At 40.9% G+C, this 60,598-nt stretch overlaps 2 protein-coding genes across 3 annotated transcripts; one reads left to right on the forward strand and one right to left on the reverse strand.

The window, feature by feature from the left end:
* Positions 1 to 2,381: 2,381 nt before the first annotated feature.
* tap1 (transporter 1, ATP-binding cassette, sub-family B (MDR/TAP)) lies at positions 2,382 to 39,685 on the reverse strand. Of its 2 annotated transcripts, none has more exons than XM_060900370.1 (13): positions 39,567 to 39,685; positions 35,306 to 35,643; positions 32,427 to 32,619; positions 27,073 to 27,187; positions 26,723 to 26,853; positions 23,920 to 24,125; positions 23,489 to 23,686; positions 21,424 to 21,552; positions 21,150 to 21,338; positions 20,699 to 20,872; positions 12,195 to 12,354; positions 11,024 to 11,160; positions 2,382 to 4,060 (listed from the first exon to the last, which is right to left on the reverse strand). In XM_060900370.1, exons 2-13 carry the CDS (start codon positions 35,630 to 35,632, stop codon positions 3,818 to 3,820), a joined length of 2,202 nt encoding a protein of 733 aa, XP_060756353.1. In that variant the 5' UTR covers positions 35,633 to 35,643; positions 39,567 to 39,685; the 3' UTR covers positions 2,382 to 3,817. The 2 variants fall into 2 exon arrangements, with proteins under 2 accessions (XP_060756353.1, XP_060756352.1); XM_060900369.1 differs by lacking the exon at positions 39,567 to 39,685 and adding an exon at positions 39,131 to 39,553.
* A 5,313-nt stretch (positions 39,686 to 44,998) lies between these two features.
* On the forward strand, positions 44,999 to 57,117 carry notchl (notch receptor, like). The gene is made up of 11 exons (XM_060900371.1): positions 44,999 to 45,302; positions 49,152 to 49,296; positions 49,613 to 49,954; positions 50,261 to 50,469; positions 50,668 to 50,989; positions 51,306 to 51,445; positions 51,542 to 51,600; positions 53,857 to 53,986; positions 55,559 to 55,656; positions 55,742 to 56,076; positions 56,420 to 57,117. Exons 1-11 carry the CDS (start codon positions 45,245 to 45,247, stop codon positions 56,913 to 56,915), a joined length of 2,334 nt encoding a protein of 777 aa, XP_060756354.1. The 5' UTR covers positions 44,999 to 45,244; the 3' UTR covers positions 56,916 to 57,117.
* Positions 57,118 to 60,598: the final 3,481 nt, after the last annotated feature.

Genomic DNA, 60,598 nt, shown 5'->3' on the forward strand with positions numbered 1-60,598 from the left:
CTATGTGAACTTAAAAGAACATTTAGGGGCATCATAGTTCAGGTGGATAAGGCGCCATACCATAAATCCGGGAACCTGGGTTTGATTCCGACCCGAGGTCGTTTCCTGATCCCTCTCCTGCTCATTTCCTGTCTCTACACTGTCCTACCCAATAAAGGTGGAAAAAGCCCCAAAAAAATCTTTAAAAAAGAATAATTTAGGATAACTTAATGTTTTTTGTGCCAACTTGCTTTTCCAAGTTAACTAGAATGATTATTTCAATTTATTTCAACATCACAATTGGAATGCACTGAACTTGCTAAATAAAGTAAGGTCAACATAAAATACTCATCTGTGTCGACTTAAAAGAGCAAGTCACCACAACTATTTGGCCCGGAGTTGAGTTTACTCAAAATCCTTTGGCAGCAGGTTGCGTTACATTTTTAAGTTGGCTTGACTAATTTTTTTTTTTTACAGTGTAGAAGAACGACCCAAAAAGCTAATTCAATCTTCCTGGTGTCTAATTTGCAGCCTAAAATTGAATAAAACGGTTAAAATACACTGGTTAGCACAAGTTCAAAACCTTTGCCTTTGACCTTTAATGAACAGTTCAGAAAAAAAAAAAACGCTTCTTCTCTGTCAATTCCTCGCCGTTTCGGATTCTTTCTGCCAAATAGGTCGGTATTCCTAGGGTGGCTATCACTTCTATATATATCTTGCAACATTTATTCCACAAGGTGTCCCGCTTTAGATCGTTCCTTCTGGATTAGACGGGTCCGGAGTGAGCTACGCCGTCATCGACGGTCTCGTTTTACTGCAACAGCATGCTCCTGAGTGTTTTACTCATTATATATTTCTACACCACATTCATAAACCTATCTATTGGGCCTGTATGGTTACCTATTCAAAAGGAATGGGTGTTTATAGCACTGTTATAAAGCTTCATTTCCATTGGAACGCAATCTTATAACCTGTTCCAGAAACACTTCATAAGGCAAGTGTTTAGATCAACATTCATAACGTATTATTTGTATTTTGTTGAATAAAATAATCATCTACATACTAATTTTTTGTAAATGTTGATCTAAACATCAGGATTATTACCCTAATTAGACTTCATGCACGATGTTATGAAGGTGCCATGTAGACAAATCATTGGCATAAATTTGAATCCCTTCATGTGTTTCATGTGTTGAGGGGCAACAGTACACGATGCAGCATATTATACATTAGCCCAAGAGCATTAGCTCAAAACTGAGTCCAACCTGGAACAAATTAGTAACAAGCTGAATTTTTCAGAATATGTTCAGAATACTCTTAGGAATAACATACTAAAAGTCCCCGGGAATCCACCTTGTGCTCTCTGAGAAATTCAAGATGGCGTCCAAAATGGCCGCCGATTGGAGATTTTTCAATATCTCAGGGATAAAACATAATATAAATGCAATTAAAATGTTAAATTATATGTTCTCTCATACAAGCAATGCAAATTCACCATTGTCACACTGTTAAAATTAAAATTAACCAAGATTACAAGGTCATTAATGTGGAAATTACATGGAATTTGATGGTTGACATGATTGACAGATTAGCTTAGTAGGCTACCTACATACATGAACATAATGTAAGACAACAATTAGACATCAATTTCCTTAATATTTAGTGCATCTTTAAGCTTTGATAAAATATTAAAGGGAAATTAAATTTGAGAACTCTATCTTCTCAAACTACAATGGCAAGCTGTTTCAGTACACTTCTTCAACATTCCGGCGACTTTCATGACAAAAAGGTCTGCCTCAATAAAAGCTCTTGCTTATAAACAATGAGTAGACTTAAACACTTCTCAGTGCCTCAGTTGGAATGCTCGGACCTTTGTTGTACCATCAATGAAGTAGGGAATTTATTCAAGCTTGTTTAAGGGTGGAAAAAAATTAATCTTTGAGTTTCTAGCGCCAGTCTTTACTACTAGCAACGCCAGTGTGTTCGGACAAAAAATGACTGAACTCAGCATGACCTTTTAACATGCCATTTTTCATTTTACACCACCAATTTAATTAATATTAATGAAAATAAGTGCTCCAACCCCTAGTAATTGTGTTTGTTGTTTTGTGAACAGAATAGGATGATACGGAGTGAACGACTAACCAATGGATCCACACTATACACAAATATCCTGTTATAATAATGTGTACATTGTTATTATATAATGTTAATACACAATGTAATTAATACACACGTGTTGGAATTCACTCTCCTACCCTACAAAACATATATTCTGACCTTTTAATTGCATTAATATTTTGTTTTGGGCCTGAGATATGGGCAGATCTCCATTTGGCGGCCATTTTGGACACCATCTTGAATTTCTCAGAGAGCACAAGGGGGATTTCCGGGGACTTTTAGTATGTTATTCCTAAAGGTATTCTGAACATATTCTGAAATTTTCAGCTTGTTACTAATTTGTTCCGGGTATAACCCTATTACTCCTGGGCTACATATAGTGCATATAGCTTCGACAGGGGCGTAGCTAGGATTTTTCAAAGCGGGGGTCGCACACTGACTGGCAGCCTGAGTACATCATGTCACAAAAAATAATTACCATTGCTAGTTTTAGGTGGCTTTCCATTATTGCTGTTTCTTCCACGTTTTCTTGATGTTGCGTTCTCGAAACGGCGCACTAGAACTTAGCTTCGAAGCCACAAAATGCAACTTTGATGGAAAAATATATACAATAAATTGCTTACGTCAAAAGGAGGAAACTTTCACGTGTTTTGACACGGCGAATTATTAACACAAGAAGAAATACTCGTAATTCGCAACTAAAAAGACTGCAGCTACACTGGCAGCTTGACCATGCTTTCTAGTGCCATCGTGTTGCGCTTACGCAGAACTGGGTTTTCGCGCCCAAACCACAGGAAGTCCATACAAGGTTATAGAAACCCTAATAAGGCTGAGGTGACAATCTAGTTTAAAAAAAAAAAGTTAGAAAAATTACAGTAGGCGCTTTTCCAATGTTCTTACGCGGCTATAGAAAAAATGTATGGGCACCCCAGGACCCCCACCCCCCAGCTATGCCACTGTTCTACCCAAATTTGCATAATTGCTATTAATAACAAAGATATGGAGTAATTAATCAATCCCTAACGAGCAGTTTCCACACAAATCGCTTCTTCTCCCTCAATTCTACACCGATTTTGATTCTTTCTGGTATGAAGGTAGGGGTACCTACCGGTAGGCTGCATAGAACTTCTACCCAGATTCGCTTCATTACAATTATTAATAAAGTTATAATATGTATTATAAATACTACATCATGATCAACAATCATAATGTATTATTTGTATTTTGTTGAATAAAATAGTCATCTACATACTAATATTTTGTAAATGTTGATCTAAACATCAGGATTATTACCCTAATGCACGATGTTATGAAGGTGCTATGTAGACAGCCTGCAAATCAGCGTGAATATTGGCAGAATATTTATTATAAATTTGAATTCCTTCATGTGCTCCGGGGCAACGGTATACGATGCAACATAGTACAACGGTATACGATGCAACTTGTGACTTGCACAAGTTTATGTATAGTTTAGGTATAGTTATCAGCAGTTTTTTTTTTTTTAGTAGTAGTTTTATATTAGTTTCATTGTACATATTTTCCTATGTCTATTTTAGTATTTATGTGTGCACTGTATGGTGAAGCTTTAACTCTCATTGTACTTGTAGAATGACAATAAAAGCTTTCTATTCTATTCTATTCTATTCTATAATATAAATGTAATGAACTGTGCATTTTGAGGTGTAGATGGATTGTACGGTATGTTAAATACACATCGTTACTGCGCTGGGTTTGAGGTTTCGCAGTCTTCCTGAGCGTTACGATGGAAGCTGGTGTTCTGCAGCCGTACAAACTCGGCGTAGCAGCCGTTCCTCTTCAGCAGATCCTCATGGCTGCCCTGCTCCAGCACCTCGCCCCTCTGCAGGAACACCACGTTGTTGGCCATCTCCACGCCACTCATCTTATTGGTAATGAGCAGCACGGAGCGACCGTTTAACCTCTTCAGCAGTGCCTGGTGCACCTGCAGGCAAAACAGTTCACTTTATCTTTTGTCTGACAGATAAAAAATGAAACATTTTTGCGGTTAACCCATTGACGCCTGAAACGCCTGCAAAAAAACGTCTGCAAATGCCTAAGCCAGTTTTTAGAAAAGGTCCCCATCTGCCTGAGGGTTTTCTGAAATAAAAATAATTAATTGAAAACGCCTATGAAAAATTCAATATCTCAGCCTCTGAAGCACATAAAGACATGAAATAAGTTGCATTTAAAAGATAAAATTCTCTGCTTTTATTGGATCATGCTCATTCAGCATTAACACAAACATTTTTATAAAAAAAAAACAAATCTGGCATGCGTCTTGAAAATAATGACAAATCAACAATGCTGTGTTATGCAACAACCAGCATTTGGGTCAATGTTGCGTTATGCAACAACCGGCGCTAGGGGCAATGTTGCGCGACGCAGCATCCGGCGTCAATGGGTTAATGAACTTTCGGCGACGAGAAATGCCCTAAGTCTGCGTTATTATCAGTTAATATAAGCCCCTTTCTCTCGATCATTAGTTTACTTCATCACAGAGTGTACGAAGAAGTTTAAATTTGTATTTTAAATTTGTTTTAATATTTAATGTACAGAAATTTCTCAGCCTGGAAATGACTTTTTCATATTTTTCAAACCTGTGCAATGATTCTGCAGCCTCGATTTTTTTAAGTTCACAGTTTATGTCTGTTTAATTTTTATGAAGTGTTTATTTTCTTGATTATGATTGTAGAAAAATTAAGTCAACTGTTGGATTTTTGTGTAATTATTTCATTTTAATCTAATCTAATCTAATCCAATCTAATATACAGCGCCCTCCACAATTATTGGCACCCCTGGTTAAGATGTGTGTTAAAAGCCTTAAAATAAATTACATTTTTATTGCAGAAGCATAATCTCACACTGAAAATTGTAGAAAAATTTAACCCTTAACTCAAGTAAATTAAAAAAGAAACAAAAAAAAATCCCTGACTAAGAAATAATTATTTTTCATAATATCATCTGTTCCACAATTATTGGCACCCATAACAATTCCTAGAAAATAAATGTAACTGAAGCATTTCTGTCATTTCTACTGTAGTTTATAAAGTTGATCAGAGTATCTAGGAACCTTTCATTAGTAATTCATCACATCCTGTTTCCCTGGGGTATAAATATGATGTGACACAGAGGCCTATTTCTCTTATCCACTCTTCAACATGGGAAAGACAAGAGAACACACCATTCAAGTAAGGCAGATGTATGTCGACCTTCATAAGTCAGGCAATGGCTACAAGAAAATCGCCGCTTGCCTATGCCGGCCCGTATCTACAGTCAGAGGAATCATCAAGAAGTTTAAAACAACTGGAACAGTGGAAAACAAGCCTGGACGAGGATGCAAGTTTATCTCGCCACCACGCACAGTGAGGAGGATGGTAAGAGAAGTAAAAAGTTCTCCAAAGCTCACTGTTAGAGAATTGCATCAAAGAGGAGCATCTTGGGGTCACAAAGTCTCCGTAACAACCATCAGGTGCTATCTACATGCCAACAAGCTGTTTGGGAGGCATGCACGGAAAAAGCCTTTTCTCACTTACAAGCATAAACGTAAACGTCTGGAGTTCGCTAAGCGGTACTGGGACTTCAACTGGGACCGTGTGCTTTGGTCAGATGAGACCAAGATAGAGCTTTTTGGCAACAAACACTCAAATCCATCACGAAAGATGAGTATGCGGAAAAGCACTTCATGCCCACTGTGAAGTATGGGGGAGGATCGGTGATGCTGTGGGCCTGTTTCTCTTCCAAAGGCCCCGGGAACCTTGTTAGGGTGCATGGCATCATGAACTCTTTGAAATACCAGGACATTTTAAATCAAAATCTGGTGGCCTCTGCCCGAAAGCTGAAGATGGGTCGTCACTGGTAGCCCTTTTCCACCAAAGCAGTTTTCCACCTTTTCCACCAAAGCAGGGGCCAGTGCTTAGTTTGGAACCGGGTTTTCTGTTTCCACTGACAAAGAACTGGCTCTCGGCCAGAAAAACCGGTTCCAGGGTAGCACCAGCTCTTTGCTGGGCTAGAGGAAAGAACTGCTTACGTCAGCGGGAGGGCGGAGTTGTTAAGACCAACAACAATAGGAAGACCGCGAGAGGGCGCCATTTTTAAATAAGCGACAAGATATCATGGATGCAGTAAAGCAGCAGTCATCCATTATTGTTGCTGTTGTTGTTGCTTCTTCTTCTTCTTCTTCTTCTCCGTGTTGTTATTGCTTCGATGGTCGCGCCAAGGTTTATGCAAACGCAGCGACGTAACTGACGTATACAGTGACGTAATGACGTGGCTCCCCTTAGCACCCCGAGCTATGGAAAAGCAAACTGGTTCTCAGCTGGTTCGCAAGTTGAACGAGTTGTGAACCAGCACCAGCCCCGAACCAGCCCTGGAACTGATTTGGTGGAAAAGGGGTATGAGTCTTTCAGCAAGATAATGACCCTAAACATGTGGCCAAATCTACACAAAAATGGTTCACCAGACACAAAATCAAGCTCCTCCCATGGCCATCTCAGTCCCCAGACCTCAACCCAGTTGAAAACCTGTGGGGTGAGCTGAAGAGGAGAGTGCACAGGAGAGGACCCAGGACTCTGGATGATTTAGAGAGATTGTGCAAAGAGGAATGGTCGAATATCCCTCTCTCTGTATTCTCCCATCTTAAGAAATGTTATAGGAGAAGATTAAGTGTTGTCTTGTTGGCAAAAGGGAGTTGTACAAAGTATTAACATCAGGGGTGCCAATAATTGTGGCACACATGATTTCATGTAAAATAATTATTTCTTAATGTGGGATTTTTTTCCCACTGAATAAACGCACTTGAATTAAAGGTTGGATTTTTCTCTTTTTTTGCATTGTTGTCCTATATTATTTTAAAAAAAATGAATTTATTAGAAGCCATATCTTAACGAGGGGTGCCAATAATTGTGGAGGGCGCTGTATATGTGTGTGTATTTAGGTAATACATTTGTTTGGTATATTTATTTGAGACACTTTGTTATTTTATGGTGTTATGTTTTAATCCTACGTAATGCACATAAATTCAAAGTCCAGAAATGTTTATAGAATATAATCATATTTAGGAGAAATGCAGAGGTGATTATCGGAAATCTCACGTGTCGATTGATCGAGAGAGTCTGACGATTTCTCAATAATCATCTCCAGCGACTCGGCAAAATGGCGGCCGATCGCTTCGTCGCCGTAAGTGAGGATAGATTACAAATGATGAAAGAAAATGCTGTTCCTAAAAGCACTAAAGATGCTACGAAGTTTGGTCTAAAACTCTTCAAAGGTAAGGTGGGACTGTGATTTATTTTATCGATTTCAAAACAAAGTATTTTATGTGAGTTGGCGTAGATAAGTGACACAAGTCTGCGCCGCGCCGTTATTACGTTCCGCTTTGGAAGTTTGAAATAAATTATTTATTTATTTTTAAATAATCACTTATACATTTGTACTAAAATAATTATCTGCCTCAGGCTCAGTGAATATTGGTGAATAATAACTTCGACTTTGGCAAATAATATCTCATCTCATCTCATTATCTCTAGCCGCTTTATCCTGTTCTACAGGGTCGCAGGCAAGCTGGAGCCTATCCCAGCTGACTTCGGGTGAAAGGCGGGGTACACCCTGGACAAGTTGCCAGGTCATCACAGGGCTGACACATAGACACAGACAACCATTCACACTCACATTCACACCTACGCTCAATTTAGAGTCACCAGTTAACCTAACCTGCATGTCTTTGGACTGTGGGGGAAACCGGAGCACCCGGAGGAAACCCACGCGGACACGGGGAGAACATGCAACCTCCGCACAGAAAGGCCCTCGCCGGCCACAGGGCTCGAACCCAGGACCTTCTTGCTGTGAGGCGACAGCGCTAACCACTACACCACCGTGCCGCCCCGGCAAATAATATAATATAATATAATATAATATAATATAATATAATATAATATAATATAATATAATATAATATAATATAATACACACATGGGCCACCTTTTCCATGGAATAAAAACATGTGTTCTATTCCCTTCTAGTGGGTTTATTGATGGCACGCAATATTATCATATCGCTTATCCTCCATGTATTACGCCACTCTCCCCAATGGAGAATGACCGTGCAATATTGTTACAATATTGGACGTTGTCAAGACAAAACGACGTCACATTTCGGAGCTCATACAAAGATCCAATGACAAAACTTTTCTGCTGCGCATGCACACAATCGTTTCTTTGTCGGCTGGGAAAAAGTGAAGATCCAGTGCTGGGTTTAAAGGATATGGGACATGAAACATAAATGCACGCTATATCAGTTTCTTTCCATTAAAAATATGAAATAATTTTGTATTTGTTGATGCAATTATCTATTAAATTCAGCAAAATCGTTATATTCGTTATGATTATATGGCATTTCTGCTCGAGCTCCGATATGCATATTTTACAACCGGAAGAGCCGCTGATCATACGTCACAAAAACTTTCGGGTACAGCACAAGCGGGTAGATGAATATGGAGAAGTGTGAATCGTGATGATGACGAATGCGACAAAATAGTTTTTGTGTCTTGGATGACAAGAAAATTGTTTCGTTTTTAGAGTGTTTAATGTACATTGAACATCATGGTGTATTGCGACCTCCCAGTCAGTCAGACGCGCTGTCACTCCTGTTAGCAATGTAGCTAGGCTCAGCATGGCCAATGGTATTTTTTGGGGCTGTAGTTAGATGCGACCAAACTCTTCCACGTTTTTCCTGTTTACATAGGTTTATATGACCAGTGACATGAAACAAAGTTCAGTTACACAAATTGAAACGTGGCGATTTTCTATGCTATGGAAAGTCCGCACTATAATGACAGGCGTACTAACACCTTCTGCGTGCTTCGACAGCGCATTGATACCTTCACTCGGAGTTGTACCATTATTTTTTAGACAGGGCGGACGGACCAGGGCATTCGCCCGCCTGGCCGTGCCCGACGAGGAGCGCTCTCGGCCGGCTTGGGAGGCAGACGGCAGCCCCTCCTGGAAGTGTGGTTTTACCATGGGCCTCATGCGGTAAGGATTAGTATTCTAATTTTGGGTGTATCAATTATTGATTATCATAATTCTGACTCGTTTCGCCATTTTGAATGTTTTCATCTCGGACTCTGGAAGCATTGTATCTCAATCAATCTCGAAAAATATCAGCAAAAAAAAACTAGCTTGCAACCGACTTTAGCTAGATCTATGATGAACTTTCAATGTATGATACAAAAATAATACTTCTTTCAACAGATCATTAGCCTTTGAGCAGAATTGTTTTTAACTTACCAGGAAGTGTTATCGAGCCGACCGCTTTCAGTTTCATGGGGATTGAATGAACTCTCACTCTCAGAATCATCTGACCCGTCAGAGTAAAGACAAGATCCATGTTCATGTGAATTTCCAGCTATCGGTTCGAATTGATAGGGTCTAACTTCACATCTCTGTGAAACATCGGGAATGTCACTGTCGATGGTGTCCTTTTCGGTAACCTGTTTACATTAGATACCCAAGCGCTGGCTCCTTGAAAAGTTTTTGTGATGTCACGGGTCACGTGACTGCTTAGCTAATTAACGAATCATTGTTTTACGCTGATGGATAAAAAAGTTGAATAATGTGATGATTTTCACATTTTTGACGCCCTGCAGTGATTTAGATGGCATTTCTTATGTCCTTTATACATAATTATACCCAGAAAAAAATCCATGTCCCATGTCCTTTCAGCACTCAATAAATAAACTGAAAACTGAAACTAAAGACGCGCTGAACATCCGAAAGGCTCTAAAAACTTCATTAGATGTTCTTCACACATATTTACAAGAGAAAAACATACCAACGGACATCGAAAAACTGGAAAAGAGACACGTTGGAGATGTAAAGCTTCCGTGCTAGTGAGTGACTGACAGTTTGTTCACAAACATGGCGGCGAGGTTTACTTCATTAAAAGTGGAAGATTTAAAGAGACAGACGCGCTGAACACCCAAAAGGCTACCAAAACTTCACTGGATATTCTTCACGCATATTTACAAGAGAAAAACATACCAACGGACATTGAAAAACTGGAAAAGAGAGCAATAGCGGAAATATTGTCAAAGTTCTACTTGGAGGTGAGGAAAAGTGACGGAGACTTTTACAAGATGACTTCACTCGTGGACTTTGCTCAGCAAAGCCCTTTTGTTTTGAACAACTGCAATGTAACAATTAACGACGACCAAAAGTACCTTTGAACTTGAACTGTCAGCCTGTACATACGGTCGCTTGTATATAAGTCGGGTTGTTGTTCAGGCTTTTTGGACTTGTACCATTTTGATTGTTAGAACTTTGACTTTGTACAGTACATTGAATCGACAGAACATTGAATTACATTCGATCAGAATCAACATTCAATATTGGTAAGTTACCGCCCTGTTCTTAACTTTTTATGAAATCTATAATTGTTCCATCGAATGTGTATGTACAATAATAATAATAATAATAATAATAATAATAATAAATTGGCTGGCTTTTTTCGTGGTATATCAGATATATTCCATTCAGCTACTCGTCTTCGACTCGTTCAATATCATGCTAGCTGAATGGAATATATCTGATATACCACGACAAAAGCCAGCCAACATTATTTAAATATAATATAATAAGCTGTTAATATTAACTGGTGTTAAAATAAATATTAAATGAATATTATTTTTATTCGTCTGCAATCATCCATGCTAACGCAAGGTGTCTCGACATTCTTCTTCTTATTATTATTATTATTTTGAAAACATTTTGACACTAATCGCTGTAGTTTCAGCTCCTGACACCACTTTGAGCCATGTTCGGCTTCATATGAAGGCCTTTCTTCATCCTGCATTTCAACCGAGCACCAAAAGCAGCAGCGAAACCTAGAAGAATATCGAGATGTATGTTACCATATGCTCGCTCTCAGCATCCAGGTCACTAGTGGAATCATCCAGTACGAGGATCTGTGGGTTCCGGATCAGGGCTCGCGCGATGGCTATACGCTGCTTCTGACCTCCGGACACTTTACCTCCTTTTTCTCCGGCATCTAGCAAATACAGATCGAAGACACTTAGAACGAACAGCAATGTTTATAATAATGACATCTGAAATAGTAATACACTACCGTTCAAAAGTTTGGGGTCACCCAGGCAATTTTGTGTTTTCCATGAAAAGTCACACTTTTATTTACCACCATAAGTTGTAAAATGAATAGAAAATATAGTCAAGACATTTTTCTGGCCATTTTGAGCATTTAATCGACCCCACAAATGTGATGCTCCAGAAACTCAATCTGCTCAAAGGAAGGTCAGTTTTATAGCTTCTCTAAAGAGCTCAACTGTTTTCAGCTGTGCTAACATGATTGTACAAGGGTTTTCTAATCATCCATTAGCCTTCTGAGGCAATGAGCAAACACATTGTACCATTAGAACACTGGAGTGAGAGTTGCTGGAAATGGGCCTCTATACACCTATGGAGATATTGCACCAAAAACCAGACATTTGCAGCTAGAATAGTCATTTACCACATTAGCAATGTATAGAGTGGATTTCTGATTAGTTTAAAGTGATCTTCATTGAAAAGAACAGTGCTTTTCTTTCAAAAATAAGGACATTTCAAAGTGACCCCAAACTTTTGAACGGTAGTGTATGTAAATGTTTAATTGTATATCATGGCAGAAATAATTTCAAACTGTTATTTTACACTTGTATAGTTTATCTAAAATAAATAAATAAGTAAAAGAGCTCCTCTGGGAAAAACTGTCACACATCGAGATATGATTCTATGATTGGATAAAAATTTACAGAAAACCTCAGTAACGATTGTGGTTATGGAAATATTACATTTTTGGGATTTTGTATGACTCTGACATTCGTTAACATCACCAGTTCAATCAGGGGTCTGGTGAAGACAATGCAGAAATAGATGACGTGATACTAAAAACTGATATTAAAATGAACCACTGAGTCCATCATGACACCGAAAGGAAATTGGATTGAAATTTCTCATCAGTGGAAAGGAAACAGATAGTATAGTTTGAAGCATATCGAATTGATAAATATCTCATCCTCCTCCACTCACCGGTATCATAGCCGTTTGGAAAGTCACTGATGAATTTGTGAGCGTTGGCCAGTTTAGCAGCAGCGACCATCTCTTCATCAGTGGCGTCTGCTTTCCCGTATTTGATGTTCTCTCTGATGGAGCGGGCGAAGAGTATGGGCTCCTGGGCAACCACGCTGATCTGAAGAAGAGCAGGAGACAAAACAACGAAAGTAAACCAGAACGTCAAGGACGTAGTCGCTCATCTATCCTGCCATCAGAACAACCATGACGACCAAAACATCAAAGAAAACTGAAATGTGACAGTGCGAGAGCGGACCAACCTCCACGACAAACTGTTTACAACAGGAACATCGACAAAGGACTAAATTTTGTTTCCCGAGAGAAGATCGACCCGAAACATCCATCAGAACCGAATTCGCATGATAAATGAGAGACGAGATACAACCCCGATTCCAAAAAAGTTGGGACAAAATACAAATTGTAAATAAAAACGGAATGCAATAATTTACAAATCTCAAAAACTGATATTGTATTCACAATAGAACATAGACAACATATCAAATGTCGAAAGTGAGACATTTTGAAATTTCATGCCAAATATTGGCTCATTTGAAATTTCATGACAGCAACACATCTCAAAAAAGTTGGGACAGGGGCAATAAGAGGCTGGAAAAGTTAAAGGTACAAAAAAGGAACAGCTGGAGGACCAAATTGCAACTCATTAGGTCAATTGGCAATAGGTCATTAACATGACTGGGTATAAAAAGAGCATCTTGGAGTGGCAGCGGCTCTCAGAAGTAAAGATGGGAAGAGGATCACCAATCCCCCTAATTCTGCGCCGACAAATAGTGGAGCAATATCAGAAAGGAGTTTGACAGTGTAAAATTGCAAAGAGTTTGAACATATCATCATCTACAGTGCATAATATCATCAAAAGATTCAGAGAATCTGGAAGAATCTCTGTGCGTAAGGGTCAAGGCCGGAAAACCATACTGGGTGCCCGTGATCTTCGGGCCCTTAGACGGCACTGCATCACATACAGGCATGCTTCTGTATTGGAAATCACAAAATGGGCTCAGGAATATTTCCAGAGAACATTATCTGTGAACACAATTCACCGTGCCATCCACTGTTGCCAGCTAAAACTCTATAGTTCAAAGAAGAAGCCGTATCTAAACATAATCCAGAAGTGCAGACGTCTTCTCTGGGCCAAAGCTCATTTAAAATGGACTGTGGCAAAGTGGAAAACTGTTCTGTGGTCAGACGAATCAAAATTTGAAGTTCTTTATGGAAATCAGGGACGCCGTGTCATTCGGACTAAAGAGGAGAAGGACGACCCAAGTTGTTATCAGCGCTCAGTTCAGAAGCCTGCATCTCTGATGGTATGGGGTTGCATTAGTGCGTGTGGCATGGGCAGCTTACACATCTGGAAAGACACCATCAATGCTGAAAGGTATATCCAGGTTCTAGAGCAACATATGCTCCCATCCAGACGACGTCTCTTTCAGGGAAGACCTTGCATTTTCCAACATGACAATGCCAAACCACATACTGCATCAATTACAGCATCATGGCTGCGTAGAAGAAGGGTCCGGGTACTGAACTGGCCAGCCTGCAGTCCAGATCTTTCACCCATAGAAAACATTTGGCGCATCATAAAACGGAAGATACGACAAAAAAGACCTAAGACAGTTGAGCAACTCGAATCCTACATTAGACAAGAATGAGTTAACATTCCTATCCCTAAACTTGAGCAACTTGTCTCCTCAGTCCCCAGACGTTTACAGACTGTTGTAAAGAGAAAAGGGGATGTCTCACAGTGGTAAACATGGCCTTGTCCCAACTTTTTTGAGATGTGTTGTCATGAAATTTAAAATCACCTAATTTTCCTCTTTAAATGATACATTTTCTCAGTTTAAACATTTGATATGTCATCTATGTTCTATTCTGAATAAAATATGGAATTTTGAAACTTCCACATCATTGCATTCTGTTTTTATTTACAATTTGTACTTTGTCCCAACTTTTTTGGAATCGGGGTTGTACAATTCTAGTCAGAAGAAAATGTGTTCAGTTGACCAGATGAGAAATTTGTTAGCAAAAAATTGACAATACAATGACTGAGTTTTGTGCACAAGGTCGAATTCTTTCAAATAAAACAATCAGAACTGAAATCCATTGAGAACTGAAGGAGGGACGATTTAACTGAAAATAAACAAAGGTGTAAACAAATTGTTTACAACAAGAAAATCAACAAACAAATGACTAAGTTTTGCTCTCCAAGGGAAGATCGACCCAAAACATCGATCAGAACTGAAATCGGGTGAGAACCGCAAGAGGAGATACAATTCTAATGAGAAGTCCTAAAATTCGTTAAGTTGACCTAATTAGCAGTTCGTTAGCAAAAAATTTGACAGTACAACAACCAAGTTTTGTACAGAAGTACACACAGGCGCAGATAGAGGGTGGGACGGGTGGGAATCGTCCCACCCAGATTTAAATTCCCCTCGTTCGGTCCCCCCACTTATAGGGAGGAAAAAACGTCTATGCTGTCTTTCTTTGCATAAGGCAAACCTCACGGAACCTGCACAGCAGTACATACATAGTTGCAACAACTCACATAAAACAAAACAAAGACTGATATTCGGTTGGTTGAGCTGCGCAGACTGCACAGGTTGCGAGCTCGAGCTTGGTTGCTATGGTTACCCACAACAAGTTTGACAGGCATATCGGGGACTGCTCCTAGTTCAGGACCCCAACACGGCATGATGAAGGGTGCCAAACCGAAAAGGCAGAAAACGATTGCATCTTTTTTTTTCAAAAAACAACGACTGTAAGTAAACTGTGCCTTACTTTATCATATCACCTTGCAATTTTTTGATAGTCTGTTCAAAGTAATGTCGTAGTGAAAGTAAAATCGTACAGAGTAGAGATGCCTTTCTGGTAGCCTCCTTCTTTCGGTGGTAGCCTGTAGATACAGTGCTCAGAAGGCAGTTTTAATGTTTAATCTGGCGTTCCCTGCCATAATTTCAGCGAGCATATTGTTTCATAAGGAAACGTTGCGAAGAGTTGTTGACTGACTGCCGCTCACGCAACACACAGGCATAGTTAGAAAGTCAGGATGCACTGGTTTACACTTTACACACACTCACGTAGCCCAGCCTCTCGCTATGTTTAACAGTTGGAACTTAGCGGTTTTAAAACTAGTTTTCTTAAAGAATCAGTGTGCTGAAAGTCAGTTAATGTTTAAATAAAACAGTTTTTGCATACGGCATGCTTGGGGAGTGATTGGAATCAGTATCAGAATCAATAAGCTTTATTTCTTTCAATGATGGGTAATTAAGTTTGACAGTCCAAGTCTCAATACATAGGATACGCAGACCCAGATGCTATAGATAAATACAAAGGGTAGACAAAACAGTCAGCAGTCATCCAGAACACACACACACACATATTCAACCCACATGACATCCTGTCGTGTCAGTGGTAAATAGCACATGAGAGCACCAGACATCACAGGTGTGCTCTATTCCTACTCTTTATTTATTAGTAGGCCTAAGCTAACGGTTGCAGGGATGAAGGAATGATGGTTTTTTTGTCTTAGCTGAGTAATGTCGCCACCCTGAGGGCATCAGAGTATATTCCTCGCACAACACATATTGGGGGTGGGGGTGGGGTTGGTTTGCTGGCAGCTTTGTCCCCCCCAGTTCAAAAAACGTATCTGCGCCCCTGGAAGGACGAGTTCTTTCAAACAAACGTCGTGGAAAAATGACAAACGCCAACACCAGTCTCGTCCTTTTGCAAGTGAAAGAAGGTTTATTGCAGAAACGGACACATATGGCCCTTTTCCACTACCCTTTTTCAGCTCGCTTCAGCTCACTTCAGCCCGACACGGCTCGCGTTTTGACTATCCAAAAACAGCACGACTCTGCTCGCTTCAGCCCTGCTTAGCCCCCAAAACTCGCACGGTTTTGGAGTGGGGCTGAAGCGAGCCAAACCGAGCCGAGTGAGGCTGGGGGCGTGAGGAGACACTCCCCTGCGCGCTGATTGGTGAGGAGGAGTGTCCTCACATGCCCACACACGCCCCGCGAGCACGCTGGGATCTGTAAACACCGTAAACCCGGAAGAAGGAGAGTTACGAATTACGAGAATTATGAAGCCTTATGCGCCTCGCCTCATTTATACGCTCTTGCCAGTATCTGTTGGCGTTGTCGGTGACAACAAGCCACAGCACCAAGACCAGCAACACTAACGACTCCATGTCCTCCATGTTTATTGTTTACTCTCCGGGTCGTGAGACTACCGCTTAAAAGATCACTGATGTCACTGTTTGCGCCGCCAAACGACATCACATGACGTCCACCCACTTTCGCTAACTCCACCCAATGTGTCCACCCACTTCCAGCCAGCACGGTTCAGCGCGGTTGTAGTCGAAATGCAACTCCAACAGCCCCGCTCAGCCCGACTCAGCACGGCACGGCTCAGCCGCGTTGGTAGTGGAAAAGCGGCAATAGTGATGAGGGTTCGGCACACCGCTCATACCGTCCCTTTGTTCTCAAATCTAGATATAATCTTTACTAGATAAAAAGGAGACATCTATTGCATTACATCTATTGCAGTTACATGCCCTGATCACGCTCCGATCAGCTCTAAAGCTGATTGGATCTTCTCTAATCGCTGGCTTGTACGCCAGTGACGTGCGGTGAGGTTTGTCGCTAGTGAGGCACTGACTTTTTCAAAATCAGATTTTCAAATATGCACCAAAATATTTGCCAAATACCGATTAGTTTCATATCTCACAGCAGCATTCTTTACATAAGGTACATTTCAAGGTACATATTTGGCCAAGGAAGAATGAAAAATGAATGGCGGTTCAGTAGCCCACCTCCAAAAAACACCACGGCGGACCACACAGCGGGTACCATACACAGAACAAACCACGCAGCACCACGGCGGATGCCACAGACAGAACAGGCGTCGTCCGTCCATTCTTTATCACGTCCCGTTTTCAACTTTGAGAAACCTTTCAGTTGAGCTATTACTGTACATCCTCCATTAATTTGTTGCAGTCAATCGGAACAAGCCGACAACGGTCCAAATTAAACTTTACGTGACGACGTAGAGAAGAAGCAACCACCAAACAAGAATAACTGAGCTCACGTACGCCCTCTGCACTGCGGCAGAGCTACTGCCTGCCTCACCTCGTGTCTTTTCAGTGCGGCTTTATGTCAAATTGTTAACACTAAATAAGTGATACACATACGTAGAAAACATTACATATTATACGGAAAGTGAGGACATATTATACACGTCTACAATGTATAAAAACATTTTAATACAGCATTACGTTGGTAGCATACACAGAGTAAGCAAAAGGCACGCGCTCAACCCAGTTAACAAGGGATTGCGCAATCTGACGTGAGGCACGGCTTGGTGCTGCCTTACGTCGCTGCATATTTGGTGCAATTGAATAGGAAATAGGCAAATACGGCGATTTTGATCGCAAAAATGATTGAAATTATTTGAATCATACAGAAATGGCATATATAGAGATCTTGCAGTCACGTGACCGGAATGTAAACAGCCGCCATCTTGTCGGTAAAAAACACAGCTGAACACTGCTGCACTCGTGTACAGAATGGATCAGTTTCAACCGACGGACTACACGGCTCATTTTTCTAATGAACAGATAATTAGATATATGTCTAAAATAAACGACCTACAGATTAGTGACCCTTATCGCTTACCGGACGTAGTTTTCACGACCGTGTCAGTGGATGTTGAACTGCCAGAGGTGGAATACCCGGACGTGTATAGTTACCTCATTAACTTTCCCTCGCTGTTCAGTGGTGAAGCACTGCGTGCTTCTAAATCTCTGGACAGTTATCTTTACAGAAATTCAGGATTCGTCAGCCGCCCTCAGATGTGGCATCTTGTAAACAGGGAAATAACAATCCTCATTGGACGGGTAAGTCGCTTAAGTATTACTAGTACTGATACTAGATATATCAGTAGTATCTAGTATAGCACTGACCAGCCGATTATAGAATAGAATAGAATAGAATAGAATAGAATAAGGTAATTCCAGCTGTAATTCCAAATCGTCTGTCTTGTTTACCATGGATCTGGCGTTGGAGAGGTAGAGGCTTGGCAGTGGAGATTTGAGTGGCTGTTTTCTGAGCTTAGTCAACAGGCCGGCTCTGCCTGCAGCCTCGCTTTTGCTTCCGCTCCCGACGCCGCCTCCTTCGCCTGCCAGACCCGATAACAATCCACGGAGACCCCGCTGGTCTCGCTATCTTGTCTGGAATGTTGTGCATGCGATGGAAATCACTACAAACCGTCATTTTCTGCTGGAAACCAATGTCCAGTAAGTCCATACGGTTGTAGTGGATATTGAAGTCCGGTACAGACGAACAACACGCAAAAATACACACAAAAAACATAAAAAACGTGCACAGGTAGGGAGAGCTTGTAGCCGCAGCCATTGTAGTAGAATTGTATATAGTCGGGTTTTCCAGAAGAAAAGGTAGAAGTAGAAGCACAAGTAGAACCAGAAGTATAAATAGAAGGCGGAAATATGGCATTTGACCGACAAGATGGCGTCTGTTACAATCTGGATCCGCTGTGACGTCACATGCAAGATCTCTATAGCACAGATGATTGGACAAATCTTTATTGTTATCATTATTTACATTCATTACATCTCATGATGGCTGGATGATGACCGGTGAGGCCCTACCTCACCTGCCGCCCCTGACCGCACGTCACTGTTGTACGCACATCTGCTACGCACGTAATGAGCATGATAAGATGAACATGTTTCGGTGCAGAATGTTCTAAGTCAGGGGTGGGCAATTATTTTTTCCATGGGGCCACATGAGAAACAGAAAATTTTGTGGAGGGCCGGACCAAAAGTCTGAACTAAATTCTGCATAATATTAATTGTATTTCTTTATATAAAGCAGTAAATAACATTGTTTTTACAAGCTGCTAAGACTGGTAAGAGTACGGAAAAAACGAGGTTGCCTTACAAAAAATGTCATTTATTCAATCGAATTTCCCAAAACAATGGTTAACAAAATGTGAACGTTTGTACCATTTTTTTTCAGTCACATTCACCCCAAAACACAATAAAGACATCACAATATTGTCTTTCTGCTCCAAATATCAATTAAGATACATCATATTATAATAATGATGCTGTGTCGATTCGGTGTAGGTATCAGATCTACAGATCGGCTCGGGCTCCGGCGCCTGCTGGTGACGTCACACTATGTGATTGGCTGGACCGTTTGAAGGATGACGTACAAGTTTGTGGTTGGTCTGGACAAATTACGGAAGTAGTTATCGCGGGATTAGGTTTCGTGGGATTTCATGTCATGTTCATGTCGCGCGCATTGCATTTTTGTTGAACACAACTTCAAAATAAAAGCAATGCACATTCAGTCCATGCATGAAGTAAAATTAGAAAATACGTTTATTTTGTAATTTCTAATTAACCTTACGCGGGCCGGTCAGAATGAACCAAAGGGCCGGATGCGGCCCGCGGGCCGTAAAATGCCCAGGTCTGTTCTAAGTCGTCAGTCCTTGAAGAGGCAACACTCAGTGAAAAGGAAAATTACAAAACAGTACGGCACTAAAATGTACTCTACGCAAAACAATCGGAACTGAAATCCATTGAGACCTGAAGGAGGGAGGAGATACGATTTAACAGAAAATAAACAAAATTGTAAACAACAAGAAAATCAACAAACAAACGACCAAGGTTTGTTCCTTGAGGGAAGATCGACCCAAAACATCGATCAGAACTGGAATAGGATGAGAAATTAGAGAAGAGACAGAATTCTAGTGAGAAGCCTGGGAAATGTCGTAATTTGGCCTAATTCGTAACTCGTAAGCAAAATATCTGACAAAACAACGACCAAGTTTTGTGCGGAGTGATGAGTTCTTTTAAACAAAACAATCGGAACGGAGAACTGACGGAGGAGAGACGATTTAACTGAATTGTGGACGACGGATGATGGACAGACGCCACGCCATGCCATGCCACGCCACGGCAATGATTCATCGGCCTTCCTGCCAGATGAGCTAAAAAGAGAGACTGGAAAATGAAAAACAATTACATTCTACATCCTAAATAACCTCAAATGAATGGAATGAATGGAACGAATGAAACATCAGGCTACGGTGATCAAATCAGATTGCTATCGAATGAAATTTTCTTTAGATAAGCACACTGTAAAAAAAATATTTGTTGTTTTAACTTAAAGTTAGTGCAAGGGCTGACTTAAAATTTTGAGTTCACTGGAATTCACATAGTAAGTTAAATTGATGTGAACTTACTATATTAATTTCAGTGAACTCAAAATTTTAAGGCAGCCCTTAAGGCAACCCTTGCACTAACTTCTTTAAGTTAAAACAACAAATCATTTTTTACAGTGCAGGTAGTTCGTGAAAGAAGATCTAATAGTTAGAGAAGAGGGGAAAAATAATAATAATACTGCAACCATGCATGGTATTACCTTCTCATGCAGGTATTGATCCTTGTAGTTCTGCAGCAGCTCCCCATCCAGTAAGATCTCTCCACTCTGGGGCTGGTAAAACCTCTCAAGCAGCCTGACTATGGTGCTTTTTCCACCATCAGCTGGACCTACCAGAGCGGTGATCTCTCCTGGCTTCAGCTCCAGAGACACGCCCTAGACAAATTGATAAAATATTCGTCAAGGCCACAGGAACTGGTCGCATATCATACATCATACATCACGCATTTTCATTACAGAAAATGAATCAACACCAATCTGACCAGTCAGCATTCAGGACTGTATTGAGGAAAGAAATGAGCACCAGTTGGTTCTCAAAGGAGTAAAGGAGGTGATACGTCAAACAGGAGCAACTGAAATTCAAAGGAAAGGAACTGATGCATCTGAGAGCCGTTTAAACGCAGATGATGTTCCTCGGAGAACTCGTACTCACTTTCAGAATGTTCTCGCCTGCCCTCGTCGGATACACAAACGTGATGTTGTTGAAGTGCACGTGACCCCTGAGTGTCTTGGGGGCTAAAGAACCTTCAGGAGGAACGTCAGGCTTCCGGTCGACGTATTCGAAGATCTTCTCTGAGGCGCCGACGGCTTTCTTCACTCGAGGATAATAGGACATTAAAGCCTGTGGAAAAGAATAGAGGACAGTATAATTAGGCTAAAAGCACAAGTGAAATCAGTCCTGAAATGTCACTCAACACCAGCTCTACCTCCACAGCGTGACTGAACTGAAGCTCGTACAGCACGAAAGACACCAGATCACCACTGCTGACATCATTTCCTGCCACCAGCTGGCCTCCATAGTACAGGATGCTCACTTTCAAGGCCAGACTGGACATCTGAGTGATAAGAAAGATGATTTTCAGATGCAGGTGATAAAAATGATGTGTATTACACAACAGTTTTATACAGTGTTATTGTTTTTAATTTATTATTTATTTATTTATTTATTAAAACTTTATTGAATGAGACCAAAATCTCTTCTACGGGCATTTTTAAAATCTTTTTTTTTTAAGATAAGATGAGATATTCCTTGACTGACCCCCATGAGGGGAAATTCAGGTGTTGCAGCAGCTCAAATACAGAGTAAAATACAGGTTAATATAAGTTTAAAAAAAAAAAAGACAGATATAATTGAAAATATAATTAAATGCAAGAAGAACAAGAAGCCATAAATATAATATAATATAATTTTTAAAAATAATTTTAATTATTATTATTATTGAATAATATATACTGTACACTGTATAATATATATGTTATTTACCAGCTGGGAGGTCCGTATGGTGAAATACCGTGACCGAGGTCTTGAAAGTACTGAGCGAGGCCCTCTGGGCCGAGGTCAGTATTCAAGGCCGAGGTCACGGTATCTCACCATACGGACCGACCTTAAGCTGGTAAATAATATATTAATTTTTTTCTTGACCAAATTCTAACAGAAAACAAGAGCGCCCGAAAGGGAAAACCGAGCCAAGCCGCCATTTTGAATCCTCATTCACGGCTGTAATGCAAATGGCTTCCTCCTCGGTATACAAGTGCACTTCCATGGCAGGGAAAAAAACTACATTTTGCCGCTATGTAGTCCCCTATTTATACAAATAGGAGTCATTCAGGATTCAGCCATGTTTTTGCTTGGCGTTAGCAACAGTTAGAGGTTTTTAGCTTTCTCCTGAAATGTTTTCTTTTATTTCTTCTTCCTCAGGGTAGTAAAACTCGCTTTCGCTGTGAACACTGTCGTTATCGCTATCCATGCTGTAAAATTAATGCTATTTTCCTGAGAAATGCTGGCAAAAATTTAAGATTTTTGATAATCTTATAAATAAATCTTATAAAAAAAAAAGATAAATGTTGACCAAAAAATGCTACTATGTTTGTTGTTGTTGTTGTGAACGAGCGAGTCGCCAGAGGTCCGTAACCAGGGTCTGTATTGTAGGATACGGGCCCGCTCGCCAGCCAATCAGAGCGCAGGATTTGATGAAAACCGCACCGCGAAAAAAATATTATTAATATATAATAATTATGTTTAATTATATAATATAATGTAATATATAAATAGAATAGAATACAGAATATAATAAAAAAAAGAATAAGGGAAGAGCTAAAACAATACAATTTAAAAAAAATACCTGTAATTTTACACACACACACACACGTGTATATATATATATATATATATATATATATATATATATATATATATATATATATATTTTTTTTTTTTTTTTAAACCTGCTATCTCAGCCCTGCTTTGCAAAGCAATGATTAACAACATACAACATACAAGGCTAGAAATTTTATGGACTGGTAAATATGTCCTATTAAATCCACTCTTAAGAAAGGAAGAGGAAAAAGGAAAGAGAAAGTAGAGGAGGGGAAAAATAAAACAAAAAAGGAACAGAAGAACAGAAGAAAATGTAAAATAATTTTTAAAAAAGCTTTCCAATTCAGGAAAGAAAACAGGAAAAAAATATTATGCATGAGAACGTCAACAAATAAAAAAAAAGCACAAATACTTGAAAGGAAAAAAAAGCAAAATTGAAAATAAATAATAAAATAAATGTGTTGGTTCATAATATAGTTGTTGTTTTTTTTTAACGCCTTGGGGTCCACAGTAATTGGCTTACGCTGTTGTGGTTACACTGCCATACATCTATCTCATTTTTTCCCTCTTTCTTTAACGTGTAAGAATTTTTATTACTTATTTTACTAATTTTAGGATTGATGGCAAAGCTAATAAAAAAAATTTTTTTAAAAATACTCGTCTATAAGTCTTACACTGTTGGTCCAGGTTGATGCCGCATAACCAGCTGCTTCCACTTTGTTGAGAGAGTAGGTGCGCTCTAAGCACTTCTTGTATCGCTCTGACTCTCCATCCTCGTTGGCGAAGCTTTTCACCGTCTTGATGGAGGAGAACGTCTCCGTGGCGACGCTGTTCGATTTGGCAAGAGACTCCTGCACTTTGACTGAATGTGTCTGAGAAAAAAACATGAATGAAATGACTCATAAAGTCAGTGCGCAACAAAACAGTCACACACGGCTGTAATCGATGTGCTGCTGCTGAAGGCACATTTTATATATTTATTACGGCGGTTTGTATTGTTATGGCTAACGATGACGCTATCTCTCGAAAGAGATCACCAAATAACACCGTTTTTTCTCTTTATATTGTTTGCTATTCAATCACTTAGTGCAGATTTCCAACTGACCTGGTAGAACCTTCCGGAAAACTCTGGGATTATCCAAATGATGGGAAGGCCGAGGATGGTGAAAATGGACAGGCGCACGGAGAGGAGCAGCATGGAGCCGTAGAGGAAGACCAAACGCATGGTGTACCACATGAGCAGGCTGAGGTCTTCGCTCAGGGATTCGCTCATGTCGTTGGTGTCTTTGGTGATTCGGGACACGAGTTCACCTGAGGAGTAACACAAACACCTGCATCAGGAAACACGGCTCACATTACTGTAACGCAGCGAGGGGGTGGGATGATATACTGGTATAACGATATACCGTGATAAGGACACCTGAAACAGATATACTGTTAACATTATAGTGTATTGCTAGGGCAGGGGGATATGTCGCAAGTTGCTTTTCTGAGATATCATAGCTCTCATGATATATTTTTATTCCATTGTTAAAAAATTTTTTTTATTTATTTATTTTTTTTTAAATCATGACAAACTGGCTGGATGCAACTGGTGTGATGTTAAAATTCTGCACTGAATTTCATCCTTAAAATAGAAAAAAGAAAATAAATCAAAATGAAATCTCTCTTAAGTGTATTTTTCAATATATTTTTACATTAAAAAAATGCATTATACATTTGTATTAAAAATTAATTCATAATTATTAATTTATAAATTAATAATTAATAAGTAAAAAAATCACAGAAATGCCTTTACAAATCATGACGTTATATTTTTGTCATATTTCACACCCACACAGTTCTGAGCAAACGTTTAGGCACCCCTGACCTCTCTTATTAAGTGCATTTTATTTAATATATTTTGATATTAAAAATTTTAAACATATACATTTTTATTAAAAATTAATTAACTATGATTAATTTATAAATTAATAATAAATAAATAAAAATCATAGTAATGCCTTTACAAATCATAATGTGATATTTCCCACCCTTACAATTCTAAGCAAAAGTTTAGGCACCCTCACCTCTCTTATTAAGTGTATTTTTAAATATATTTTGATGCTAAAATTTTTAAATAAATTATAAATTTTGATTAAAAATGAATTCATAATTATTAATTTATAAATTAATAATTAATAAGTAAAAATCACAGAAATGCCTTTACAAATCATGACGTTACATTTTTGTCATATTTCCCACCCATACAGTTCTGAGCAAAAGTTTAGGCACCCTCACCTCTCTTATTAAGTGCATTTCATTTGATACGTTATATTAAAATTTTTAAATAAATTATACATCTTTATTAAAAATTAATTAAGAATGATTCATTTATACATTCATAATTAATAAATAAAAATCACAGAAATGCCTTTACAAATCATGTCGTCATATTTTTGTCATATTTCCCACAAACACAATTCTAAGCAAAAGTTTATGCACCCCTCACCTCTCACCAAATTACACATTCTGTTGACATCTGAAGTGAAAGGATTTAAACACAACGTCACTTCCTAAGGACAATCCTTGGCCTGAATATCAAGTCCGAACGAGCCACTTAACATCTACAAAGTTAATTAAGTTCTGAGATTTAAGAACTTAATCTTAAGCTTGACTTAGACTTGACTGATACGGTGTCCAAACTTTTCCACGCGCCATTTAAGTGAATCAAATACAAGGTAAAGTGTTAAAGGTCCCATGGCATGAAATTTTCACTTTCTGAGGTTTTTTAACGTTAAAATGAGTTCCTCTGACCTTCTTAAGTCACCCCAGTGGCTAGAAATTTCATAATGTGTAAACCAAACTATGCCCACCCTTTGTCAACATTTGAGAATGGCGCGTCAAAATGGCACGTTGATAGGCTCTTCCCTTTATTACGTCAGCAAGGGAGATGATCCCCACGCCCCCCTCTGGATTCCCACCCACTGTATGGATTGCCCGCCCAGCTCAAAAGTTGCCACCATAGATACGTCACTTCAATTTTGTAGTGAGGAGACCGTAGAGGACACAACAACATGGCACCACCTAAGCGAGCGAAACATGGAAATTGCGCTGTACATGGATGTGACAACACAGAAAAGAGTCTGTTTTTACTGCCGACGGGAGAGCCCCTGAAGACGCAGTGGCTTAATTTTATTTACTCCAATAATACGCCGTCGAGTCTACCTAAGACGGCGTATGTTTGTCGGAAGCATTTTCCTGATGAATGTTTCCACAACTTGGGACAGTACAGGGCAGGTTTTGCACATCAACTGTCACTGAAGCCTGGGTCCGTACCAAGCATCCCTGCCGCATCAGCCACAAACACCGAACAAGTAAGTGTATAACTCACCATTCTGATACGTCCTGCTGAAGTCGGTGATTTACAGTTTGTTCAACTGCTTGCGCTTCTGCTTCGGGGTCGGACTCCGGGTCAAAAGCGAAAGCTTGGACTGTTGCTTGACCTGCCATTGCTACTGTTCACACACAGGTAGCATGCCCGCAGCTTGGTCAAGCCCCTCCTCCTCCCCCCATGGCCCGCCCCCACCCTCTACCCTTCCCCGCCTCCTGCTTCTCATTTGCAAAACGACGCACTGGGAAAAGCGCTGAAATGGGCTTTCTCCTAGGAGGCTATATCTACATGCCGAGGGTTCATTTCGAGAAAGGCTGCGGATATAACACCCGGAAACCTCCACGAGCCCGTTTAAAGCATCAACAAACCACCATGCCATGGGACCTTTAAAAGTGTTAGATTGCTGCAGAGGTTGTGTTCACTTCACTTCAAAAATCACTTTTTGTACACAAATCTATGCGTGAAATAAAATGATGTGATTTTTTTTTTTTTTTTGCTAAACTATTAAGCTCTAATACACATGCATGTTTGTTACCCGAGGGAGCTGTATCGAAGAAGGCGATTTCCTGTTTCAGCACACACTCAAACACCTGACTCTGGATGGCGGTGTGTATGAGGCTCATGGTGGTGTTGTAGATGAGATCACACACAAATTCAGAGAAGGCACTTAGAGGGAAAAGAAAGAGTAATGAGTCAGTGGGAATAAAAATCGCACACGTTATAAGTATAAGAGATAGTTAGCTTCCATTCTGAAGACGTTTAATCCTTTAATAAAACTCTCAGCTGAAATTATCAAATATTACATCAATGACAGTAAAAAATAAACGAACTGACAGGGGCTAAACTACTAAACTACTGTTTGTTTGGTAAAGTTCATAGTTTTACCTCATGACGGTCAGGATCGACATGATTTTGATCGCGTTAGCAAAAGCGTCAGGTTCGTCCTCCTTCAGGATCCAGTCTGTGATTTTGCCCGTGTAATGCGGAATAGCCATCTCACCTGAGAATCGGATCAACTAGCTGATATTAGTTGACAGATAAATTATCATCAATCATTATACATGCAGGACCCTTTTTCGATGGAATAAAAACGTGTTCTATTCCCTTCTAGCGGGTTTCGTTCATTTGGTTCGATAGCATGCGATATTGTTAGCATATCGCTTATCCTATGTGTATTACGCCACGCTAACCAATAGAGAATGAGCGCTGAATATGGCTTACGATATTGCATGGTTGTCAAGACAACATGACGTCACACGTCGGAGCTGATGCGAATATTCAGTGAGAAAGTTTTCTGCTGCGCATGCGCAGGAGCACTTTTTTGTTCGCCAGTGGCGCCCGCAGTAAACTGTCACGGTGAACTGAAAATGCCATAAGATATGTATAACACATAACACTTCCGTGCTAGTGAGCGACTGTGACAATTTGTAAACCCTGTTCTTAAATTTTGTAAACTCTATAATTGGTCCATCAAACGTGTACGTATAATAATAATTATAATACATAGGGCCAAATTACTCAATTCTGATTGGTCAATTTGTTGCTTGGTTATTAGCAAAAATTAGCAAAGTTTGTCATCAAAATGGCTGACTCTGCTGACTCAGCAATGCTGCATTTCGCTATATTTGACGAAGAAACGATAAACCAATTGAAAGCTGCAAGCGAAAATGAAAATACCAAAAAAAAGTACGAATTTTTGGCTTTCCGTGTTTAAGAAACGGGCCGCAGAAAGACAAATAAACGACTCTCTAGTGGCGTATGAATGCTGTGAGTTAGACAAGGTGCTATCACAGTTTTATGCAGAAGTGAGGAAAGAAAATGGGGAAAACTACGAACCAGACTCTCTTAAAGTAATGCAGGCAGCGTTGGATCGGCATCTGAGACAAGAGAAATCTCGGGGATCGATCCTGAAAGATGTAAATCCTCGTGTCGCGTCACCGTGTCATGATGAAAGACGCTTTAGAAACTGATTCAAACGTGCAAGATAGTCTTGCGCCCAGAGTGGTTCAGAAAACGCGAATGACAAATGTTGTGAACTTGAATGGCTTCCGAAGTATGAATTTGGCCCTATATATTATAAACAAGTAATCGTATCGGGCCGAGTAAAATTAAGGATCAATTTCACTCGTGATTTCAAAGTTTTGAAATTGCCCTCATCGCAAAACTTCGAAATCACTCGTGAAATTAATCCTTAATTTTACTCGGCCCCTATACGATTACCTATACTACTACTACTATTAATAATAATAATAATAATAATATTGGCTGGCTTTTTTTCATGGTATAGCAGATGTATTCCATTCAGCTACTCGTCTTCGACTCGTTCAGTATCATGCGACCTGAATGGAATATATCTGATAGACCACTCAACGCCAGCCAATATTATTTAAATAATCATAATGTGGAGCTCATGAAATGTACAACTATAAACCAGTTCAAAAAAAGGTATAAGGAACAGATCTTTACGAGGTATAGGGAGGAGGAATTACAATAACATGCTATTGATAATATAAGTGTATATATGTGGGTATGAGTACATACGGATATATTATATAAAAAGTGAGTATTTGTATATATATGTATGTATGTATGTACAGTGGGGCAAAAAAGTATTTAGTCAGTCACCAATTGTGCAAGTTCTCCCACTTAAAAAGATGAGAGAGGCCTGTAATTTTCATCATAGGTATACCTCAACTATGAGAGACAGAATGAGAAAAAAATCCAGAAAATCACACTGTCTGATTTTTAAAGAATTTATTTGCAAATTATGGTGGAAAATAAGTATTTGGTCAATAACAAAAGTTCATCTCAATACTTTGTTATCTACCCTTTGTTGGCAATGTCAGAGGTCAAACGTTTTCTGTAAGTCTTCACAAGGTTTTCACACACTGTTGCTGGTATTTTGGCCCATTCCTCCATGCAGATCTCCTCTAGAGCAGTGATGTTTTGGGGCTGTCGCTGGGCAACACGGACTTTCAACTCCCTCCAAAGATTTTCTATGGGGTTGAGATCTGGAGACTGGCTAGGCCACTCCAGGACCTTGAAATGCTTCTTACAAAGCCACTCCTTCGTTGCCCGGGCGGTGTGTTTGGGATCATTGTCATGCTGAAAGACCCAGCCACGTTTCATCTTCAATGCCCTTGCTGATGGAAGGAGGTTTTCACTCAAAATCTCACGATACATGGCCCCATTCATTCTTTCCTTTACACGGATCAGTCGTCCTGGTCCCTTTGCAGAAAAACAGCCCCAAGCATGATGTTTCCACCCCCATGCTTCACAGTAGGTATGGTGTTCTTTGGATGCAACTCAGCATTCTTTCTCCTCCAAACACGACAAGTTGAGTTTTTACCCAAAAGTTCTATTTTGGTTTCATCTGACCATATGACATTCTCCCAATCCTCTTCTGGATCATCCAAATGCTCTCTAGCAAACTTCAGACGGGCCTGGACATGTACTGGCTTAAGCAGGGGGACACATCTGGCACTGCAGGATTTGAGTCCCTGGCGGCGTAGTGTGTTACTGATGGTAGCCTTTGTTACTTTGGTCCCAGCTCTCTGCAGGTCATTCACTAGGTCCCCCCGTGTGGTTCTGGGATTTTTGCTCACCGTTCTTGTGATCATTTTGACCCCACGGGGTGAGATCTTGCGTGGAGCCCCAGATCGAGGGAGATTATCAGTGGTCTTGTATGTCTTCCATTTTCTAATAATTGCTCCCACAGCTGATTTCTGCACACCAAGCTGCTTACCTATTGCAGATTCAGTCTTCCCAGCCTGGTGCAGGTCTACAATTTTGTTTCTGGTGTCCTTTGACAGCTCTTTGGTCTTGGCCATAGTGGAGTTTGGAGTGTGACTGTTTGAGGTTGTGGACAGGTGTCTTTTATACTGATAGCGAGTTCAAACAGGTGCCATTAATACAGGTAACGAGTGGAGGACAGAGGAGCCTCTTAAAGAAGAAGTTACAGGTCTGTGAGAGCCAGAAATCTTGCTTGTTTGTAGGTGACCAAATACTTATTTTACCGAGGAATTTACCAATTAATTCATTAAAAATCCTACAATGTGATTTCCTGGATTCTTTCCCCCCATTCTGTCTCTCATAGTTGAAGTGTACCTATGATGAAAAGTCCAGGCCTCTCTCATCTTTTTAAGTGGGAGAACTTGCACAATTGGTGGCTGACTAAATACTTTTTTGCCCCACTGTATGTATAGTGCATAACTGTATATAATATATAAGCATAATATGCATAATTATGATATGGGTGTCTGTGTACGTATAGTTATAGGTAGGTGTATATGTATGTACTGTATATATGTATTGTACAGGTATGTGTGTATATATGCATAGCATAAGTATTTGTATATATATGATTTGATTTGGGCGATATTATACCATGTTGGTATGTCTTGGTATGTTGGTATGTTTTTTTGTTGTTGTTGATTTTGTTTTCTTTTGTATATATAGTTTATTATGGTGGAAAGTGACGTTTGATTAACGGTGGTATAGAGGGTTAGGATTTGATAAGTTATTTACTTCTTCCTAATCCTTTCCGAACATTATTATGTTATTGCCTTGTGGCTGCACTATTCTGTTTATGACGATGTTTTGATGATTACAGTTTTTATTTTTATTTTTTGTTTGTTTTATATCTTCTTTACTGTTCAGAATAAAGCAAGCAAGCAAGCAAGCAATCAATCAATCAATCAATCAATTCTTTGGTGCACATGTTCCAAAAAAGTCTTCATTCTCCACTTTTGTCTTCCTGTTGATATCAGACAGTGTTAGCATCAACAACTGGAACACAAGTCAATGTTTTCTGCTACAAGCGCCTCGCTAGAGTGATCCAGACTGATCTGGCATTTTAATACGATTTAACTTGTATCCATTTCTTGAAGTTTAACCAAAAAAAAAAATGTGAACGTGAAACACTTTTTTACTCTAAATTATGCAAAATAGGTGAATCTGTATAATAATAATAATAGGTGAAAACAGATGGAAAGTTATAATAAAGAGCGTGAAATGTATCAACATAAATAATGAACGTTAAATGTGATATACTGTAAACATAAAAGAACACACACATATTTGGTGGATGTACAGGTCTGTGCAAAAGTCTTAGGCACGTGTAAAGAAATGCTGTGGACCAAAATTACTTAAAAAATAATGAAATGAAATGTTTCGACGTTAAAAAATAATACGATAAACGGTAAATCAGTCAGCCATAATAAATGAAACAATGTCGATATCTGGTGTGAGACGACCCTTTGCTTTAAAAAAAATAATAGTCTGAGGTCCAGTGAGTGCAGTTTTATGCGGAAATGAGCTGTAGGTTTTACTGAGCGTCTTCCAGAACCAGCCGCAGTTCTTCTGGACACTTTGACCGTCACACTCGCGTCTTCATTTATTTTGCACCAAAAATTTTCCAGTAGCCTTCATTATGTTTTCTTTTTTTCATTTGAAAAGTGCTCTCTTAAAGCCTCGGTCACAACCGGCCGTATGTGTTCCTACGGCCGGTCTGCGTGCAAAAAACGCAAGAAACGCACGGAGGGCGCGCGTGTGACGTGCTGATTTTCGAGCCGTAGACCGCCCGCAGAGGTTCTTTGTCATGTCAAACAAACTCTACAGGCGCTTACGTTTTTTTCAGGTTGCAACACAAACTTACGGCCAACGTGCGTCTTTCTCCATGAACAAAAAAAACGCAGCGATTTGGGAAACGCCAAAAATCGCACGGCCAAAAAATCGTACGTCCGGTTGTGACCTAGGCTTAATGTGTGTCATATGCTGCTTAGATACGAAAAAAAATTTTCTGTAATGTTTAATTTTGTGCTGGGGAAAAAAACAAACGTTTGGAACTCTAAAATGTTTTTCTAATGTTTTGACTTGATAATGTAGAAGTCATAAAATAGAAATCTATAACAATGTTTGGATGGAAAAAAATATATAAATACGACACCAAAGACTTTTGCACAGGACTGTATATTAGGTTCCAGGTGTTAAAAAAAATAATAATAATTCAAGTTCGACTTAAAGAAACAAAAAGTGAAAGAATGAAACAAATCCAAACAGTTTATAAAATCTCAGGGAATTCCCACAGCTCATTCACCACCACCACCACCACCACCGTGAATAAGTGAAACCGAAAGCAACAGCAGTTACATTCTGCCTCGTCTTCCATTTCATTACAGACCAAAGTTTGTAAATTAATAACACAGAGCAACATAAAACACAAGGTTGCTGTTTATTACCGAGAGATGACGCGATCACGAACAGGACGATGGCTATGAACCGGCGCTGGTACGGCTTCATGTATCCCACCAGCCTTTGCAGTGAGGCCTGGCTTTTCTCCTTAGGCTTTACCTTCGTCTTTGTGAGAACGGTGGGCACGTAGCGTTCCCACAGCAGCAGCGACAGAGCCGAAACTGCGTAGCACTGAAGCAGCTGAAAAGGACATAGAGAACAGTTTACTGTTTGTATCATGTCATAGATATCAGCTTTAAATTAAGATATATGTATGTTATTTACCAGCTGGGAGGTCCGTATCGTGAAATACCGTGACCGAGGTCGGGCCGAGGTCAGTATTCAAGGCCGAGGTCACGGTATTTCACCATACGGACCGACCTTAAGCTGGTAAATAATATATTTATTTTTTTCTTTACCAAATTCTAACAGAAAACGAGAGCGCCCGAAAGGGAAAACCGAGCCGAGCCGCCATTTTGAATCCTCATTCACAGCTGTAATGCAAATGGCTTCCTCCTCGGTATACAAGTGCACTTTCATGGCAGGAAAAAAACTACATTTTGCCGCCTATGTAGTCCCCTATTTATACAAAATTGAGTCATTCAGGATTCAGCCATGTTTTTGCTCGGCGTTAGCAACAGTTAGAGGTTTTTAGCTTTCTTCCAAAATGTTTTCTTTTATTTCTTCTTCCTCAGGGTAGTAAAACTCGCTTTCGCTGTGAACACTGTCGTTATCGCTATCCATGCTGTAAAATTAATGCTATTCTCCTGAGAAATGCTGGCAAAAAAATCCCCCCTCCTCTCTTTCCCATATCTTATTCTTTTCATATTTGTATATGTAAATACTTAATTTAATTTAACTAGAAGTTTTTTCTCTATTTTCTATTCTCTGTTTATCCTGTAATGATGCTGCTGGAATCTTAATTTCCCTGAGGGAACCCTCCCAAAGGGATCAATAAAGTTCTATCTAATCTAATCTAATCTAATCTAATAAGATTTTTGATAATCTTATTAAAAAAAAGATAAATGTTGACAAAAAATTCGACGATGTTTGTTGTTGTTGTGAACGAGCGAGTCGCCAGAGGTCCGTAACTGGGGTCCGTACTGTAGCATACGGACCCGCTTGCCAGCCAATCACAGCGCAGGATTTGATGGAAACCGCACCGCGAAAAAATAATTAACAGTTATTCCACAAAATTGAGTCGTACATGAGCTAATAAGGTTTCAGCCGTGTACGACGAGATTGAGTGGAATAACTGTTTTATTCTATCCACATTCACTGGATTTTGAGAAACAGAGCATCGTTATTTTTATTTTTTTGCAAATCTGATCAATAAAAACATGATACAAAACGTCCGACAAAATCAATTCCGCTTCTTAAAGGCAGACTTCTTAAAAACAAAATCGACGGCTGCACGAATTGACTTTAGTGCTGTTTTTTTGTAGAACGCGCCGTCTTGCTGTCGTGCCGAGGTATAGAACAGCTTCAGACATTTATTTAATTCTTCCTCGGACGTTTCAGTTCTGTAATTTTCAAACTTCTTTGAGCTTTTGAACCAGTCTAAAAAAAAAATTTAAACATATTTTAAAGCTTAAAGATAATTTCCGCTTAGAATGTAAACAAACCAGTGAAATGACAGGAGCAATTTGTGAAAAATGCGATAAGAAAAAATAATAATTCTTGAAAAATGAAAAAAAAATGGGTACGTTCTTACCACAAAATACGAAAGTATTTCGTGCTAAGAACGTACCTTTTTTTAATTTTGCGTAGCTGGATAGAATATATCTGATAGACCACAAAAAAATCCAGCCATTATTATTATTATTATTATACTCTACGAGAAAACAAAACCCCAAAAATACAAAAAAAGCAACAAAATATGGAAAGAAATTTTTTTTTGTATTTTTGTTGTTTTGTTTTCGAGTCGAGTTTTTATTTCGTCTTTGGTTGGTTCAGCAAAACGCGCCGCCATTTTGTTTTTCTCTACTCACAGTATATGAGCTAATATCCTAGTAGTAGAGCGGCCAATCAGAGCGCTCGATTGCTCATATCCAGTGAATGTGCATAGAATAAGCATTAAATATCACGATACTTTACAATATCGTCACCATATTTACATAAATTTGCTAAAAGCTCAGTCATAAATATATTTGTTACTGCATACAATGGATAATTTAGAAAAGCTGAATTAATTTGTTTCAAGAATAAAATTATATCATATTACATCACGGCGCTTTTAAATTAAGGCGTTGGTTAATTTTCCACAGCAGTAGGTCTGATCCCAGGTGGTAACAAGTTATACAAGGACTTGTCTGGTTTTTTTTTTTTTTACGTTATAGCTGTCTGTAAGACAATGTTTATTTAGCATTCATGGAAGGAGTCTCCAGTGCTAGTGCTTTAAACTCAGCTTTAATGCTGTCACGTTTCATTTTCAGACACAGGAAAGTCTTCAGGACAGAGTTTACGCTTCCCGGTTTCCTCGGTAACGTGACAAGCAACGTCGTGGACTTTCACAACGTTATATTAATGGATAAAAAGTACAACGTGTCATTGATTTAAAAAGGAAAAAACATAACTGTGATCACATTGGTGTGGTCTAAGAGGAATAAAACACTTTAGGATGTGATGTCATAGGAAATTAATCAACCTTGGGGTGGTAACTGTTACTCCGCTTCATCACACCACTCTGTCGTGGATTATTTTACTTTAACAGCACACCCATAAGGATTTTATCCCCGACGTATCACGCCAGCCGTTAGCTTCGGGTTAGATATCATCCTCGGACTGTAATTGTTTAAATAAGATCCTTTTTGATCGGCTCGAACATCACAGACCTGTACAAAATGTCCCCTCCGCCCCGCCCCGCCCCGCCCCGCCCCTCACTCACTCCTTGCCAGGTGTGCCAGCCCCAGGTGAGCTCCAGCGTCGACCGGCCCCATGCCCACAGCAGTGTGACGTACACTGGATAGATCAAACTGTGCACAGCTACAGTCTGAACTCCATCAGCACTCCTGATCCATGCCGGGCTCGATGGGTAGAGGAAGGTGACGAAGAGAAGGACAGTGAACCTCAGCAGTCCTCCGACCCAGAGGGTGGTAAATGAATGAGGAATGAACAGAGGTGAGAGCCGGGTCGCCCCGAATGTCGTCACTACGCATATATCCACGCACAAGAGCAGAAAAAGGAACAGATACCCTGCCATCTTGTCCTTCATTCCTAAACACACTGCAGAAATAAAAGGAGAATTGATAAGAAGTCAGTCGAACAAAAAAAGCAGCCATGTTTATGTCAATAATCACTAATTTTTTTTTTTTAAATCCCCAATTTTCATATACAGGTTCTTCCTGCGAGATTATATTTATGTATGTAGTGCATGTTTTTTGTTGATGTATAAACAGTATTCCTTATATGTTTGAGGTCAGTAAGTTAATATGTGAGTACGTTGAAGCAAGAAGAAGAGGTATTGTCGCGTGGACACCTTTCTGTTTTAGCCACCATTAACTTTTTCAGCAGTCTGTGCTTCTGTGGGATTGGACCATTTGGGCTCGCCTTCATGCTCCATGCAAATCAACGAGCCTTCGATACCCATGACCCTGTCACCGGTTGTCCTTTGGATCCTTGGACCACTTTTGGTAGGTACTAACCAGTGCATACCAGGAACACCCCACAATTTAGAGATGCCATTTTGGAGATGCTCAGACCCAGTCATCTCGCCATCACAATTTGGCCCTTGTCAAAGTGTCAAAGTCGCTCAGATCCTTGCACTACGCTTGCCCATTTTTCCTGCTTCCAACACATCAAATTCAAGAACTGACTGTTCTCTTGCTGCCTAATATATCCCACCCCTTGACAGGTGCCATTGTAATGAGAAAATGAACAATTATTCCACAAAATCGAGTCGGACACGAGCTGATAGCTGATGAGGCACGTAACACCGAGTTGGCCATAAGCTGTGTACGACGAGATTGAGTGGAATAACTGTTTTATTCTATCCATGTTCACCGGATTTTGAGAAACAGAGCATTTTTATTTTTATTTTTTGCAATTTCAATGAAAACTTTCTAAAAAACGTCTGACAAAATAGTTTCCGCTTAACAAACCAGCAAAATGACCAGAGCAATTTGTGAAAAATGATATAATAATGATAATAATTCCTAAAGTAACTCGGTGTGTTAGTGTGCAAGTTTGTTGAGATGAGTATGATGTTAACTGGTTCCCAGAAGATCTCATTATTTACAGCGGTGCTTGAAAGTCTGTGAACCCTTTAGAATTGTCTATATTTCTGCATAAATATGACCTAAAACATCATCAGATTTTCACACAAGTCCTAAAAGTAGATAAAGAGAACCCAGTTAAACAAATGAGACAAAAATATTATACTCGGTCATTTATTTATTTATTGAGGAAAATGATCCAATATTACATATCTGTGAATGGCAAAAGTATGTGAACCTCTCGGATTATCAGTTAATTTGAAGGTGAAATTAGAGTCAGGTGTTTTCAATCAATGGGATGACAATCAGGTGTGAGTGGGCACCCTGTTTTATTTAAAGAACAGGGATCTATCAAAGTCTGATCTTCACAACACATGTTTGTGGAAGTGTATCATGGCACGAACAAAGGAGATTTCTGAGGACCTCAGAAAAAGCGTTGTTGATGCTCATCAGGCTGGAAAAGGTTACAAAACCATCTCTAAAGAATTTGGACTCCACCAATCCACAGTCAGACAGATTGTGTACAAATGGAGGAAATTCAAAACCATTGTTACCTAGTCTGGCTAACGCGACTTCAAAGCTCTGCGAGCATTTGGTCTGGCAAAGATATTAAGCCCAACCGTTTCCCAAAGGCGTGGTTGATCCGCCTCCCTGAAATGCCTCAGTTTGCTACTGGTCGAAGCCAGAAAAGGCTGTGATGAAGCTTAAACCAATCACATCACTCTTTCCTCTGACGTATGTGATGCAACGGAAACTGCTTGAGTAACAGGAAGAAAACGAAATACCTCCAGGGCTGCTCTTTGCTCCGTTTTCAATGAGAACTTCCGTTGAATACTTTCAATACAGCATCTACCGCTGTATCAAAGGCTTGCCGCTGCTCCATGTTCGTAATGTTTCTAGTGAATGAAGCGCTTCCGGCATAGATTCTGTAAACAATCTATGGCTTCCGGTCGCAGTTCTACTACGTCACTGCCTTGAACACGCCTCTACCCAGGGCCGTTGGAGATGCTCAAAGTTGATTGGCTCCCGATTTTTCGGGAGCTTGGAAGAGCTGGAGATAGCTTGCCTTGCCAGACTAAGCTCGCAACAGGCCCTCGTGTTGTGTCACACTTAGGATGGGCGGGCCCAGGCTAATTGTTACCCTCCCCAGGAGCGGTCGACCAACAAAGGTCACTCCAAGAGCAAGGCGTGGAATAGTCGGCGAGGTCACAAAGGACCCCAGGGTAACTTCTAAGCAACTGAAGGCCTCTCTTACATTGGGTAATGTTAATGTTCATGAGTCCACCATCAGGAGAACACTGAACAACAATGGTGTGCTTGGCAGGGTTGCAAGGAGAAAGCCACTGCTCTCCAAAAAGAACATTGCTGCTCATCTGCAGTTTGCTAAAGATCACATGGATAAGCCAGAAGGCTATTGGAAAAATGTTTTGTGGACGGATGAGACCAAAATAGAATATTTTGGTTGAAATGAGAAGCGTTCTGTTTGGAGAAAGGAAAACACTGCATTCCAGCATAAGAACCTTATCCCATCTGTGAAACATGGTGGTGGTAGTATCATGGTTTGGGCCTGTTTTGCTGCATCTGAGCCAGGACGGCTTGCCATCATTGATGGAGCAATGAATTCTGAATTATACCAGCGAATTCTAAAGGAAAATGTCAGGACATCTGTCCATGAACTGAATCTCAAGAGAAGGTGGGTCATGCAACAAGACAACGGCCCTAAGCACACGAGTCGTTCTACCAAAGAATGGTTAAAGAAGAATAAAGTTAATGTTTTGGAATGGCCAAGTCAAAGTCCTGACCTTAATCCAATCGAAATGTTGTGGAAGGACCTGAAGCGAGCAGCTCATGTGAGGAAACCCACCAAGTTGAAGCTGTTCTGTACGGAGGAACGGGCTAAAATTCCTCCAAGCCGGTGTGCAGGACTGATCAACAGTTACCACAAACGTTTAGTTGCAGTTATTGCTGCACAAGGGGGTCACACCAGATACTGAAAGCAAAGGTTCACATACTTTTGCCACTCACAGATATGTAATATTGGATCATTTTCCTCAATAAATAAATGACCAAGTATAATATTTTTGTCTCATTTGTTTAACTAGGTTCTCTTTATCTACTTTTAGGACTTGGGTGAAAATCTGATCATGTTCTAGGTCATATTTATGCAGAAATATAGAAAATTCACAAACTTTCAAGCACCGCTGGATAAACTCCAGTGTTTATAAACTAAAACTTGGACCCCAGACATGTCCTCTCTCATCAGATGCCTGTGAGCTGAGCTGAATGTTTGTGGTTCTCTGAATAAAACACACCTGTGTATTTAAAAGTAGTCAAATACTTTCACTTTCACTGAGTATTCCTATTACCCTATTCCACATTTCTAACACTATCTCAAGGAAATATGGCTATAATCGGCTATTAAACTTTATTTTTATACTCTAACAGCCTTTTAAAAATGTTATCACTGAATAAAGAATAAAATCTGAAGCCATACTTACACTGTGAGACGCGTTATAGGCGTTAATAAAGCCTGTGAATTAACTTCCTGTCCTCCCTTCGATGGCGAAGAATAAAAATAACAAAATTAAAACAAAACTAAAGAGCTAAAACGGTTTTAGAAGCGATTTTGAGTGCAGAAAGGTAAAGGTGCCTCACCTACACACACCAAACAAGAACTGAACAATGACAGAAAGACATTAGGAAAATATCTGGGCTGAATCCTAAATGCCCATGTGCTCCCTAGATAACGTCACTACATATGATGTAAAATAAAGGCTTCTGCGCACGCGCTAGTGCACTACATGTTCTGTCGAGGAGCCATTCAGGACCGAGCCGTAGCCAAAAACACTAGGTGAAACCGAAAGTATCCGAAATCGGGGAAAACCCAGAGTCTATAACACTTAAGGACGAGAAAGAAGACAGAAAAACACTTACAGGGAGATTACATGGTCCAAAATGGTCGACTAATCACCAAAAAGTATTAAAAAATGACTCGAAAATGGATAACATTGTGAGCTGTTCTCTACAAAAAAAAAAATACCTCACGTTCTCGACCAATCAGAGGCGCAGGAATGAAATGGCGCCATCTCGTGGCTCGCACGTGCATCCTGAGTCTGTCAGTGGTTGCCAGATTGTGTTGTTTCCCCACCAACAAATTCTCATCACATCTCATCTCATCTCATCATCTCCAGCTGCTTTATCCTGTTCTACAGGGTCGCAGGCAAGCTGGAGCCTATCCCAGCTGACTACGGGCGAAAGGCGGGGTACACCCTGGACAAGTCGCCAGGTCATCACAGGGCTGACACATAGACACAGACAACCATTCACACTCACATTCACACCTACGGTCAATTTAGAGTCACCAGTTAACCTAACCTGCATGTCTTTGGACTGTGGAGGAAACCAGAGCACCCGGAGGAAACCCACGTGGACACGGGGAGAACATGCAAACTCCGCACAGAAAGGCCCTTGCCGGCCACGGGGCTCGAACCCGGACCTTCTTGCGGTGAGGCGACAGTGCTAACCACTACGCCACCGTGCCGCCCCTGCCAAAAATTGGTTTTCTTTAAAATGAAGTCGAATTTCCATCCATCCATTATCTGCAGCCGCTAATCCTGTTCTACAGGGTCGCAGGCAAGCTGGAGCCTATCCCAGCTGACTATGGGTGAGAGGCGGGGTACACCCTGGACAAGTCGCCAGGTTATCACAGGGCTGACACATATTATGCCGCTTTTCCACTACCAACACGGCTGAGTTGGGCTGAGCCGTGCCGTGCTGAGTTGGGCTGAGTCGAGCTGAGTGGGGCTGTTGGAGTTGCATTTCGACTACAACTGCGCTGAACCGTGCTGGCTGGAAGTGGGTGGACACATTGGGTGGAGTTAGCGAAAGTGGGTGGACGTCACGTGATGTCGTTAGGCGGCGCAAACAGTGACATCAGTGACCTTTTAAGCGGTAGTCTCACGACCCGGATAGTAAACAATAAACATGGAGGACATGGAGTCGTTAGTGTTGCTGGTCTTGGTGCTGTGGCTTGTTGTCACCAACAACGCCAACAGATACTGGCAAGAGCGTATAGATGAGGCGAGGCGCATAAGGCTTCAGAAATTCTCGTAATTCGTAATTCTTCTTCTTCCGGGTTTACGGTGTTTACAGATCCCAGCGTGCTTGCGGGGCATGTGTGGGCATGTGAGGACACTCCTCCTCACCAATCAGTGCACAGGGGAGTGTCTCCTCATGCCCCTAGCCCCACTCGGCTCGGTTTGGCTCGCTTCAGCCCCACTCCAAAACCGTGCGAGTTTTGGGTGCTGAGTAGGGCTGAAGCGAGCTGAGTCATGCTGCTCTGAGGTAGTCGAAATGCGAGCCGCGTTGGGCTGAAGTGAGCTGAAGTGAGCTGAAAAAGGGTAGTGGAAAAGGGCCACACACAACCATTCACATTCACACCTACGGTCAATTTAGAGCCACCAGTTAACCTAACCTGCATGTCTTTGGACTGTGGGGGAAACCAGAGCACCCGGAGGAAACCCACACAGACATGGGGAGAACATGCAAACTCCACACAGAAAGGCCCTCACCGGCCGTTGGGCTTGAACCCGGACCTTCTTGCTGTGAGGCAGCAGTGCTAACCACTACACCATCCATCCATCCATTATCTGTAGCCGCTTATCCTGTTCTACAGGGTCTCAGGCAAGCTGGAGCCTATCCCAGCTGACTATGGGCGAGAGGTGGGGTACACCCTGGACAAGTCGCCAGGTTATTGCAGGGCTGACACATAGAGACAAACAACCATCCACACTCACATTCACACCTTAGAGCCATTCAGGACCGAGCCGTAGCCAAAATGGAGCGTTGCTGTGGAAGTTTGTGTTCATTCATCCACAATTGAGAAATTAACAATTTAGAGCCACCAATTAACCTAACCTGCATGTCTTTGGACTGTGGGGGAAACCGGAGCACCTGGAGGAAACCCATGCAGACACAGGGAGAACATGTAAATTTCACACAGAAAGGCCCTCGCTGGCAGTTGGGTTCAAACCCAGGACCTTCTTGCTGTGAGGCGACAGCGCTAACCACTACACCACCGTGCTGCCCAAGTCGAATTTAGGTTTTTAAAATACTACACTATATGGCCAGAAGTTTGTGTACACCTGACCATTGCACCTATATATGTGGAAACACAATTGTCCAGAATGTCTTTGTATCAAGTCCCTCCCGTGCTAGGATCTGGTCTTCCCAGGCAGCCTCCTGTAACTCCAGTACTAACCAGCTCTTGAGGCACAGGGATGCGGCACCAATCTCTGTTTCTATAGCCCTCGGCCTCTCACCTATTATATAGCTAGGGTTACAGTGGGGGGTTGGTGCTCTGGTAACCGCAAGAGTTTGACTCCCTACTCCCATCTGTATTGCAGCGTGCCTTGCCACATGGCTGTAGGTACCATTTTTATGTGGTCTTTGTTATGGCCCGACCGTGACTAGAACTCACGATCTCCCAGTCAAGAGGCTACAATGTCTTTGTACGCTGTAGCATTACAATTTCCTTTCACTGGAAATAAGAGGCCCAAATCTGTTCCGGCATGACAATGCTCCTGTGCACAAAGCAAGCTCCATGAAGAGCTGGTTTGCACCAAGCCCTGACCTCAACCCCAACTGAACACCTGGGATGAACTGGAACTGCATCTCCTCACCCAACGCTGGTGTCTGACCTCAATGTTTGTGGATGAATGAACACAAACTTCCACAGCAACACTCCAAAATCTACTGGAAAGCCTTCCCAGAGGAGTGGAGGTTATTATAACAGCAATGGAATCTGGAATGTGATGGTCAGGTGTCCACAAACTTTTGGCCATATCGTACAGCCTAATATCACCAATATTAGCCAACTTACCTCGCAAGCGAATACACAAAATGAGGTGGCCCGAGAAAACCTGTTGGAAGTCGCTGAGTTTTGGAAAAGAACCAAAAATAATGACAGTTTTGGCTTTAAACAGGGTTATTTGATAGTAATACAGAATGATGGCCGTATTTTTAGAAAACATTTTAATATTTTGTATTGGACCTTTTATTATTATTATTATTACTTTAAGCTAACATTCAAATCTTGCCTTGGCTTCCTGCAAAGGTCACTGTTGTGTAACGAACCAGTGTAACAAATGTGGTAGTAATAAGCAGTCAGATTGCTTTTCTCATGATTTGATTACGTTGTTGGACATTTATATGCCATACCATAATTGACATAAGCCTCTTCAATTCAGTTTGTAATCAGATACCGGTTGTCAAAATGTCCGCAATGCTCCTGCGGCATCATCAAAACAAAGAAGAGTGCTTACACAATGTCCAGATGACAGCAGACAAAGTTTTGAAAACGTTATGAAAAAGGCATTGATATTTAACAAAATAGGAGAATTATTCAGCATGAACACAGATATGTCGAGTGAAGAGACGATGACAAGCCTGTGAGTGACTTTTACTTTGGGTGATGAGACAGAGATTGATGTGGATGATGCTAATAATCTATTCAAAGTGAAGACCCCCCCCCCCCCCCCATTATAAACTTGAATTCATTAAATATAGCACTAATGGAGCTTTTTCATGAGTAGACCGGGTTTTAAATTAGTATGTTTTTTGAACTGTAAACTAAATGATATGACTGTACTGTGATGAAACACATCAATGCTGGTGATAAAAAAAAAAGTTTGCATTTTATGGATTGAAAATTACTCAAAACACCATCTATTGGTTAAAGGTTGACTGCCGTTCAGATTTTTCAAGTTTAGGCCATAAAAAGAATTTTCCCGACACCCAATTATTTTTGTTTAGTGGACCAAAAGCTGCTGAATTCGAATCACAGACTTCCAATTTTATCAGGTTTTTTTTTTTTTTTAATAGAACAATTAATGAATTTCAGGCCATGTGGCCCGGAATTCTCTGCTATTTTTTCCTGCTTCACCATGACCCAATTCAAGATACTACATCATGTATATCACGTGGTGGGCTTTCCCCGTTCACGCGAGGCATTGTGGGATACAAATTTGAAACAGGAAAGGAAAATGGAAGATGCGAGTGATATGTGAAAGACTGACGACAGTAACGGAAAGCGAGAAGAAAAGACGTTATGTTATATATGAAGGGAAGGAAACGCAGAACCAAACTAATAAATATCGGCGCTCAGCGAGCACCTCGGTGTGATCAGCTGTTCGTTTAGCGACAGAATGATGGAACTGTCAGTGCACGCTCAAAGGTAAACCTGTCGATGGCAGTAATGTAGCACTGGATGCCAGCTGCTGTAAAACCCAAAAGAAGAAGAAGAAGAAGCGGAAGAAATAGAAGAAGAAGGTAAACCTGCGCATGCGCACACGGACTTCCTCTGTCTGCTTGACTGCACGAAGCGAGCGATTTCATGCACATTATTTGCTTTAATACCCTCAAATTAAATAACTTCCCAGCCACAGAATGGCCTGATATTTTGCGAGATGTTACAGAAATAAACATATATCACAATGACCACATTTCAGACGGAACTAAATTTCACCGATTTTATGAAATTGAAAGGTTGTCTAGATTTAAAATCGTCCTGAAACTTGCAAGGCCGATGCTGATGTAGAGTCGACCATTTGGTACTGCCCTCCATGATGAAGTTTATTATTAAAAAAGGAACGTGTACGCCTTCGAATCAAAGGTGGGAGGAGCACCTCGCCCAGCCCCCGCCCTCGAGTGGTAGCCTGCGAAACCACGCTCATTTCCAAATATACTCTGTACTGATCAAGGCTCACTGAGCAACTCCTGCCTCACATATCCATATTCATGGAATGTACTGTAAAAGTCTTCACTTCTCCGCGATTTATATAATGTTGATAAAAATCCAAACTAATTTATTTATCACTAACCTTAGCTAAATAAGCTAGCTAGCATAGAACATTGGATCTGTGGCTAAATGTTTATACATACTTCTAATATAATCTGTGCAAAAGGATTTAGCCTTTTATATCGCACTTGTTTATTTTATGGGTACTTATATAGTGAGGAAAAAGATTTATTGAAGCTAAACAAAACAAAACTGTGGAACTGTAATACTACTCCGCCCCTTACCCCACCCTATTTTGTGTTCTGCAGTCTTTTTTCTTTTTAAGGCTGAGAAATGTTGGCCGATTTGACCTTTTTTTGTAGTTTATTCAACTGATATGCATTTACTCAACAATACTTCATGTATAGATGTGTGGATAACGGACTATTTCTGACTTCCTGAAATAAAACTCTTTTATACAAAGTCAGATCGCAGCAATATATATTCTGCAACCTCGCCACAATACACACACATACACACTCGCACTCCTATTCTTTCCCACACAGTGGCAGGAAATAGTCCAGATATCCGCAGAAAAAGAATGAGGGAGAAAATCAAAGAGGCGTGGACATAACCGTTCGCACGGCTTGGGGTATTTTTGCATTGGGTCTGAGAGGGGAGAACTAAGAATTTAAAAAAGATACACATTGACTTGTTACTAGAGCAAAAGTTGTGCATAGTGAAAGGGACTGCATGTGACTGGCACTTCATAGAACCTGTGTGTGTAAAATTGTCAGAAAGAAAGAGAAGAACCATTCAGGACCGAACATTTACTATGGTCCTGGTGGAAGGTCTGATCTTCATGTTATGGCCTCTCAGCAGTTTATGTCATGGTGAGTCCAGATCAATTTGATGGACAGATGGATGGATGGATGGACGGATGGATAGACAAATTGTTGGATGGATGGACGTACGGACAGATTGTTGGATGGATGAACAGACGAATGGATGGATGGACAGACAGACAGATTGTAGGATGGATGGACGGATGCACAGACAGATTGTTGGATGGATGGATGTACAGACAGATTGTTGGATGGAAGGATAGATGGATGGATGGACAGATGAATAGAAAAAGTGATACAGATAGATGGATCAATAGACAAATGAATAAGATGGATGAATGGATGAATGAACAAGCATATGTAAGTATATATGGATGGATGGATGGATGGATGGATGGATGGATGGATGGATGGATGGATGGATGGACAATTGGGAGATCAAAATAGAGAGCTGAAAAAACAGGTGGATAGATGAATGAATGAATAAGACAGATGGATAGATGCTTGGATGAATGGATAAAAGAACAGATGTGTGGATGAATGTATAGTATATATGGTAACAGTTAAATGGACAGATGTAGAGAAAAACTGTTGCATAAATAGGTAGATTGAGGAGCATATAGAGCCTTCGATGGATGGATGTGTGATAAATGTACAAGAGAATAGGATGGATGAATGACAAGATGGATGATAGATGGACAAATGAATAGAAAGAAGGATTCATCAACAGATACAAAATTGGATGGACAGATATAATGGGTGGATGGATAGAGTAATCAATAGATAGTTGGATGATTGAATGGAATGAACAATGGATGGACAGTTGAAATGATGGATGGATGGATGGATGGATGGATGGATGGATGGATGGATGGATGGATGGACGCTTGTTGTGGCCTCCTTCTTTATGAGCTCCTGATTCCTCTCTGTAATACTCTTTAATTATTAACAACAAAGCTAAGGTTTGTACAAGGTGCTTACATTTTGACTTTGGGAAAAAAAAAATTAAAAGCACTTTATAACCAGACAAATACTCTGTACAAGGATTCCACAGCAGCCCTTCCACTGATCAATATTTGTACCAAAAACAGTGTCTGTACGAACCCAAACAACTTAATTACTAACTCACAGGATACAAATTGCACATAACAACGGATTTAATTGACCGCCTTTGTAATTTTACTTTGGAAAATGACATTACCTTGGCATTGGCATTTTATTAGACCTGCGCAACCATTACAGCCTGGTTTTTCATTTGTTGTGGTTCGTAAAGACTTGTGCCTTCATTGTCCTTCACACCTGTTAGCTTATTGTTTCTCTCCATTACATTCATCATCACCATGGTGTTGCCCTTCAACCGTGACCCACTCCCACACCATTCCATTTCCTGTTGCTGTACACCTCTTCTGGTTCACTTTTCCTGTTTGTGTCAGAGTCCGGGTTTCCTGTTTCCCCTCCGTCTCAGGCCAAAGACAAGCCTTCTTTCAGGCCTTTGTGGTGTTTGACCTTTTTATTTTTTTGAGCTACAGATATTTTTTTGCTTAGGTTCTTCACTTCTGATTTTATTGTTCAATAGAGCAGAAAATTCAGTTATTAATATACATATACACAATACTCAGCACTGAGTGCACCACACTTTTCATCATTAACTTTGGCATTTAATCAATAAATGTTATTTAATTTATTATATTACAGTATTATGATAAACGGGCGGCACAGTGGTGTAGTGGTTAGCGCTGTCGCCTCACAGCAAGAAGGTCCGGGTTCGAGCCCCGTGGCCGGCGAGGGCCTTTCTGTGTGGAGTTTGCATGTTCTCCCCGTGTCCGCGTGGGTTTCCTCCGGGTGCTCCGGTTTCCCCCACAGTCCAAAGACATGCAGGTTAGGTTAACTGGTGACTCTAAATTGACCGTAGGTGTGAATGTGAGTGTGAATGGTTGTCTGTGTCTATGTGTCGGCCCTGTGATGACCTGGCGACTTGTCCAGGGTGTACCCCGCCTTTCGCCCGTAGTCAGCTGGGATAGGCTCCAGCTTGCCTGCGACCCTGTAGAACAGGATAAAGTGGCTAGAGATAATGAGATGAGATGAGATTATGATAAACTGAACATAGAACACAAAAGTCCTTCACCAGATGTGTAAGCAGATTACTTCTGATAAATAACCCTAGCATAGAACTGTAGTAGGGTTAGTAATTCTAGTAAACAATACTGTTTCTAGGAAGTATTATTCTATCCACATTCACTGGATATGAGCAATCATGCACTCTGATTGGCTACTCTACTACTAGGATATCAGCTCATATACCATGAGTAGAGAAAAACAAAATGGTGGAGCGTTTTGCTGAACCAACCGAGGACGAAATAAAAACTCTGCTCGAAAACTAAACCCCAAAAAATACACACAAAAAAGCAAGAAAATATGGAGTAAAAGTATTTGAAGGTAAGAATGTATCTTTTTTTTATATTTTTCAAGAATTATTATTATCGCATTTTTCACAAATTGCTCCTGTCATTTCGCCGGTTTGTTTACATTCTAAGCAGAAATGATTTTGTCGGAAGTTTTGTATAAAGTCTTTATTGATCGAATTTGCAAAAAATAAAAATGATCTGTTTCTCAAGATCCACTGAATGTGGATAGAATAAAACAGTTATTCCATTCAATCTCGTCGTACATGGCTTATAGCCGACTTGGTGCTACATGCCTCGTTGGCTATCGGCTCATGTACGACTCGATTTCGTGGAATAACTGTAAAGTAGTCATAGTAGCATGACTGGTAGTAGCAGTTATATTAATATTAGCTATAGGTGTAGCAGGCATAGTAGTTAGTAGTATTAGTTGTAGTAGTGTCCTGATGTATTCACTGTTCGCATAGCAGTATTAATAGAACTATTAAGCACAATAGCAGTGGCATTAACAGTAGTAGTAGTAGTATTGTTAGCTTTGGTAATATCAGGAGTCATAGTTAAAGTAATATGAGTTGTAATAGTATCAGGAATAGCAGGGACAGTGATTAGTAGTAGTAGTAGTAGTAGTAGTAGTAGATGTAGTCATAGCAGATATAGCTAGAAGTAAAATAGTAGTATTAGCAAAGTGGTACTATTAACAATACTAATAACAACAGTAGCAGTAGTAGGAGTACGAGCAATAGTTGCAATAGCAGGATTAGCGATATAGCAATAACGATATAGCAATAGCAGGAGTAGAACTTATAGTAATATTCGCAATAGTAGTAGTTAGCTGTACCAGTATTAGCAATAGCAGGATTAGCGATTATAGTAATATTACCTATAACCCTACTCATAGTAGTAGAAGTAGTAGTTATGGTAATGTTAACTGTAGTAGAAGTGGAAGTAGAAGTTTGAGTAATTTGAGCTGCAGGAGTAGCAGGAGTCTCATCTCATCTCATCTCATCTCATTATCTCTAGCCGCTTTATCCTGTTCTACAGGGTCGCAGGCAAGCTGGAGCCTATCCCAGCTGACTACGGGCAAAAGGCGGGGTACACCCTGGACAAGTCGCCAGGACATCACAGGGCTGACACATAGACACAAACAACCATTCACACTCACATCTACGGTCAATTTAGAGTCACCAGTTAACCTAACCTGCATGTCTTTGGATTGTGGGGGAAACTGGAGCACCCGGAGGAAACCCACGCGGACACGGGGAGAACATGCAAACTCCGCACAGAAAGGCCCTCGCCGGCCACGGGGCTCGAACCCGGATCTTCTTGCTGTGAGGCGACAGCGCTAACCACTACACCACCGTGCAGCCCCGAGTAGCAGGAGTAATTGTAATAATAATATTAGCTGTAGTAGTAGGTGTAGTAATTAGGAGTTTTCATTGGTAAAGTAAGCTATATTTTGATTGTTTGATTTCCCTTGGGTTTGTTCTCTTGAAAGCATCACCAGGTGATCCGTGGAGCAGCTGTCCAGCAGATAAAAAGTGCAAAGTCAAGTTTGCGAATGGCGCATGTGATACCGAATGTTCTGGTTCCCAGTGCCTGAAAGATGGCTTCGACTGCCTTAAGCCCAAAGAATCCTGCAAGTAATAATCAGATTGTGTCTGTACATCAAAAATATTCTTATCCGTTTGCTTGTAGATCCAAAAGTCTGGATCCAAGACCAAGAACTATTATTTTATCTGTTAAGCAATACAAAAGTTTGGCCGAAGGACAAAGAAGTCCAGACTGACCTTCCACCAGGAGAAGAAGTGTAAAGATAATAAATGAATAAAAGAACAAATTGGTTAAGAAAAAGAAATTAGGTTGAATAAAATGGTCTTGGAAGTGAACTTTTGAACTCAAATACACACATACAAAGGATTATTGAAACTACAATTTGTGATGTATCTTTTCTTATAGTTCCGGACACATTCGGTACTGCCGTGACCACTTCGACGACACGCACTGCGATAAGGGCTGCAACACTGCCCCCTGTGGGTGGGATGGTTCAGACTGTATAAAAAACTATAAAAACCAACATCCCAACTGGGCCAAAGGAACACTGATTCTGCATACAGCTATTCCCTTCCAGAAAGCACCACTGCAGAACAGTTCATTCCTCTGGGCTCTCAGCATCCTGCTCCAGACCAGCGTCAAACTGAGAGGGGTGGTGCCACTTCAGCCCAGTGCTGATTTCTTAAGTATGGATGCACAGAAACTGATAGATCTGCACCAGCAAGCACCTAACTACAAGAGCAACAGGTAATAGCATTATTTTCTTGCATCTCAGGTTATGTGTAGATCTAAAGGTAGACAGGAGTAGCTCTGTAATTAAGATATGATGATCGTGTTTGTTCAAATCCCTCAACTGTCAGACTGTCACTTTTAGGTTCTTGGGGCCCCAACTATTCTAGGGCCTTGACCTCTCACCCTTGCAAGATATAGTAGATAAGCGAAGAGAGCAAAATTTGGTGTTGACAATTCAATGTTATAAATTAACAAGTGAATGAAAAAGTCATTCAGTCAACTGGTAACTTCAATTTATTTTTCCATTCTGCTTTACTACAGGTCTTTATTGTTCCTCCAAGTGGATAACAGGCCATGCTCCCAGGTACCATTCTCTTGTTTTCCCTATGCATCAGAGGCAGCAGATTTCTTGAACGCCATGCTGGACCATGCCCCAGCCCACATCAAGCCTGAGATCCAGGCACTCATCAACATCCGGGGCATCAATAAGGAGATCACAGTGACAGAATCTTCCGTCAAGGACCATGATGGTATGTTCGACCAAACAATATAACTACTGTTCTCACTTTCCATTTTTCATTTTCCAGTATTGCTTCAATTTTCAAAAATATATTAGAACACAGCCGCACAAGAATGTTATAATACAGTGAAGCAAACGGTGTGACTACCTCAGGGTTATCATAGTCATTCCTTCTCTCTTTATGTCTCTTCCATGCATAATAATACAGGTTCTCCTGCATGGCTGTGGCCTGTAGTTGGCATTGCAGTGGGCATTGGGGCAGCACTGGCTGTAGTGGCACTGGCAGTGCTGGTATGGCTATGGAGAAGATGGCAGAGAAGAGAACAAAGAGACAGAGTGCATCACAGATCTACTGTAACTGATATCAATGGTGAGAGTAAAAACTGGACACAGCGATCCTCTGAGCAGAACAAAAGGAATGGAAGGATAGCAAGAGAGAAGGACAGAAATGGCATGAAGAAGAAGAAAAAAGGGAAAGACCTGGGAAAGAAGCGCAGGGAACCACTTGGAGAGGATGCCATTCGGATGAGGTGAGGATACGTTTTACCTTTATCAGTATCTTTGACTGGTACGGTAAGCAAACTTCTTTCTTGGGCCCTGATGTACAAACAAATATTTTGAAAATGCAGTGTAGCGCTTGTGCTAAAGGTCATGAGAACATCTCCTTGTGTACCGAAGACAAAAATAGCCTTTCCAACATCCTTCCTGATTCCATTCTTACACACTGTTATTCACACTGGTTATCTGTAACTATAATATATTTAGCCAGCAAAACACTTCTGATCTATCAGTCAAGCAGTGAGGAAACTGTGCATCTAATGTCTTCCGGATGCATTACGACTGCAGGCCTCTTAAGAAGACCATGGACATTGGCAGTGACACAGATGTGACCCAGAGTTCAATGGAGGACATCAGCAGGACTATCTGTGACCACAGATCTCCAGATCAGAAACATTTCAACATCAATCACCAGCAAGTGCCCATAAGTAAGATAGATACCTTGGGTTTATGATCATTTCTCATGTAGGCACAAGTTTCCTTGTGATAACATTCTCCTTTTGATCATTTGGTATAATTATCAGGTCCACCAAGAAGGTGGGAAAGGAACGCCATTCCTACACATCCGAGGAATCCAAGCAATGTGAGTGTTCATCATAATGATCAAAAGTGATTGGAAAGGTCAAAGCTTATTGAAAAATAGATGGGTTGAAACGGGCAAGGGGCGGCACAGTGGTGTAGTAGTTAGCACTGTTGCCTCACAGCAAGAAGGTTCTGGGTTCGAGCCCAGTGGCCGACAGGGGCCTTTCTGTGTGGAGTTTGCATATTCTCCCAGTGTCTACGTGATGTCCTTTGTCCATAAGCACACCACACCTAACCGAGCATCAAAGATGTGGAATAGTTGGCAGGGTGAAATGCTCCAGGCATTCCGGTTTTTGATAAACTGATGAGGCTTTGCGAGAATAGATTTTTTTGCCAATGTTTTTTTTTTTGGTACCTTCACATAATTGTAAAGGACCCTCATTAATACACTAATGCCGCTTTCCACTACAAACGCGGCTGAGCCGTGCCGTGCCGAGTCGAGCTGAGTCGGGCTGAGCGGGGCTGTTGGAGTTGCATTTCGACTACAACCGCGCTGAACCGTGCTGGCTGGAAGTGGGTGGACACATTGGGTGGAGTTAGCGAAAGTGGGTGGACGTCACGTGATGTCGTTAAGCAGCGCAAACAGTGACATCAGTGACAGTGGCGGAACAAGTCAGAGCCGGGCCGGGGGCGGGGCAAATGACCGGGCCCTTTATTAAAGCTTATCATAACATCATTTTAGGCTACAAAATGTCCGCAACTGCGGTGTTTACCAATTTCAACACTACCGGGTGCAACTATGTTATTTAGTACATCAAGTCCTTCAAACGAACATGTAACTCAGAAACAAAAAACATTAGGATACTGTACATGGCTCATAATAAAACATCAATAGCCTATACTGCGCACATTATTTGAAGGGCATACGAATGAGCGCTCAGAGGTTGCAACGGTGACAGGAAGAGTCAGAAATAAAAGGAGGGCGGTGCAAACCTCACTGAATGCACTGTGTTTACCAATTTCAACACTACGGGGTGCAACTATGTTATTTTGTACATTAAGTCCTTCAAACGAACATGTAACTCAGAAACAAAAAAACATTAGGCGACATACTGTACATGGCTCATAATAAAACATCAATAGCCTACTGCGCGCATTATTTGAAGGGCATACGACGAGCCTTGCGCTCCGCGAACTCGTGCACGATGCTCTGTATGTCACTGATTCAGTGATCTTTTAAGCGGTAGTCTCACGACCCGGAGAGTAAACAATAAACATGGAGGACATGGAGTCGTTAGTGTTGCTGGTCTTGGTGCTGTGGCTTGTAGTCACCGACAACGCCAACAGATACTGGCAAGAGCGTATAGATGAGGCGAGGCGCATAAGGCTTCAGAAATTCTCGTAATTCGTAATTATTATTCTTCCGGGTTTACGGTGTTTACAGATCCCAGCGCGCTCGCGGGGCGTGTGTGGGCATGTGAGGACACTCCTCCTCACCAATCAGTGCACAGGGGAGTGTCTGCTCACGCCCCCAGCCTCACTCGGCACGGTTTGGCTCGCTTCAGCCCCACTCCAAAACGGTGCGAGTTTTAGGGGCTAAGCAGGGCTGAAACGAGCTGAGTCGTGCTGGTTTTTGGTAGTCGAAACGCGAGCCGTGTCGGGCTGAAGTGAGCTGAAGCGAGCTGAAGTGAGCTGAAAAAGGGTAGTGGAAAAGGGCCAAAAAAGTCAAAGTCCCTCTCGTCCCAATACTAACCAGGCCCTTAAGACGCATTGGGCGGCACCAACCTCCGTTTCTATAGCCCTCGGCCTCTCGCCTATACAGCTAGGGATACAGTGGGGGCTAGTCCTCTGGTAACCGTGAGAGTTTGACTTCCCACTTGCATCTGTATTGCAGCGTGCCTTGCCAAATGGCAGTAGGTACCATTTTTATGATGGTCTTTGGTATGACCCGACCGCGAGTAGAATTCGCAATCGACAAGTGGACACGCTAACCACTAGGCCAGTTCATGGTCATTCATACACAACTGGACCTTAAAGGCAACTGATTTGTAGGTACCTTGTGGGTATTTACATTGTTTCTTGTACTCTGTAAAATACATGATTTCTGACAGGGTATCCCAGCCAAAGGGTGAACCAAGCTACTAAAAAAACGTGTGCTAATGATTTACATGTCACATACTGATCAGAATATTTACAAGAACTTGTTAAATTCTCCCATTTCATTCATAATGCATAATTGATTTTGGAGATATAACCTCAGCAGGAACTAATCATTACCCCACAACTGGTCTTGTCATTTTGGTGTTTTTCACCACAGTCAGCCCCAGTCCAGTGGTGTGGACCTGATGGTTCCGTGGTTCTGATCCGAGCTGTGAGGAGTGGTCTCGATCGGGTGGTGCTGGAGCTACTCAGAGCTGGGGTGCCTGTCAACAACACCGACCACACCGGTAATCACCACTCTCATTCTTAACTCAGGTTCTGTCAAGTGGAGGTAACAAGAGGATCATTTGTGGCCTTCAAGGACATATCAAGTTCTGTTCTGTATCTATCTAGCTCTTTATGCCAACCTCAGTGGCATTATATTTTGTTTTATTCCTTATATGCTGTTTGGTCAAATGTATGTGGACACCTGACCATCGCAACCAGTGCATGTTGAACATTCTTTGCCAAAACCATTGGCATTAATATGGAGCTGGTCCCTGCTTTGCTGCTAGAACAGCCTCCATTCCACTCATCTTCATGAGATTTTGGGACGTGGCTATGGAAATTTGTGATGATTCAGCCACAAGAACATTAGTGAGGTTGATCAGTGATGATGGGCGAGGAGAACTGGGGTGCACTCGGTGTTCCAATTCATCCAAAAAGTGTTCATTGGGGTTGAGACCACAGACCAGGGCTCTGTGCAGGCCACTTGAGTTCTTCCATACCAACATCAGCAAAGTATGTCGTTATGGAGCTCACTTTGTGTACAGGGGCATGCTAGAACAGGTTTCGGCCCCATAGTCCCAGTGAAGGGAACTCATAATGCTACAGCATGCAAAGTCATTTGAGAGAATTGTGTGTTTCCAAGCTTGTGGCACGAGTTTGGAGAAGAGCCACATACTTTTGGCCATAGAGTGTATCTGGCTTTTAAAGCACCAGTCACAAGTTCCTAAAACAACAATAGCAAGGCTTCCTCAAGTTGTAGTTTACGTGTATGGGACTGATTTTTGATCTCATGCCTGCCCATTTCTCAAGAGATTCTGACCAACCCCACAGCAAGCTTAACCAGTATGAAGGATATACCAAAAATAAATGAATGAATGTGGTATATGTGGCAAGTTCAATACCCTCTCATATTAATTTCTTTGTCCCGCGATCTTCATATCTGACCGCCCACTTCCAACCTGCATGGGAGTAAAACCTGCCCACTCCTGTGGCTTTTTTGTCGAGTCCTGCAAGATCCAATTTCTGAAGAACACCTCTACCATATCAATCGCCAGGCCTCAAGAATGATAAGAACAGCTGTGACACTTGGACACATTGTAGGAGGGCTTTTTAACTGTCTGGATAATTAGTGGTTCCTGACTGGGGTTTTAAAGGTCTACACAGAAGTGGCTTGGGGAGTAACGTGCATTTCTCTGATCTCCCCATTTCCTCCTCCTCTTCCTCTGTACTTTCCTGCTGCACCACCCTCCTTAATCCACCACGGGCTGTCAGAACCCCTAATTCCTGCCGATGATTCTGAACAAAGTTAACGTGCTGTGGCGTATTTAGTGTGGATACTTTTATAATAGATTTCATTGCTCTGCTTTATCTCACTGAAGGCGTTTTGCAAGCTGTTTTTGTTCTTGGTCAACCAGTACCATTCACACCTACTTCCACCTTCTTTGACTGCTCTATGGCCTGCTTACTTTGATCATTCTTTCTTCTTAACTCCCTAATACCACTGCACGCTTGCTTCTGTCTGCTTCTTTGTGTATGATGGAGCCTCTTCTTTCCTTTATTTCCCTCCTCTCTAAATTCACTTTCTCTGCCAGGGAGATCCGCCCTGCACTGGGCATGCTCAGTAAACCACCTCTCATTAGCTCGGACACTGATACGTTACGGCGCTGCTGTGGACATGCAGGACCACAAGGTAAGGTAACTTTTTTCAACACTATTAGACATACTTCAAGGCAGCTTTGGTTGCAGTTAAAATCCTGGACGTGTTCCATTTCCAGGGTGAGACAGCTTTGTTTCTATCGGCTCTCCATGGCTGCTACGATACTGCCAGGTTCCTCCTCTTAAACAGTGCCAATCAGGAGCTGACAGACCGCAGGGGGCGTCGACCAATAGATGTGGCCCGGGAAGGATTCCATCACCAGATCCTTGAGCTTCTACTGGCCCATCGAGTCCACCAGAGCCCATTTCCTGTGGCCCCAGCTACCGAGGTGCTGTGGGATGATCGCGCTTATGTGTATTCCCCCTGGGTGGCATCACCTCCATGTCTGCCAGGAAGGAGTGCTTCCTTTTCTGGGGTTGTAGGACCCAGGGAGATGGCTTCACCCCAGCCCAGGTAAGTTGGTGATTGAGCTTGCTCACTTGCAATCAACAAAAATCTACTTTATGGTCTTACCTGCTTTGAGGATTCCACCCACCTCATGGACGGTTGGACTTGCACATGCAGCAAGTGCAAATAAGGCACCTGCCTAGGGTTTCACCCCATCATCAGGAGACGGCATTCAGATGATTCCACAGTCATTTGTTAGCACTGTCCTCCAGGATACGGGTAGCTGTTATGAGGAGCTGTAATAATGGAATGCAAATTGGAAAGTGACTAAATTTGAAAAACCCTTATCCTTATGTCTCTAAGATATTGATACACATGGAAAATTGTGTCATTTTTGTCTTCTCCACAGTGACTGGCAATTTGTGCCACCTCAAAGCTGGCGATCAATGACAAACCAATCCACGACGGCGCTAGTCAGCCCCAGAGTCCTCAGCCGGCCATCGCGTCCAATCAGCACGCTTCAGGAAGTGACTTCAGAAGCCGAGGAAGAAGAAAGAGAAGCAATGCAGCAGGTCCCCAGAGCGACGACACCCCACTTCCTGTGTCCTCAGCCGGCACCCCGGCAGCGATCATTCTCCTGCACACAGCCCGCTCTGCAGCGCCGCCTCAGCGCCAACCAACCAGAGCCAGTCATCAATGTCCTGCCAGAGAAATTAGCTAATGAGCAGCAAGTGGAAATAGTGGTTGTACCCCACCCTAAGGCAAGCTCCAGCCAATCAGAGAGCAGAAGTGCCGGGACGGTGTGTAAAACAGACTCCGAGAGAGAAAATAAAAAGAGCCATGAGACAAAAAGTCAAAGTGAGGTCGTCAATACCGGGCCCACATCAGTACAAACCGTTATGTGACCATGATGGATCTTTATAAAGCTCTGTATTATTATAAGAAGGCCCAAAAGTCTAATTCCACAATCAAGCATTGTATTTTTTCACCGAGAACTAATACAAAGTATTTATTAGATGAAATATTATATATAATGGAGTAACCCTTTATTTTCGCAGTCTGTCAAATCCATGTATTCAATTAAAAAAAAAAGATATACTGAGTGCATACGAGTTGCTTTTTATTTCCTATTTGTGAAGCAATTTTCATACTCACACTGCCTCTAGGGTTCTCTAGATATTTAAATCTCAAGTAATTAATATTTAACAGTTATTCCACAAACTCTAGTCGTACATGAGCTGATAGCTGACGAAGCGCGTAGTGTCGAGTTGGCTGTAAGCCATGTACAACGAGATTGAGTGGAATAATTGTTTCATTATATCCACATTTACTGGATTTTGAGAAACAGAACTTTTTTTTTTTGCAAATTTGATAACAAAACGTCCGACAAAATCATTTCAACTTAGAATGTAAACAAACCAGCAAAATGACAGGAGCAATTTGTGAAAAATGCGATAAAAATCCTGGAAAAAAAATTCTTAAAGTGCATATCACGGGTAAATTCAGGAGCAAGATCAATGTCTCATCTCATCTCATTATCTGTAGCCGCTTTATCCTGTTCTACAGGGTCGCAGGCAAGCTGGAGCCTATCCCAGCTGACTACGGGCGAAAGGCGGGGTACACCCTGGACAAGTCGCCAGGTCATCACAGGGCTGACACATAGACACAGACAACCATTCACACTCACATTCACACCTACGCTCAATTTAGAGTCACCAGTTAACCTAACCTGCATGTCTTTGGACTGTGGGGGAAACCGGAGCACCCGGAGGAAACCCACGCGGACACGGGGAGAACATGCAAACTCCGCACAGAAAGGTCCTCGCCAGCCACGGGGCTCGAACCCGGACCTTCTTACTGTGAGGTGACAGCGCTAACCACTACACCACCGTGCTGCCTCATAAAGTGCATATCACGGGTAAATTCAGGAGCAAGATCAATGTAATTCTCCTATTTTATATTAAACTTTGGTCAAATATCTATCACATTTTGGATTTAGTGCAATTTTTTTTACCTTGCACAATACCAGAAAAATTCAGTTGAAATCAAGCCATTTGAGGCGAATTGGTCCGCCTCTGAAAAAACTTGTTGTTTGGATTTCCCGGCAAACATTGATTTTCGTGACGTCGCGTGCGGGACGCCTCCTTCTGAATCCTACGTCAGCGCTGGTTTGTTTATGAGAAAACGACCTGGTGGTTTTCTGCAAATTTCTTCAACGTTATCGCGTAATTATTAAAATGGTTAACAGATGTATCGTAGGAGGGTGTAGCAACACCAATCATGATGGGATTAGTACTCATCGTTTCCCAAAAGACCGGACAATGAGAGAGAAATGGGAGCGCTTGGTCTACACAGGCTGTGCACTGAAACCGTGCAAAGCTCTTGCAGCCTGCTGGCGCTTCCGCAGGTAACGTCACGAATCTGGCTCCAGACTCCCTTGGGATTTTTCCAGACGCATTTTGTTATTTTATTTTTTTCTGCTGTAGACAGATGGCCTTGTGCAAAATTACCCTTCTGGATGAGTGTGTAAAGGGACATACTTTCATCTTAAAAAAAAAAGAAATTGGTCCAGAATATGCACTTTAACATCAAATACTTTTATTCCATATTTTGTTGCTTTTTTTTTGTGTATTTTTTGGGGGTTTTGTTTTCGAGTAGAGTTTTTATTTTGTCCTTGGTTGGTTGAGCAACACACTCCATCCACCATTTTGTTTTTCTCTCCTCATGGTATATGAGCTGATATCTTAGTAGTAGAGCAGCCAATCAGAGCGCACGATTGCTCATATCCAGTGAACGTGAATAGGATAAAACATGATATAAGGCAGGTATGTACTGTGTATGAAGTTACATCAAGTTTTGTTGGAGATAGTGTTTTAAAATGTTGAATTTAAAAGGACATATTTTAAATTAAAAACAATTTGGATAAATTAACAGCACTTTTCCTAGTTTTATTAAAATTACATTTACATCCAGGATTTCTTATGCTTGTTTTTGAACCTTTGTTTATGAAATGAACCACTTCCGCAAAACAATTTTAGTACAGCATTAGTAAGAACTATAACAATAATTGATGATAAAAGTTGATAATGGAAAAAGGAAAAGGATTAATAAAATTGCTTTCAGTGTTCACTCTATTACTTTTATTATATGCAAGGAATAATAGTGTTTCAAAAAATTTGATATTTCACAGTCTAATAACTTTGCCAGTTCTCGTTCAATTGAACTCAAATTTTAACAGCATGTATGGAAACGGGTCAAAATTTTGTGTGTAATGTTTTTATCTTTTTAGGTATAGAAATGCCATTCACTGGAAAAGAAAAGGCGTTTTGTGTATTAGAGTACACTCGAACACAGTCGAACAAGACTGCAGTGTGCATTTACGAAAGAATTCTCTAAAAATGCACCAACTGTAATGCAGGTTTGGACACGGAGCAAAAAGTTCAAAGAGGAAGGCCGTCTGTGTGTCGTGTCTCAGGTGGCATGAATATTGAAAATTTGTGAAATTGTTCATGGAATCCACAGATCTTTGAATTTCTCATTCAAATTTTGAGGAATAAATCTTACATCGCTCAACATTAAGCCTGTTCCATTTCATTTGCCTAGACTACGTAGTTTCTGGAATATTTACATCTCAAATAATATATATATATATTTTACAGATTTTATATATTTTTTATGCAATTTTATACATTTTATAATATTATGGACTGTACGTTGTCTGCATGTCTGAGATAGATAGATAAATAAATAAAATTTTAAACACCCTGTACATATAAGAAACTTTTAGGTTTTCATAACTAATGGATTAAGAGAAACTTCCCGTCGTGGACTCAGGCTGTCGTAGCCAGCTATATGTAAAGCCCAAACATTAACAAAAAAAAAAAAACTTTATGAAATCTCAATTGTAAAATAAACTTTTACAATTTTTTTTCATAATAATGACAAACTCTGAAGAGAAGCAGTTGATTCGATGTCACAATGACGTACTGAATCTTTATCATTGTGAAATGTTTATTACCTTTTCAGTGCTGAATAATTTATCCTTAGAGACATTAAGCAGAAGTACAGTGGTGCTTGAAAGTTTGTGAACCCTTTAGAATTTTCTATATATTTCTGCATAAATATGACCAAAAACATGATCAGATTTTCACACAAGTCCTAAAAGTAGATAAAGAGAACCCAGTTAAACAAATGAGACACAAATATTATATTAGCCCATTCCTCTGTACAGAACAGCTTCAACTCTGGGATGTTGGTGGGTTTCCTCACATGAACTGCTCGCTTCAGGTCCTTCCACAACATTTCCATTGGATTAAGGTCAGGACTTTGACTTGGCCATTCCAAAACATGAACTTTATTCTTCTTTAACCATTCTTTCGTAGAATGACTTGTGCTTTGGGTTGTTGTCTGGGTGCATGACCCACCTTCTCTTGAGATTCAGTTCATGGACAGATGTCCTGACATTTTCCTTTAGAATTCGCTGGTATAATTCAGAATTCATTGTTCCATCAATGATGGCAAGCCGTCCTGGCCCAGATGCAGCAAAACAGGCCCAAACCATGATCCTACCACCACCATGTTTCACAGA

The sequence above is a fragment of the Neoarius graeffei genome, chromosome 19 (genome assembly GCF_027579695.1).
Source record: "Neoarius graeffei isolate fNeoGra1 chromosome 19, fNeoGra1.pri, whole genome shotgun sequence".
Classification (NCBI taxonomy): domain Eukaryota; kingdom Metazoa; phylum Chordata; class Actinopteri; order Siluriformes; family Ariidae; genus Neoarius; species Neoarius graeffei.

Excerpts from the sequence above, each read along its gene's own strand:
- tap1 (XM_060900370.1), bottom strand. The coding sequence starts at position 35,632 with ATGAAGGACAAGATGGCAGGGTATCTGTTCCTTTTTCTGCTCTTGTGC. Across the intron at positions 23,687-23,919 it reads TTTCCGGAAGGTTCTACCAG|ACACATTCAGTCAAAGTGCA; the intron begins GTCAGTTGGAAA and ends TTTTTTTCTCAG. Across the intron at positions 21,553-23,488 it reads CATCAACCTGGACCAACAGT|ATGTCCAGTCTGGCCTTGAA; the intron begins GTAAGACTTATA and ends CTTATCACTCAG.
- notchl (XM_060900371.1), top strand. The coding sequence starts at position 45,245 with ATGGTCCTGGTGGAAGGTCTGATCTTCATGTTATGGCCTCTCAGCAGT. Across the intron at positions 49,955-50,260 it reads CCTAACTACAAGAGCAACAG|GTCTTTATTGTTCCTCCAAG; the intron begins GTAATAGCATTA and ends GCTTTACTACAG. Across the intron at positions 51,601-53,856 it reads ATCCGAGGAATCCAAGCAAT|TCAGCCCCAGTCCAGTGGTG; the intron begins GTGAGTGTTCAT and ends TTTTCACCACAG.